Consider the following 72,089-nt stretch of genomic DNA (forward strand, 5'->3'; position numbering starts at 1 on the left):
CTTTAGAAATCTTGACAAGTACTGCTAAGAAATACAGATTACTTTTTTAGAAAGAAGATGCATAGAGATTTCTTAATGTGTGATTGTGCACATTTTTATCGAGAAACTAAATGCACTTTGGAATCATGATGGTAAAAAGGTAACTTTCTAAGATTAAAAAAAAAAGTTGAACTAATTTAATCATATGCCGTGCTGTTGTAAGAAAAGTTCTCTGTGACTTCATTCACTTACCGTGTGCCTTTTTGTATGCTGCAAAACAGAGTCTGCCAGCAAGCCCTTCTGAGTCAGACCTTTGAACTAGATAACCAACTGATAACCATTAAAAAGTTAAATGAAAATAAGCTCCAAATGTTAATCACATGGTACCATTCAGTTCTTTAAAAACTGTTTTGAAAGATTGCTAAAGTAAAATTTTCAAAAATTTAACAACATGACTCTCAAGCAAATAAAATATGACTCTGTAGTCAAAAGTTTGTAAAAGCAAAATTTTCAAAAAAAGTAAAACCCCATTTCCTATGCAAATGTGAAATGAACATGTGTCAAAGATTTTATTTAAATAATTCATTAGCAAGGGAACCACTAGGATGGTAAAATCATTTCAAAGAGTACTTCAAAAGCCAAGTATTAAAAAAAAAAAAAAAAGCCAAGTATTTACAGGCAATGTCAGGATAAGATTGTTGGACTAGATATAAAACTGGTTAATGTCCAACAGAATAATAAACTGTAAAACCATTAGCGTTGTCTTTTCCACCAGGCAGAAATTATTTGCATCTCTATGGGATAAAAATCTACACATTAACCTCTGCCCTACAACATTGTGAAGTAGACCATTCAATACAAAAGCAAGGCCAGCATTGCACTGAAAGAACACTCAAAAAATCTCTTCTGGCTGTTTCCAAGTGTCAGATAACTTTTCCAATAAATTAAATTATCTTCTATGAAGGAAAGTTCTTAATTCTTGATGATACTGGTTTTTAGAGAACAGTCTTTTTCATCTTTCTTTGACCCACGTACAATTTCCATATCATATTTTCAGACTGGTGCCCTAAGTGTGCCTTCCTTTGTTCTGTGCTGAGATAAACATTAGAATTTCCTATGATATTGCGTAGATAAATCTACATCTAGGTTATTTTATTCATTAGATATAATGTAATACATATATTTAAAGGTACAATGGAATAAACATGCTATTATACAAGTTCAGAGATTATAAATGTTTTAAGTATGTCTAAAGCATTTTATATTTTGATAAATTCCCCAGAGTGCCTAATAAACTTAATAAATATGAATTTTATAAAGATAACCTTATATAATTCTAAAACTCACCTCTAACAAAGAAAAACAAAAATTAAATAGTCTCTTACAGTTTGTGATATCTGTTAACTAATTTGTATACCACCTAAGACAATGCTCTATGTACACCAGGGAAAGCATAAGATCACTAGTAACAATATCAAATATATGTATATACAAACACAATCCAATAAAACTCTTAACTGTTTGTTTCTTTTATCATGGACAGTGGTAGCAAACAGTCTTCTGTACTTATCTTCCGAAAAGTAATGCATGTACAAAAAAAACCCATCTAAAAAATAAAAAACACGCATCTTTAATTTCTAATATTTTTATTACAGATTTTTAAGATATGTATTTATTTTCATATTATCAGCTTAAAGAAAATAAGTCACACAAGAATAAGCTTTTGTACTTCTGCCAAGATAAATTGTTCTATTTCAAATTTATCAAGTTATAAATAAACCACATAATATGCTTATGTGAATGAAACCACAGCATAATCTGAGTGCACTTGAAAGGCACAGAGTACTCTCATTGTTTCAGTAAGAGAAAAGAAGAGCATTACTTAGAATTAAAAGCCTGGCCCCGTAGCTATTCATTATTCAACAATAATAGTCATGAATTATTCACTGATTATAAAACAAAACACATTGTTAAAAAGCAAAGGTGACTAAAATAAACATGTGTTCCAGGACCTTTCATTTAATATTAAGCATGTCAGAATCACTGGAGGCAAATAAGCAGAGCCAGACCCACATTAGGGAGAACCAAGCCGCCCAAAGGCTGTGTAGCTTGGTACACAACATTAAAGCTAATTTCTAAAGAGACTGGATTCTCACCACTAATTTCACAAATTTGGATAAAGATCTATTCCATAAAAAGCTTATTAAAATGCAAATATGCCATCTCAATAAGACAAGGTATAAGGCAACCTGACAAAGTTCTTTCGAGTCAGTGGCTCAAAATAAAACCTTGGTCTCCAAGGTTTTGCTAGGCCAATTTTTTATTAAAATGCTGACTAATGAGAGAAAAAGGGGATCCTAAAAAACCCAAAGACAGCAAGTCAAAGTGGAGACTCGGGCAAACCAAAGAGTGCACAGAATGTGTGGAACCAGAGGAAGGACCTCAGAGGGATAATGGAAGAGGAGAATTGTCTGAAGACCACTTCTCCGATGGTCAGTGCGGCAAATATGGATGCTACCATGTAGTCCTTAAATACGAGTCTAGGAAAGTTATGATTAGACGGTCAAATGATCCCTCTCTCCTTGGCCATCTTCTCTTCTAGTTACCATGTGTTGTTTTGACATTTTGCCCCTATATATTTGCATAACTTAGAACCTATAGGTATATATTTAAAAAAAGACAAGTCTTTATTGTAATGTCTTTAATAATTCTACTTTACAGTGATGTTAAGTGACCCTTGATTAGAACGCAGAAAATGCGATGTTTTAGCAATAACATACAGAACTTAGAAAACAGAGACTAGAAAGCATTGCAATATTCTTAAATTGTATTTTTCAACTTTCAGGGAAAAAAGAAGTCAGTATAACAGTTTTTAAATAAGGAGTGGGTGAGATGGGGGCGGGGATGGTGACTTGTTTGAGATTTGAAACCTCTGTATGAATATTTATCATATGTGATGACAGGCATATCTTCCCAGGACACAAAGACCCAACATGTGAATACTGTATGTCCATGTCTTATGCCTAATTAAGAAGTTGGTAGAGGGTGTTTGGGGAAAATTATTTGAAGTTCAACATTGTCCAAATTCACTGTTTTAATTCTAGTCATGTGCTTTCACTGAGGAGAGTCAGGTTTTAATTTATTTTGTTCATATTTCTCATATTAGAATAAGCTAAACAATATATTTAAATGCACTCCATACCTGGTTCTATTGTCCGTATCTGGGCAATATCATTTAAATCTGAAGAATACCACTATTATTAAGAAAATATACAAAAACCAGAATATATAATTTGTAAAAATGACAAAATTTGTTAAGAGAGCATCTATTTTAAAAAGGCACTCTGTAAGTATAATTTCAAATAGGTAACATAACTTAAAATTGTTCAAGGTCTAAGCCACTAGACATAAGCTGGACCAAAACTGAGAAAACAAAACTACCTAATGCATAAATTGTCAGATTTGGATAGTTTCAATACTGAAGAGAAAATAAATTTCTTTTAAAAAAAAGGGGGGAGGGACTATGATTCTTGCTTCTCAGTTCACAGAGATGGCCAATGGTTTGTACATACAGTAGAATATATAGTGGTGCTTTTGCAAATAATCCACCATTTCTGTGCAGAATTATCGTACACCTGGATGTTTTTGCAAATCACATGCCTCAGTTTTCCAATGTGGACCTGCCTCTGGGTCATATTGGGACAGCTCTGTTTCAACAATCAGACTGAAGAGTGTTAAGAGCCCTTCCCATAAGTACTTGGTCAGACCAGTCAATGTGGCATAATATGCTTTGTTGAAGGAGTTAGTACCTCTGCCTTACACTGTTCTTTTAAACAGCATGACAAATGTTTTAACAAAGCTAGCTGGAATAATAATTGCAACCCTCCTGTAAAATCAGATGTAGAGACTCACGTGACATGATGTTGAGAAAAATGTGAACAAATGTTTTTTGAACAATATGTTTCTTAAAAGGTTTTAAGTCTGCTTACTGTGCTCAGACCCATCATAAACACTTGGTTAAATTTATTTACTTTATATATTCATCTACACTGCCTCATTCCTAAAAAAGTCTTGAGGCTTGTGTACCTATTTAAAAACAAAAACAAAAAATGCATAACTTTATCTAGTAATCTAGCCAGAAGATCCTTTTATTCATTCATAGGTAATACTCTGGCCCCATGTGCATTGATGTAGGTAAGAAGGATTTTGGCTCTCTGCTCTATGACATCAATAAGCTTTTCAATTCCTTGTCTGCCTCCTTGACTTTCCCAATAAACTTTATCAAGAAATAGGGACTGAAGGAGTTTCTGCCGTAAGTGCTGGCTCTTCAAAACAGAAACTGCAGATTCGGGAAACCTGAGAAGATAAAATGATATTTCATTCTTAGTAATTGCTTAGAAATATTATGCCTTACCCAATTGTTTTGCCTTTCATTAATCTGAAATAAATCACACTATCAAATAGTACCTGGAGAATGAAAATATTTTTGTCACTGTCAAGCTGACACTTCTCTTAATAATAATATACTAGAAGAATATGTTTCAAGGGAACTGAATTTTCTATGTTGAACTTTCCATTGAGAACTTGACATACTAACATCTTACTTAAAGTCATTATCTGTAGGCAAAGAGAGGTATGGAATTAAAAAGAGTTCTGTTAACCTGGCAAAAATACTTTCCTCAATCTTAAGCTCCATTTCACCCATAGAAACCACTTCAATCTGTCAAGTAGAATAGTATCCTCATAAGCGTCAACGTGGGGTTTTTATGCAAGAAAATATGAGAAGCAAAATGTTGACAAATGCATGACTGAATTTAATGTGAAATAATCCGAAATGTAGGTGGTAAGAAGAGAAAGGAATCGTTCCATAATGCTCAATTAAATAAAGAATTACTTCTGATTCAGACTATACTTTAGGAATTCTGAGAGTCTGAGAGCATTTTACTAAATTGGAATACTGAAGTGTTTTCAAATAAATTTAACAAAACTCATGTTTTAGAAACAGGCATTCCACTGTGACCCACCTCTGGAACACCTGAGGCCAATTTGGAAGGGTCCTTGTTGAACTACCTTAAGAGAGTGCTTTGCGCTTCTTGCTCTTCATTTAGAAAGTAATGCCTACCATGTACATTATCTGAAGAACTTTATCAAGGTTCAAGTTTCATAAGGAGTGCTTTGCTGAATCTCCAATTGACCCCATCCAGCTTTCACTGAAATACTGATGAAAGCACAGTAAAAATACTGGGGTTGCATAGAATATTTCATGCAAATGTAGTTGTTCCTTAACAACTAAACCAAGAACATATCCTTGTTCGAAGAATACAGTTTGCTGGAAGTTTCAGTCCTCCTAAATGCCTTTTCCAAATTTCAATGGAGTGAGCTAAGGATGGCATTCAGGGGGCATGAATGCAAGGGACCCAAGTGCTCTGATGCTGCAGAAAGACCAAAGGGCTCAGAGCTGGACGTGCTTAATGACTCTGAGTTGGTGTGGAATTAATTAATGCTGATAAGATGCTCTGAGCTCCCTGAAGACATGTACTATATAATTTAGTGGCTATGGTATTAATTAAGTAAGCATTTTTGCTCTATGAAATATTAATAATACATGATTTATAAATTCTATGAGCCTTCAACTAATTTAGCTGAAGCAGAATGTATGAGATGAAACCATGAAAACCATGGATCTCTTTAGTGACTAATCCTTTTCACAAAAGAAAATCAAAAAAGTACCTGTCTGCATTACACTGATTAATAGGAATATTCTATGCATAAATCTGGGCTAGCAAAGTCTTCATTTTTGCCTTTCAATGTGTGATTTACTTATTAAAAAAAAATTTGACTCTAGACTCATTACTCCTCATATTGCATTTAAAGTTAACTTCTTTCAAAGGATAAATAAAACAGTATTCATAATAATATGAATGTGTTGAATAGATGAACCATATTCTCAGGCACTCCTAATTCCAAGAGAAAATTTAAAGACTTAAGAAGACCCCACAATATCAACTCAGTAAGTAATGCCTTTGGTCAATTTTTCTACACGTAAAATTTCCTTAGTTTAGCCACTTTAAAGAAAGAATCTGTCATATATTCTACTTTCAATCCACAAGGAGATGTGAGAATGAGTATTAATGGGCAAGATGTGGTGAAAACTCAGGAAACTGGGGCTCACGAAACTCTCATGGGAACAATATTGTCTCTAGTCCTGAAAGTACACAAAAGCCAAACTACCTGATGTGGAGTGCTAGGAAGAAATAATAAAACAGGCTTCAGAGTGTTGTTAACAAAAATAAAAGTAACAACAAGAATAACACAAGTTACCATAGAAAAATGATTGGACTCAGATTTGAAAGATTCGGGTTCTACTCTCAATTTTAGACTCCTTCATGTGCTCTCCAGTAGTCACTTAGCTTCACACAGCTGGTTTACTCTTTCACTAATGCACCCCTCTATTTCCAAGTCTCAAACATACCCGGGTCTTGGTCACTCTGATTTCTAAGTAAGGTAGGAAGGCTATGAAGAGTGGCAATGAGCTGGGGCCTGAAATCCAGCCTCAATCCTTATGGCCCAGACTCTACAGTGGGTTCCTGCCACTATTAAATGCATTAGTTTCCTTTATTTCCAAATAGATAAGCTCAAAATACTTTGTCCCTATTCTATGTCTACGAGAAAGATTTCCAAATCTTCAAAACCCTCCCACCTGAACTCAAACAGCTGCTGTCCTTTGATACTGTATCCTAATCAGCAGATTAGCTCCAATTTCCTGCTGCATTCAGAAAAGTCTCTTGAGTTTATTATGCCTTTGGACATCCCACCACGTCAGTATCTGTGTCTGTTAGTCCCCCTGCCCCATGCCCTGATAATGGAGCTTCTGCTGCCTCCGTATCCCTACTTTGCCAGTTCCTATCCCAGAGGTCCCTGCATGCTTCCAACTTTACCCACACGGATTTTCACAGTAAGGGCCAAGGAAACATAGCAGGAGTTTTGTAGGTTGCATGGGTTGGTGAAAGTGACACCATGGCTGCAGTCTTGTTCTGTTCTGCTTAGGTCTGTTTTCCATTTCTGGGCCTCCATCCCCGGATTCCACATCCACAACTCCTTTTCAAGGGTTAGATCAGTCACACAGAGCATTTGAGTTTTCTCAAAACCTTACCACTTATTTAATAGAAATGTGATGTCCTATAGATGTTACTACATCTTAAAACTTACTCTTTGATGCCTTCTAACAATTTGAAGTTTAAGTTATCTTCACTTCTGTCAAAGAAACCCTTGTTGTCTAGGAAGACCAAATGCCTTGGGTCATGCTTTCGCTGGATAACATGCGCTAGAGCCACAGAATCTTGGTTGTCACATTTTGGCCTCAGACCATTCTGTACACAGACATCTTCCTTTCGAGGTCGGAATCCACAGCAATTTGTATCTAAGCGATTATAAATCTGAAAATGGAAAGCGAGAACAAAATCTAAGATGCTGAGTGAAAACAAAACTTGGGAAAGTAAGATTTCTGAAGAATTAGTGCTTTCTAAATAGCTGACTTGCCAGAATCTAATAAGGCCAGGCTCATTTAGTTAAAGGCAACTGTCAGAGGAAGTCCAAGTTTCATATCCCTCTGACTCAGCCATGGTTAAAAGCATTTCCAGCTTCTAACAGCTCCAAAGTCAGATCATCCAAGTTAGACATCTCCACCCTTAATATTCAAAGTTCCCACTGACATCATATGTAGACACATGGCCAGAAGAATCTCTGACTCTATTCATGGCAGAAGATAGAAACCACTGCACTTTTTTTTTTTTTAAGATTTTGTTTATTTATTTGACAGAGAGAGACACAGCAAGAGAGAGAACACAGCAGGGGAGTGGGAGAGGGAGAAGCAGGATCCCCTAGAGCAGGGAGCCTGATGAGGGATTCAATCCCAGGACTCTGGGATCATGACCTGAGCCAAAGGCAGAGGCTTAATGACTGAGCCACCCAGGCACCCCTGCCACTGCACTTTTATATACCTAAAGGCTATGGCTCAGTTTTTTTTTCCTTCAGCTGGATTATAGAAAACCTAAGTTATCTCAGTGGCTCTAAAAGTTTACTGCATCTTCTAACCTCTTTGGACTTTAGAATTACACTATCTAACCTGAAATAAATAATATGGAATAAATCTTTTGAAAAGATGTGACATCCAGCAATGATAACAAGAAGCACTACCTATATGGAGCCCACAGCTAGATTCTAAATAAGTGAGCAGGATGAACAAAATTATTGGGCCCAGTGGGGTTTATTATGGGGATAGGGTTTCTATCCTATAGAAGAAGTAAGCAGATTAATTAGAAAGGGAGAACTGTGTTATTTCCATTTCCTTTGGGCACGAAAGAAATGATATTTATTAATCAGGGTAAATTAAAGCCTCAGGCTAGGAATTAGATAAGTTTCAAGTCAAATCTCTATGACCTTGTGTAGATTCCTTTACATCACTGACTTTCAATTTAATTACCTATATAATGGGAATGATACTATGGCACTGTACCTTGTACAATTAGTGAGGATAGTAATGAAAATGTTTATAAACCATACATCCCTCACCCAGGCATCTAGAAGATACTCCAAAAGATGAAAAGTTATTATTGTTGAGACCCACACATACACACTGTATGAATTGATTTACCTCAAACAAGATTCCAAGACAAAAGGCAATTTCTCCATATTTATGAAGAAAAATTGAGCTTCAGAGAGGTTAAAAAATCCACTCTGGGGGCACCTGGGTGGCTCAGTGGGTTGGTTAAAGCCTCTGCCTTCAGCTCAGGTCATGATCCCAGGGTTCTGCGATCAAGCCCCACATCCGGCTCTCTGCTTGGTGGGGAGCCTGCTTCCCCCTCTCTCTCTGCCTACCTCTCTACCTACTTGTGATCTCTGTCTGTCAAATAAATAAAAATCTTAAAAAAAATCCACTCTGAGTAGGATATAAGTAAATAGCAAAGTTAAGATTTAAACACAGCTATCACTTTTCAGCCTTTTGGCTAAGATTAAGTGTAGACGCAGGTATATTTTTCTCCAAAATTCCAAGATTTTTCCCCCAATACATCATGTCAAATAGTTTAAGGTTAATCAAAGAAAATACATATGCTCATGATTCAAAAGATGGCTGGACATAACACTGTCACTTTTATTCCTTTGGCACTAAATTTCCATTATTTCTCTTTCCCTGTTTTTACAGATCTTGTGGAGCTAGCCATTCTAAGAGGTCAACTGCTCAAGAAGGAATGCAGAAAGTGTAGTACCAAAAAAAAAAAGTGTAGTACCAAAATTTAGCCTACTTTGAAATGATCATTCATTCATTCATTCATTCATCCAACAAATGTTTTTGACCATCTCCCATCCATCAGCGGGTTAAGGCACCAAGACAAATATTGCCCATGGTCAGTACCTCCACACCATCACTCACTCCCGGAGGAAAACGAAGTGGTCATTTAATTTTGCCTCACTACCACAGCAAACTTTAAGAACTGGACAAATGACCTTCGTCTCTGTTTTCTGCACATAAGTGAACTTTGTATCAAATAGCATATCTTGAGAAACAGGGATTATAAAAGAGGTCAGCCTAAGCCAATTTTCTGTGACATTTATATAAAACTAGTCACATGGGACAGGGGTGGTTAGTGAGCCAAGAAGCATTTGGATAATGTAGAGGATACATTGCTGATCTACAGGCAACCTACAGATAAAGGGAGGCCCCTGTCAGGACTGGTTCCAGACAACTGATCCATGGGGCTATAAGTCTAAGCAATGATTTATCCAAAATGTCACTTAGGCTGACTGCAGAGAACAGTAAGTTCCCACTTCTGGTTAAAGTGTCTTTGTCTGCCATAAGCACAGAGGTTGCCCAAAGGTGAGCAAGAGGGACCCAAGGAAATCACTATAGGTTAAATGAAAAAAAGCACAAATGAGAACTATCAGAAAAAATTATTGAGTCCTTTCACTTCAAACAATTTGATCCATTTTGTGTAGTACCTTGACTTCCTTTGAATATAAGAGAAATCAAGTGACGTAAAGAGATTGCATCTGATTGCCAATTATTTAAGATCAGGGAGTCAGGGAGAACATGAAAAATAATCCTTCTAGAAGCTGCTTCTCATCCAATTTCCCCTCTTTTGTAATTCCCAAAGAATCTCTATACCATGCTCCAATATCACCATATGCTTATAACCCGTTATAATGGCATTATATAATAGAAAAAAACATAAATCCTATTTAATATTGACCACAACATTCAAGGTCTGTTATAAAGGATAAATGGTAGCCATTTAAGTTTTAAGGACTAATCTATCAACCGCTTAATAAATGGTACCCCGAACCCTGAGCTTTTTCTTCGTTGTTGATTTCATATCAGTGAAGAAAGGACTAAGAAATATAGCTACATTTCTGTTGTTTCTACAACAAAGCCATGAGTCAAAAATATTAATGTTAAATAATAAGCACTTCAGAGTCCAGATATCAACTTTCAGTACTCCTATAAATATTATACTTTTCTATTTTTAAACTACAAGAAAACATTAAAAGTTAGAGGTGGAAAAGACTGATTTAGGTCATTTTTTTTTATTGCCTTCCCAGCATTAGATTGTTTCCTACAGTGTATTTTTAAAGTGCTTTGTCTGATCTAATTTTGAATCACTCAACAGTCTGTGATGATTTCACCACTTCCCTGACAGACTGTTGTGCTATTCAAGTCTAACAGACCTTATTATTAAAAACGGGTGTGTGTTCAGCTCAACTCCTTGTCCAGAAAATGTTCACCGCCCCCTTTTATTTGGATGTACACGTGAAGTTGGTAGGTATGTTAATACATGTTGAGTGTGTGTGGGGCGGTGTGAGTGTGTACACCTACAAATATAGAATTGTGTTGTAAGGCCTCAAATAATCAGGGTTTCTTTTCATTTTTCTTATCTTCTAAGTAAAGTAAATTATGTCTTTGTATTATTGTCTTTGTCTAGCAAGGGCTTAAGTAGCTCTTAAATCTTATTCCCTAGCTTTTCTCAGAATTTTGTTTATAGTCTTCCTTTTGAATTCACATTCACTATACCAAAAATAATTTGACCACAAAACCATAATCCACTCCCTTAAATTCAGTGCCATGTTGCTAGGCATTTAATTTAGTTATACATTGAATATATTTCTGCTTACTTCCAAGAGAGTTTACCTATTTTTTAAAGCCTAATAAAGCATATCCTAGATAACTGTGAATCTATAATATGGTTTTAATATATAATTTAATATATAATTTTTTGGCTCACATAGTAAAACCATCATTTCATTTAACTACCACGTAATTAATCACTATAGTTCACGTCTACGGGTCTATATCCTTAGATAATTATCCTACAAAGAAGACTCATTGGGGGTAAATCTTACCAGTTAAGCGATTGTGAGTATTGATCATCATTAATGCAACTTGTTCAAATTCAGAACCTCTCACTCTTTAAAACAAGGAAAATCTTTTACAGAATTAATCTTCTGAATCAGAACATTACTACCAACCATCATTTTCCATAAAATTGCTCTTTCCTCTTTTAGGAAAATATATATTTTCAATGTTTACCTAACTAAAATTATACTCAGAAAAATCCAGGTGTTCCAGCCAAATTTTTTGTTGTTGGTGGTGGGAATATTTTTAGATATACTGCCTTCTTCTAAAATTCCTTTTTTAAATTCTGTTTTCCTTCTGGGGGTGTAACTTTTGCCTGCATGAAAAAAGTATCTTTTGAGTGACTCAGTAAGTTTACAGAGCCTAAACAAGGATGCCTCTGCTGCACTGACCAGCTCTCCAAAGCCCGTTGGAATCTATAGAAATCCAATGACTTTCCACCCTTTTGCACACCACCCATTCCAGCTTTGTCTTCAAAAAGAGAGACTATGGAATCTGAAAAACAACCTGAGGGTTTTGAAAGGGTGGGGGTGGGAGGTTGGGGGAACCAGGTGGTGGGTAATAGGGAGGGCACGTATTGCATGGAGCACTGGGTGTTGTGCAAAAACAATGAATACTGTTACGTTGAAAAAATAAATTAATTAAATATTTAAAAAAATTTTTAAAAAGTGGGTCTATCAAAGCAATGACTTCATAGTTTCTTTTTCTTCAAAGCAATGAAATTAAATAACTAAGTTCAGGCAATGTCTGAACAAAAGCAAGAAATAATATTCTAAGAGTGCTACTAATATTAATGAAAAACATAAGAGCAGTCATTTACTGAGTCTGTTATTATGTGCCAGGAGCTGTACACTTAATGCTTTACATGTATCATTGCATTTAATGCTCACAGCAACCCGAAGGGATAGGAGCTACCAATAATCCTGTTTGATAAATGAAGCAAGTAAGGAACAAGGAACCTGGTTGACTGACCCAAGGTCCCTCATTTCATAAATGACAGAACTCAGGATTCTAACCCAGATATTCATGCCCTTCTCCATCCTGATTATCTCTCTCACATGTAGCCAACGTGCTGATAAAAAAGCAAGTGCACTTGTAAAGAATACTAAATTTTTGAATGTCACTACATTCAGTAAATACTGGTTATAAAGTTTCAGCAGATATACAAAAAACTGCAGTGTAGGAGTTCAGGTAAAAACACATGAAGGAGAGGATATTACGGTTGTGTTTTGAGAAACAGGAAGTATTAACTAAAAAATAGACAAAGGCATGAAGGTAGGCAATCAAAAGACATCTTTAGAAGAACTGAGAGTACATGAGACCAGTGCTTCTCAGAATGTCTGTAGTGAAAGACCATTTCTTTCCTTCAGCCCCACAATCTATACAGATTGTTGTTTGTTAAATGATATTGATAATAATAGTAATAATAATTATAATAATAATTTATTACTAGAGAAATAAAATACAAAATACCAAATATTTGAATCAACAGATGAAATTCCCCTACCAAATGGCCATCAAAGTTTCTAAGTGCTTCTTTGCAATTTTTGTACTTGTCATGGACTAATAAATTAGCAGGTTGAGTCACTCAAAATGAGTCACATTTTAAGTAGGATAATGCAAGAGGGTTCTGTCAAGGATTAGGGGAACATGAAGGCAGGTAGCAGAGCAAAAGGTGAATAAAAGTATTGTGCCCAATAGGGAAAGCCAAATTTCTGAAGTGTCTTCAATTTTCACTATCATTTTCTCATGTAGAGCAGGAAGGAAGGTAAAAACAAGGGAGCAGGGCATCAGAGGGAAATGTTAAAAAGAACAAAAACTGAAGGGAATCAAGACAGAGTGTACTTGGAAGCTGAAAAGAGAAGAAAATGAAGATGTTCCTCCTCACATATATTAGAAATTCCCCCGATCCAAATATTTTTCTCATTCAACTCTTTTAGTTAAATTACATAACCCTGTAGATTTTTCTACTACCGTTTTTGTACACCTCTTTAAGGGTCTCAGTGAGCATGTGTGTGTAGGTATGTGTACATTTCTGGTTGGTGAGTCAATATCTTAAGATCTCATCATCTCTTTTCAAGCCATTTGTTTTTAACCACTTGAAAATCGTACTTTTACAAAGAAAACTGTATTTTTAAAGAGAAAGTTTAAATAATACAATAAAACATGTAATAAGTAGAAGTTAACAGTTTACCATAGTAACTCATCTAATACTTGGCACATAGTAGGCACTTGATAAGTGTGTATCATAAAAAGAACCCTTAAGAGTTGGTATTCACTGTGAATTTCGCTATTTACAAAATTCCTTCAAAACCCTGTTTTCTACTGGGAAGAATCAAATACAAAATAATGGTGGCATTGGAAGACATGGGTCTTTTTTAAAGTAGCATCCAGTGAATGAAGGGGGGAAAAAAATGGGAAGGGAGCAAAAGATGGAACTGCCTGTGTTTGCCATTTTCTCTTGGTTGGCTCCCTTATGTGGGTTTAATTTCACTAACCACAGACCATGAACTGTTATATCCCACAGAGAGTCTGCCATAACACCTTGCCAGTACTAGGCATTTGATAAATACATAACAAGTAGATGGGACAGAAAAGCAATAGGGCATCCTTTTCTATAATTAACAGTTTCCTGGAATATTCCTTTGATTCCCAGTTATCTCATTGTCCAATAAGATAATTTGTCTTTAGAAAATTGTTTTGTCATTTTGTCAAATTATCATTTGTTTTTAGGAAATGCATGGAGGAGGGGAAGTCTCATTGTCTCATTTTCAACAATTATCTTATTTCAAAAAGGCATAAAGACAGTGAGGATCACAACCAGTATCAGCCCTACCCTAGGTACAGAGAAACACGGAAACATATAGACTTACTTATTTATCAGCTAATAACACATAATTAGAAAAGCCTTGTATGTGAATGTGTCTTGATGTGAACTTGTATACGGTTACCATGTTACCAGCGAAACTAGATGGATCCCTGTAGTCTAATGAATGTATAAATGTAGACCAGATCACAGAGAAGAGCAAACTCAAACAAATCCCATAGTCCCCATGGTACTTGTTAATACAGACTTAGTATCTTACCTTGGGAGCGATACACAAGCAAAAGCAAAAGTGTTCTCACCAGCCTGTACCTGTATCACTTGGGAACTCTCACCTCATAAAATAATAGATTTCATTTTCATTCTTTGCTGCCATGGCAACGGGTGCCCATTAAATTACTCTGCATGTAAATGTGACTAGCAGAACATCTGATGAACACTAAGAAAAGTAAAAATAGCTCTCAATATATATACCTAACAATGGCCATAGACTCACTTTTGCCTCTGCCTCTGGAAAGAACAGTCATTTGCTCTATACTACTCAATCTCTAGAATTCCACATTTAAAAATATCTATCAATATGAACCAATTCAATGCAGCATGTCTAGTTTCTTCCATGTTACTGAATTGTAAGTAAAGATAGAACAGTATTTCTTTATGCAGAAGTAAAAACATGTCTAATGCTATGATATATTTGGATCTACTTCTATAGATGCAATGTTTAGAATTCAGATACTGTACCTCTGAATAAGTACCAGAAGTTAAACATCATTCTGCCCCAGAAAGACTAAAGAGAGTCACCAGACAAGTGATAATCTATTTTTAGAGAAGGAAAATCCACGATCTGTAATTTGCACAAGTAGAGCTGCATGGAAATAGACTCTGCCAAAGGCACACCCATTTTCCTGTAAAGACTTATAAAGAAAACTAAGAGAAACAATTTTACATTTTATAAAAAGTTCTGATTTATGGAATGGGTTTATATTAAACAAAGAAAATTAAAACAAGAATAATATAAGTAAAATGTTTAAAAATGTTTAAAAAGTGCCTTCTTTTGAGGATATGAAACACCATTTTTAACAATTTAACATTAAATAGGGTTGTAAACACTTAAGATTACATATACTTATAGCTGAGGTAAATACTGTCACAAAAAACTTTCTTTCCTTGACTTGACTGTATTAACTTTCAGTATTCTCATGAAATTTCTATCACTTTTATTTTCCCCTATAATGTAGTATTTTATTATAAGGATATTGGCAAAAATAAGGTAATATAAATGACTAGGCAAAAACACAATTATGATTATAGTGACAAAGTTCCTTTGCTTGATGTCACTTTCATCAGGCTCCTGAACCTTTCTCCTAGGCCCATCTAGGCACTTCCATATACAATCCAGTTTTAGCAAGAGCCCTGTAAGTCAATTTAACCAGAACCTTGCCACCATTAATATCTGATTGCATTCATCTTCCACTGGCCCCCAGGGATATGTGTGATCGCCCTGGTATGTCTTCAGCAAGAATCTGGTTAGACCAGTTAAACCAGACTTCCTCTTACTCCTGGCACTTCCTCTTCATAATTTGCCTTCCACTGACCCCATGCTGTATTCAGGGTGGAGCCCAATCTCTCTCCCCCACTGGAATATCCCATTACAGTGGTCCCTATATCTACAACCATTATCACCAATAAAGTCTTCTTGACCATCTTTACCAAGTGTCACTGACTCGTTCTTCAACAACGATTAACATAATCTAATATAACATATCCTTAAAGCTATTTAAACTCATATCTTTCAATGGAAATTGGTTCTCTTTATAAAAAGCTAACTAATTCTGACAGATTGATTATTCTCTGGTTATTGAAAAATAAGTACTACTCAAGAGTAGAATGGTGGTTTCCAGGGGCTGGGAAGTGGGGAAATGAAGACATACTGGTCTAAGGGTACAAGGTTTTAGTTGCCAGTTGGGATCAGACCATGGTTAATAATATTGTATTGTATACTTTAAATTTGCAGAGAAGATCTTAAGCATTCTCTCCCACACACATACAAAAGGTAACTATGTGAGGTGATAGTTAATTACCTTGATTGTGGTAAATATTTCACATGTATACAAACATCAGATCATCACACTCTACACTTTAAGTATATACAGTTGTGTTTGTCAAGTATACTTCAATAGAACTGGAAAAGAACTAAATAAAGTTGAGTTTCAACCTTTTTCAAAGATTATGGCTACATGCACTTATGTACTTACAGAAGTTCCCGTTTGAAGACAGATTTGTTTTTCTGCTCTTTGGGATAGCAAGTAGCTGTAAAGTAAACACTTTATGCACCTTGGATACAAAAATCCCAGGATACTGCTAACTGACTTTACATTATAAAGTTTCTAATTATCAAAATAACCCAAAGGGACATACATCATCTTTTCCCACATTACAAGTAAGGAAAAAACTCAAAGATGGTAAGTAACTTGCCCAAGGAGACAAAACTAGTGAATGATGTGAATTTCTACCAACTTCTGCCTGACTCATCACAATGCCTCTCAGGGTAGAAAAGACAAGCTTTTTGATTTCATGAAGATCATAGTCTGATGCTTCTAAGTGTGATTCACTGTGCCTGATCCATCCTGTTTTGCGGAGTGCACATACTCAAGAACTGTTTGTTGAAAAAACGAAGGAATGAATGTCGGCATCACTCCGCTCACCCACTCAAACCCTTCTAATGCAGAGAGCTCACTGCCAAAAGACCTCTCATTAGGACAGAACTCCATGTTTTCTACTACCCGTTTTCTTGTAAGAAGCTCAGAATCTTCAAACCAAAATCACAGAATCTTAGAATCACAGAGACCTAATATCTTTGATGTTATGAGCTACTATTTGGACAAAGGGAAGTTTTTTTCAGAAAAATTACCCAGGTCCTGCTTCTCAAACTTATTTTAAGTACCTCTGACACATAGAGTTATTGAAGACACCAAAAAGGATGAATTTATGTGAGCTAGTTATTATATAGAAATTAAACCTGAAAAAATAACTAGTTACGTATTATTTTAAAATAACACTGACCCATTCATTACACGTTAACATATTTTTAAAGAAATTGCTATGCTTTCCAACAAAATAATAAGAGAAATGGAATTGTTCTTCCAAGTAAAAATGATGTTTAATGAAAAAAGTAGCTGGTTCAGCTCACAAGTCAAACAACTGCCTAAGTAGTTCTCCTCCAGGCAACTACCACACTGTGGGAGGCATTAGGAGTGCCTTAGGCATTCTTCCTGTGTTATCACATAGAATTTTTATTTTTTCTATTTTTTAAATTTTTTATTTTATTTATTTAATTTAATTAATTTAATTTATTTATTCGAGAGAGAGAAAGAGCACAAGCAGGAGGAGCAGAGAGAGAGGGAGAGAGAATCTCAAGCTGATGCAGAGCTCAATCTCACAACCCTGAGATCCTGACCAGATCTGAAACCAAGAGTCAGACACTTAACTGACTGCACCACCAAGGTCCCCCTCAAACAGAATTTTTTTTTAAAGATTTTCTTTATTTATTTGACAGACAGAGATCACAAATATGCAGAAAGGCAGACAGAGAGGGGGAAGCAGGCTCCCTACTGAGCAGAGAACCCGATGCTGGGCTCGATCCCAGGACCCCGAGATCATGACCTGAGCCAAAGACAGAGGCTTAAACCCACTGAGCCACCCAGGCGCCCCTCAAACAGAATTTTTAGAAGACGTGTACTTACAAGTACAGATTTAAGAAAATTAATAGTTTTATTGCTTTATCAAGGACATTCTTAAGTGAATCGGGCATATTTTGCATGTACTTTTTCACATGAGCACAGTGGCAGTGAAGGGTAGGACAGGTATTGGTATAATGTAGTGCCAGCTTTGATTCATGTTAAGGCACCAACAAGTTTACCCACTACTGCAAACATCAGCATAGGGGCAAAAAAGCAAAAAACTGGCTTAACATTATTATGGGAATAGTGTTGACCTCATGGGCCCTCTGAAATGGTTAAAAAAAAAACATTGCCCCAAACAGTCCCATTCACTAATAATTTTTTGAAGCTCCATTTTCTCTTAGTTATCTATGTTCATTAAATAAGTTGAATATGGTTGACAAGAAGATGGAACCAATAGAATCTTTATGAATCACCTCTCACTTAACCCTCTCTGAGTCTAATTTCTCAGGCAAAATTATTTTTATAATAAATTTTCTAAAAATAATTATATCAAAAAATATCTCTGTTGAGGCCAGATGAATATCTGCCTGTTCTCTCAGGTGTTCTTATGAAAATACTAGTGTATTAAGTTATCCATGGTTTTTTATTTGCTTCCTGGAGGATTTATCCAGGTCTGATGCTTAGATCTCCTATTTTCCTGGAACATAGCAATTAAGGTTGGTTTCAAACTGTCTGTGGTTCAATGGCATAGGATTAGTGGGGAAACCAGTCCCACAGCTAGCTCAAAGGATGCATTAAACAATCTCTGAATATCAAAAGGTGGTTAGGGAATCACACAGACTTCCTCAAATCCCTGATCTCTCTCTCCCAGCTATCTATACATCAAGATTTAGGATTGAGACATAGTAAGTATGCACTACTCAATTTCAGCACAGTTTATAAATTCCATGGCAAGTGCTGAAATAAGCAAAAATGTGTATCATTAAATAACATATACTGTGCTTTTGATTAATAATTAAATTAGAATTGACCCATGAATGCTTATTTGGTTGTCACTTAGCAATATGAAGTTCATGAATATAACTTATTTGACCATTTTCCCCTTTGATTCAGAATGATAAAAGAGCAAAGATTATGTGAACCAATTCCCTAGTCCACATTTTATGCAAATGAGGCTTTAGTATAATCAATGCCCGAAATCTCTGAGAATAAATGCTAGGCAGTAGATTCTAAAAGATTCTAAGTTGAAAGCCGGTGTCTGAGGAACTTGTATGCTCCTTAACAGGAGCGATATGCTTTGTGACACAGGGAAGTCTTAACGAGAAGTGGATCAGTGTACAGAAAAACACATTCTTGTTGTAAAGGCCAAAAAACCATGCCTCTGTGATAAGCCAGGGTCAGTATGGCTAAACAATTGTTTTTCTTTGATGTTGCCTCCATGAAAAATCAAATAACTAGCTTTGATGCTGTGAAGAGAATGTAGTCTCTAAAAGTCAGACCTCCACTAGAGCCGTGATGTCAAAGCCCAGAACAGAGGCTCATAGGCCACAGCCTTTGTGTTTACTTTCTCAATCCTGTCATATTCTTGTAGAAAATTTTTAGCAACAGACGTACATTCTGCTTAACGGCCATAAAAAGCGAAACTATTTGCCTTTTGAAATACAGGCCAATATAATTCTACTGTTGGTTTCCTAATCTCCCCAAGGTTTTGAGAAGGCCTAACTGTTAAGGGAACAAGATACAATCCAGCAGGTCAGTTTCTTCATGGAAGGGTGGGTTCACAGACTTCCTACATCAGACTCTCTTTAGAAGAGAGGATTCTGAAGGAGCAAACATGTGTAAATGGGATGTATTCCATGAATAATCAAAGGGGAATTGGCTGTGTGGATTAACCAAGGGGACATCTGGAAAGGAATCACACTGAGAAACAAGAGTACAATAGTTCCCAGGCATAGAAATGACATCGTGTCAGACTCAAAGCCAAGTCACAAAATCTCACATGACGACTGAGCCTCACAGATTGATTTGGAATTGTCTAGACAGAACATAGAAATTCTTCACGTTAGTTCAATTTAACAGAATCCCATAAGCAGTGTTCTATTTGCTTATAAGTCCTGATTTTTGTTTATAAATTAAAATAAAAAGTACTAAGCTATGAGAACAGGAAAAGGAACAAATGGTTATAAAGTAAACTATCTAAATAAAACACCTACGAGGCCAAGCAAAGTCTTTCATATGGTGTCAAAGTAGCCAGAAGCAATAAATAAATGCCCTAAGGTATTTGTTATATTAAGATGTTGTTTCAATCTAAGGAAAACTTGCTTGGCTACTGCCTTGTAGACCTATGTTCTCAGGAATAGAACCTCCCTAATATCTACCTCCTACAATATCCCTTTTTCTGGCATCATAAAACCACAGCCTGCCTAAGCCCTGCTTCTCTCTAACTGGTTAAAGGACAGGAATAGCATGTGGCCAACTGCACTTAAAGTATTTAAGTTTTTAAAAACACACAAATATCTGCTTACTATGCACATAAGATTCCTTTAAAATTGGGTGAATGAATCAGTCATGACAGTGACCTTCTATTTAGAGAAAGTGCAGGAAGGGGACTTGAAGAGATGGTCAAAGGGGAGTTAACTGATTTTTAATGTGTTGATGTTTCTAAAGTAAATTATAAAAGCAAATATGCAAAAACAACAACAAAAAAAAGTTGACAGTGTAATGTAATCCTAGAAGGTAGAAACATGGTATTTGTTATGTTGGTCTTTGTTATTTAAGTTTTGGGGGTTTTGTTGTTGTTGTTTTGTTGTTTTATGTTTCAACAAAGGGACTAGAGATCTTGAGGAACAGAATCTCAGAATACAATCCCAACTAGCTTCCCAGATTCTATATGGTGAGAACCCTGCAGTAAACAAACATGTAAGAATATATTCTCTGAAATGCCCTCATCTCTGCAAAAATGACAGCCCTTTATCCCAATTTGACCTGAATGGCTGGTCCATAGAAACAACATTATATGATCTCATGATTCCCTACTTAATATGATATGCTGTAATGAGTACTCTTTACTGCAGAAAATTCACAGAAAAACAGACATGAACCCTACTCTAAGGACCTGCAGTATTTGGCGGAGATTCAGGAAATCACAGCTATGTGTGCATATATACATTCAAATTCTTATAAATAGGGTGATTCTAGATCTGTGCTGATCTATTGAATACTTTCCATCTGCCAGTACCTTGGTCCATTTGCACTACTATAATTATACAATTAAAAATAAAATACCATAGACTGGGTAATTTATAAACAATATTTATTTCTCACGGTTCTGGAGGCTGGAAGTATGAGATCAAGGTGCCAACACAGTCTGTTTTTCATAAAGGCCCCCTTCCTGATAGCAAACTGGCAACATCTCACTCTGTCCCTACCTGGTAGATGAAACCAGGGAACTCTGTCAGGCCTCTATGACAAGGTACTAATCCCACTCACGAGAGCTCTGTCTTCATGACATAGTCACCTCCCAAAGCCACCCTCCCATACCCCACCTTGGGAGTTAAGATTCGATGTATGAATTTTGGTGAGACATAAACATTCAGACCATAGGCAGCCGGATATCATGATAAACATTTCATGTGATAAACATTTCATTTCATATCAGTCTCCAAGTGAAGTAAGACCATTCTCCATTTAAGTAATAAATCAAAGCTCAGAGATTATGAACTTGTCCTAGATTACAGACAGGACTATTGAAGAATCTGGGATGTGAATCAAGCTTTACAACAAACAATGCTGTTCTTTTACTTCTGTTTCATATCAGTATGAATCTGTGTTGTTGCCCTCTGATTTTAATGTATTGAAAACTTGTGAACATTGTTTAAATGACGTTAGATAGTCAGAGGAAAGAGGGAGCTTAATATGATTGAGTTGGCTCCAGAAGACCTTGCAGAGAAGGATTTGACTAGAGTTTGAGGGCCAGGCTGCACATTAGATGGGGAAGTAGAAGCAGTGGTGAGTAAACCATGGGGAAAGTGGGGGTGGAGGGTGCAACAGGCAGTGAGTAAACAAAACCACAGCACACACACACAGAGGCATACACAACCCTGAAGTTAACAAACACATACCTCCTTATGTGTTTGCTAACGACAGGGTTCTCAGTCTACAGTACTGAAATACCACAAAAGATCATGGCTGATGAGCAGATGAGAACAGGAAGGAAGTTAGAAGGTCAGGTTATGGTGTTTCTTAAATGTTAACATTTCTCTATATAAATTGTACCACTAGACAACCAGGTATTATATCAAGTCTACCATGAGAGAACCAGGTAAGAGATGAAGGTAAATTACTCCTTAGAGAAATATTCCAAATAATAAATGAAGAAGTGATGAGAGTTAGAATACCCCCATTTCTCAATGCCTGGTGAATGGATGGATCAACACTGAGCATCCATAGCTACTACTGTCACAAAAATGAAAGACCAACCAGACATTATCTCTGCTAGTAGAAAAATATGCCACCATCTATGTAGAAGTCTTAAAAAAAAAAAAAAACAAGTTAAATCTAAATTGGATCAGTCTCTAAACTCCACACCAATGTCTATTGAATATAGGTGACAGGAAGACAAATAAAGACACCATGGAAGTAAAACCAGCAAACTCCAGAATCTAGAACTCTAGAGAACAAGGCAAATGCTCTCTTCAATAAGTAAACTGGTAAGGGAAAAAAAGGAAGAGGTGGACACAGAGTCTATACATTAAAAGACATATCAACTGATCACAAACTGCAGGATTTATTTGAATCCTGGTTCAAATAAACAAACTGAAATAATAAATAAGCAAGCAAACAAATAAATAAATAAAACATTTATTATACAATTAAAAATTAGAACAGTTACTGGACATGTTACTGGAATTATTGCTAATTTTTCTTTTGGGTGTTATAATAGTTACAAGCTTATGTTTTATTTTCTAGTGATCATAGCATGAGCCAAAGGCAGACGCTTAACTGATTGAGCCTTCCAGGTGTCCCTAATGCACTAAGGCATTTAAAGTTTATTTTCCAGGGGTACCTGGGTGATTCAGATAGTTAAACATCTGCTTTCGGCACAGGTCTTTATGTCTGGGTCCTGGAATTGAGCCAGCAGCTGGCTCTTTGCTCAATAGGGACTCTGCTTCTCCCTCTCTCTGCGCTTCTCCCCCACCCACCACTAATTCTCTCTCAAGTGAATAAATAAAATCTTTAAAAAAATAAAAATTGAAATTAGAAAAAAATATTTTCCAATCAAATGGAACTTTTCAGAGTTTTTTTGTTTGTTTTTCTTTTCTTTTTTTTTTGCAAGAAGCAATTAAAACAATTTAAAGGAAAGTAGGAAAAATAAACTCAGCCATAGTTTACACAATAAATTGAGTTGGGGAAGATAGAGACAGAGATCAGCTAGAAGTCTCTTACAACATCTGGACCTATATTGATAAGAGTTTGATTAGGATAGCATTAATAGGGAAGAAAAGGGAAACATAAATAGAGTGATCCTGAGGAACTACAAAGTTTAGTGTATCTCAAAGAAGAGTCAAAGATTCAAAGATGATTCAAAAATGTCTGACCTGACCAATTTTTAAAATAGTAATATTATGAGGGGCGCCTGAGTGGCTCAGTGGGTTAAGCCGCTGCCTTCGGCTCAGGTCATGATCTCGGGGTCCTGGGATCGAGTCCCGCATCGGGCTCTCTGCTCAGCGGGGAGCCTGCTTCCCTCTCTCTCTCTGCCTTGTTGTGATTTCTCTCTGTCAAATAAATAAATAAAATCTTTAAAAAAAAATAGTAATATTATGAGAAGGAACAGGTAAGTCAAGAGGGCAAATTGTCGGGGCATGAGTGACAAATTTGCTTCTAGACATCAAGTATGAGAAACTGACATGACCATTTGTCATTTAAAGTGAAGTATTGTTTTGCCACATACGCATAAAAATGTTTTGTGCCCTCTCCAATCATGATGAATTATTTAAAAATAGTCATGAATTAAAGTTGTATAATCAAATAATGAAAAAAAATGTATGTTAAACCTTCTCAAACAAGGAAGATGACTCAAAATCTTCCTTAATAAACATACTTTTGTGGCATAGGTTAGCCATTTCCTCTATATCCTTTTCTCTGCAAAAATCTCTTGTGTTCTCTGATACAGAAGCAAATCTGTTAACTTCTTTTACCTCACCTTCCCTGTCTCTATCTAAACATAGCTGCCCAGTAAACACCAGCTTTTCTGGCCAATTTGCTCATGTATGATAAGTAATACTTAGAAGAATAGAATTATAATGTCACAAAATAATTTGGTAACTGTTCTGAGGCCTTTTAAAATAAGATAGTCCCTTGTATTATAGCATCAATAATACTGAAAGTAATTTCTCCTAGTGAAAAATCATGGACATGTGTATAGTAAAAACTATGTCAAAGTCAGACATTTGAATTTCATTTGTAAGAAAGAGCGCACTTTATACAATTAAAATTCTGTAGAAACTGTGATATTTTTAGTTCTTAGCACATCCATACCTTCGAAGTTTAGAGTTGGTCAATTTTAATGCCTAGAATATTATACTCCTATGTCCTTTATCTTAGGAAATGACTCTCTGTAATCAAGTGAACCATTGTGATTCTCATCATAAAAACAAATTGTGAAGGTTTTCAATAATTAGAAGCAATAATATGTCTTCTCAAAACCCTCTCATCCTTGGCCATCTTTGCTCCCTCAATCCCTGTCAACTCAGAAACTAATATTGCCCAAGCTAATCATTTTAATTGCTACTTGAAGACAAGACAGTATGTGACTTACATCATGTCTCATTATTTGCTAGCAAATGAACAAAAACCTATATTATTTGCTTGCTTGGACTTAACAATAAATACAAGGCTACAGGCTATTTGGATCGGCAATGTGTTACTTCTGCAAAACGATGAAACTGACCCAAACTATTAGAAATCCCAGTGTCCAAGACCCTGGATTGTTATGTCTCTTGCTGTCAGAGCACCTATCTGTGAGTGATCTCTGAAATCTGGAGGCAAAACCCTTGATCACTGAGTAGCAGGGATAAAAGAAGGCGATGCTTGGAAGACCTTAATAATCTACCATGGAGGCCACAGTTGGAATCTTTCTTTGCCTAGCATTGGATATTCCCACAGAAACAAGTATTCTTTAATGAAAAGTTATATTTTCTCATGGTTTGACAATAGTTGATTGGAATTTTTACTTTTACTATTATCGTATCATTAAGTGGAAAAAAATGATGCATAGAAAGAAGAGTGGAAGAGAATAGGTCAAAGATGAACAACTATTAATCTAACGCATTATATTCAGGAACTAAATCATTAGAAGCCAGGTAAGAGCTAGGAGAGTTGACTGATAAAAGACAACTCTAGGGTGACAAGGCATGCCAATTCATATTATTGTTGTTTGTTGAATTTATGAACATAAGTTTATTACTCACAGCCACCTGGGGAAAACTACTTAATGGATTTTCCCACTCTGCCCTTTGTTAGAATCCCTCTCTCTGAAATTCTCTTCCTGTCTCCTGGACTCACTTGATTTCTGCAAGGTCTTCAGTTTCTAGATTAAATGTCATATTCTCTGTTTACACTCTACAAATCTCGAAGAACTAGTAGCATCTTATTTGTTTCAAAAGGATGTTAAACTTAATTATGACACCTGGTTCATTCTGTTGTGATTATCTGTCTCTGCTATTAGACTACATAACTCGAGGTCAGGGACTGGATCTCAGCTATTCTATCACCAGCACTAAACCTGCCAAGTGTCTGGGACAGAAAGGGTCCCAAAAAATTCTGTCAAGTCCAAGTGGAAAGAAATATATGTAATTTGTTTTGTTGAAGGTGGAAGGAAACATCTCCCAAAACACATCTCTGTTAGTACTCCTCTCTCTAAACACTCCTTAATTGCTCATCAAATAAAATTATTCTTAGAAAATGTAAGTACACAAAGAACTCCATTAAATAGGAAAAATATTAAATATTTTCTATTCATTTGATTTTTCATTTTCTAACCTTCTAATTCTCTTATTTTAACAAAATTTATTTCTTTATTACAATTACATTTTGTTGCTTCAACTTTTAACATTTTTAATTGGACACTTTTGATTTAATATTTTAATATAACTAGGTAGTTTTCTTTGATCAAAAAAATAACACCCTGAGTGTGACATTCTCAGCTACTCTGCTACTAATTGAAAGGTTACAGAGTTGGACTTAAGAAATTCACAGCTTATTAAAAAAGACAGACTAGTCAAAAACAATTAAAACTTAATAGGCTAAGGTCTCTAATATAAGTATATAAGAGTAGAAAATATAACAATTTTGGAATGACTTACAATTTAATGAATAAAAATAATGGTAAAATACTTTAATTCTTATATTGGTATTAACCTCTACTATTATTTCTGAATAATAAATTTCTTAACATGTAATACTCACTGAACCTATTATGTAACCAACATTATACTAAATTCTTCAGTGTGTAAATGTATTGAATTCTCTCAATAACCCTCTCTATAAACATTATTATTATTCCTGAGGGAACCAAGGTAGAGAAAGGTTAAATAACTTCTCAATGTTAAAAAATTAGTATTGGACATTTGGATTGAACTGTAGCAGACTGGTTCCAGAATCTCAGTTCGTAACCATTATACAGACTATCAATGAGCTCAAAAAGCAAGTTTTATACATCCTAAATCTTTTCCTATTATTTTATTTGGCCTTTTGATAGAAATTTCCCAAGTCTTAGGAACTCAGATTCTCTCTAGAATACTATTCTTTGGCATCCTAACGGAGGTGAATTTTTGTCTCTGCAGTTCATACCCCCACGCCTCAAGAATAAAAGGTTACTTGTGCCTCTATTACATTTACAGACCCAGTAAAATGGCATAGCTTTTATGAATGTAGATTTGTTAATTGGGTAAAACAAAAAGAATGTTGTGTACAGAAAATTAACAACTGGGTTCTGTATTCTCTTGCCTTGTTGTAGCATCATAGAACAAGTGATTTTAGTTTACTTCAGGCAGAACTTTTCTAAAATTGTTAACAAACTCTACTCAATGCGTTCCCAACACATTCCCAATCACCATTTAAATAAGACATATATTTGACTTTAAAGTAAACACCTCAGTGTAATTGATGAGGATTATTGTATAGAAGGTAACTACTAGAGTACTCATGAAAAATGGCCTACATATGTTCATTTATTATTTGTTCAGCAAACATTTTAACAAACACCTCTCTATAAAAATTGTATGATGCTAAATACAGAAAGTAAAAAGGTCAACTAAGATATCACCTTATAAAAAATGTAAAATTTCTCTGGAGTAATATCTACAATGAGCAAAGTCAAATGAAAAACAACAAAGTAAAAAAATTTTTTGAGATATATAGGATTGATAATAATTTTCATGATATACAGAATGTTTTTATAAATAAGGAAAAGCTTGGAATGCAAGAAAAATGGGAATTATATGAACAGGCAACTCACAAAAAATGAACTATAAATAATGCATATTTGAAAATATGATATCCTGAATCTCACTCATAATGAAAAAAATGGAAATATAAGCAAGACCTTACTACCCTCCATAAAATCAGTAAAAATACTAATCAGTATTCTACGTCCCAAGGTTGGCAAGAAAAGAAAACACTTGCTTTTTTATCTTACTGATAAAATTATAAAATGCTGCAGCATCTAGAGGAAATCAGTCTTTTGTTTGTTGCACTGCGGGAAGCAAGTAAATGTTGGATGAATGAAAGAATGTAAGTCTATTCTCTCAGATGCCATCCTCATATATATAATTTGATATACTTTGGTAGATACCAACCAAATTAACTCTTAACAATCGAATTAACTTCTGACTTTTAGATTCAATGTTTTAGGCAGAGCCAAAATTGGGAACTCCCACTGGTGTCATAACTTAGGTTCCAGTAAAGTCTTGCAGAGATCATATCCTCATGGATTATGAAGAATATGAAAGACACCTTCACAAGCTCCTACGGGCGGAAGGGACAAGGGAGTAGATTACAAATAGAACTAACTGATCTACCAATAGAATCCATTCCTGCAGAGTTAGCAGCAGCCTGATGCCCAGTATCTCAAGCCAAAGGCAATCTTGGTTTACATAGTTTGAGTGGACTGGAGGAATTCATCCTGTTAGGAAATGACAAAGCCTGAACTAAGATACGAGCACAAGCCATACCTAAAAGAAGGTGGATTGGGGAGATATTTCAAGGACTTGGTCACTGTATGGATGTGAGGGTAAGTATCATGAGGCATATAAATGACTCCCAAATTTTTGACTTGAGAAATTGGAAGATGATGGCACCCTTGCCCTATAAAATGAATAGGAGGACGCTTTGCTTATAAGTTTGTCTCTTAAGCCAGAATTCCCCAGTTGGACTCCAGATTCTATTGGATACCAGCTCTGTGACTCTAGCCAAATTAATTAATTTCTCCTTGCCTTGATTTCCTCATTTCTAAAATATGAATAATAATAAGATCTACTTCATTGGACTGTTATGAGGATTAAATAAGTTAGTATCTTAGTGCTCAGTACAGAGATAGTGCTTAGAACTGTGCCAAGCACATAGCAAGTATCACATAATTGTTAGAATATTAACAGTATTAGTTTAAGTTCTTAAAATATTTGTCTTCTTTGAAAACTTACAATAGTGATGTGTCTACATTCATCCTCAAGACCACAGACAATGGGCACAATGACAAAAGCTGCTGATGCTCTCAGGAGACTATGGGTCAGTTTGAATTCATTCTTGCTCAGTCAAGGTAATGAACAGAAATGTTACAATGTGAACACACCTCTTGTGAAAAAAAGCTCTTTTCCTCTGTTTTCTATCATATCTCTTATAGGCAGGGAGCATCACTACTCCCCCAAATGACTCTCCTTCAGATAAATGGTATATTTAGGATGCCCTAAATATCCTATGAACATTGCCAACCCCATGTCCTTCCTTACATTTGTGCCTATCCTTTTTATCATTTATAGCCTGCAATCTTACTCAAACTCTCCCTCCTTTACTATTTTATGGCAAAGCACTCTCTCTCTTTTTTAACCTCATATCAGTAAGAAATTTTATATTATCCCATCCAGCCCTTCTTACATGGATCTATTTTTGTTTCATACTATACTTTCCTATGTAATTTTTTTTTAAAGATTTTATTTATTTATTTGACAGACAGAGATCACAAGTAGGCAGAGAGGCAGGCAGAGAGAGAGAGGAGGAAGCAGGCTTCCCGCTGAGCAGAGAGCTGATGCGGGCCTCAATCCCAGGACCCTGGGGTCATGACCTGAGCTGAAGGCAGAGGCTTTAACCCACTGAGCCACCCAGGCGCCCCCCTGTGTAATTTTTTAAAAACCCAAATGTGGGTTAGGGAGAGGGGATAAGTCTCTTCACTATTTTGCTATCCCTGTGTCAGTTTTCTTCAGGGTAATGCACGGTAGGTGCTGCATAAACACATCATCATTTGTTGAATGATGTAGTTGTAGTTTTCCTCAATAGAAAGGAGAATAATAAAGACAGAGGTAGGTGGAGATTTAGTTGAAGTTTCCATAATTAAAACAAACGTCACTAGAGACAACTTCTAAAAGGGTTTCCCTCTATTCAGTCTAGGTTAGCTCTTATGTTCCTCAACTACAAACCTCAAGGTCATTCCTTTCTTATAGACTTCACTGCCACATTCATGACTCTTCTATCCCTCCTGCCTCTAGTCATCATTTTCAGGAACTTCAACCTCTCTACTAAACACTCCCCTAAACACTTGGCCTTATAGTAAGTACCTTTACCTACTTGGCCCTCATTTTTCATTTTATTACTAATACATTTTATCACACCAACCCCCTTTATTAACCTAAGGATACCTTGGTAGTCGCCATACAATAATGGTCAAAAATATGGAATCTAGTGTCAGCCAAAACTGCCGAAATCTCTATTTGGGAACTTACCAGCTCTGTAATACTGAACAAGTTAGGTAACTCTTTAGAAACAATTCTCCATGGCATTTCCGCACATCTTAGATCAGGTTTTACTTTGCACTGTCTCTTCAAGGATGTTATTATAGCAAACAGCCTTGGAAAATACAAAGATTATTTATCACCTGACTAAGATAACAAAGATAATGTCTCCTTCTGGGGCAATGTTGGACAGGTTTGCTAGCAACCTCTTATAAGTTTGGGGGTTTCCTAAGCTTAGAGTTCCTCTGTAGTTACAAACCCCTACATACAGCATTCACCAGGCTACCTTGTATCATCCCAATGGGACTCTAGGGGCAAAGGAGCATGAAGCTCATTCCATTTGCTATACCATGAGTAATGAAGTATTCTGTCTGTCTCTGTCCTCTGCTACCATCTATGAACATGTGACTGGCTAATCTGTTAGCTTGCAAGAAAGATAAGATCTCAGACTTTCCACAGTTCTTGATAAAAACCTCTTTACACTTCAGTTTCCCTTTTACCAACCCATAAAATGGAAAGAAGATGCCTATCTCAGAGTTAGCATGTTAATTAAATGGGAAAAAATGAGCTAATATATATACAATGCTTTAGACCAGTCTGAACCTCATAGCTGGAGTCTACAACAGTTTTTGGTGACTTCTGACTGCCTGCTTGTCAAATGCCCTGCTCTCCTACTCAGTTCTTGCTGGTGGTTTTGCAATGCTGACACCATAAATCATCCTCTTCTTGAAAGTTCCTAATCCCTTGAAAGTCTGTTACTCTGGTTTCCTTCTTACATTTTTACCTCTCTCTAGTTCCTTCCCAAAATGTCACACTCACACACACACAGAGAAATTAACAAAAGGAGAATGTTTTGTAAATGTCTTAAGACAGTCCTAAATTCTACAAAATATTAATTAGCGACACAACAACAGTGGCCAACAGGTTTTTCTAAAATGGAGGAAAGGAAAAGCTGTAATCAGCATGAGGGGATGAAGAGAGTCATGAGATCTTTATCAAAAGGGGACAAGAGTTATAAGACATGTGTGATATTCCATGTCACTCACTTATACAGAAGGTCAATATTTATCATTCTATTGTTCTCCAATGTCCAATCTTAATGAAATATTTGCAAAAAAAAATTATTAGAAAGAAAACAAGAGAAATGGTGGCTGTAAGCTATATAACCAAATGCCACTACAGGACTTAAACTATGGCTTCGTGAAAATTCAAGGTATAGAAAATTCCTTAGCGTTAGCCTTACATAACTCAGTGTCAGCCTTAGATCACCCCTTACTTGATCTGATAAGCTTACCTGTAACAAAAAATCGAAGAGTGCCAGCTTGGACCACTCATGGTGATGTATTTCAGTACAACCCCACTCAGGCTTAGGTACTCGGCCATTCTGCCAACACTTCTGTTTCAACAGCTGTTGGTAAGTTCCCCAGGTGAGCTTAACAGAAGAGTGGGTCTCATTACTTGTTGGAGATAAAGATGAGTCCCAGAGAATGAGAGGGCATGGTCGGCCATCTATAGAATCCAAACAAACAAACAAACAAATTCACTTTATCATGTTCAGCATGACTCAGTGTGAGATTATAGACAATCACTCACAGCTTCGCCCTCTCACTTCCCAAATGCAAGAGTTTGATTAGATGATATTTCAAGGTCCCTGTTAGACAATGAAAGGAAAGATTTTTGAGACAAGATGTTTTATTGATGTGGTGCAGGAATAAACCACTAATTACCAATAACAATGTCCTCTGGTTAATGTGGTTTTATTCCACTTCTAAAAGCAACCACCACAAAAAGGGAAAGAATCCAGGTGTTTATAATCGTCTATTCAATGTCTGAGTGGAGCTGCTCTCTATACCTAATAACAACTGTCTGATTTTCTGGGGCCACAGAAAAAAAATTTTTGGAAGTCACAAATTTAAAAGTGAAATTGCATGGCTCACACCAACCACCACCATAGTTTCCAAAAAAAATAAAAAAGAAGCAAGATGGAAACTTTTTTTCTCTTCTGGTGGAAACAGTAGTGCTCTTGATAATGGATCATTTATTCACACATAACCTCACAAAGTGCATTTAAGCAAATGCATTTCTTCAACTACATGCACACAGATGATACATTAAAAAAAATCTGTCATTCTAATTGCTTTTGTCTCACTCTTGAGAGTTTAGAAATGCTACTGCTAGACTGTACCAAGAACGATGAGCCCAAGTAAAGTTATATACAGAGAAGACCATGAAGGTCCATTAAATGACACTTCAAGATTAAAACAAATGACATCAGTTTCCAGCCCCCATTTCTGTCAAATAAAGTCACTGACAGATGATGTTAATCAGCTTTGCTTCTAAGTTAAAAATCAGAATGATGCTCTTGGGGCGGGGGGGGGGGGTGGGGGGAGTCACAAAGATCTGGAAAAGCCTACTTAACTCATTCTTAACAGGCCTGGACAACAGAAGCCTCTGAAATTATGACTGGAATGTCTAAGACACATCACAGGAATTTTTAAAAGTTCTTTTAAATAGCCTGAGAGGCTCTTGATCTATGACTGTATTCCTTTGGTTAAAGACATTTATTTTACCATCTTGCTTGTTTGCCTTTTGTAGAGTTCTTATCTCTCTCTGGTCTTTACTACAGGAAACTGCCGTCTTCTCTAACCTCTTTTGAATTTGCTGTTACAGTGACCTCAATAACTGGTAGCGTTCACTTGATCGTTCAGATCACGTGCATTCCGGCTTTATTCAAAAGAAAAATCTTCTTCCTTTTAACCTTGGAATTTCAGCCTAGGACTTCTATGCAAGAAGTCCTTTAGATTTGGGGAAGCACGCCACAGTCACCAACACACGATTAAGAAAAAAAAATAGAGAAAGAACATAGATCTAAACTAAAGAACTTCACTTTTAACACCATCTCCCCTTTTCTTTCCTTTGACTTCCCTAAATGGTTTTGGGGCTGCTCAAAACTAATTGTTTTCTTAAGTAGAAGATAAATGTAATTTTAAATGAGTAGATTCCAAATACAACGTCAATTTAACAAATAATAATAATAGTAAAGCCCAGGTAAAAGCAGTCCATCATGAGTGGGAGACAGGTAGAGACCAACGTCTCTACCAAATATGAGTCCAACTATGAGTGGAAGACAAAACATCACTTGCAAGGACATGTGTACTTCAGACTTCGAGAGATAAACACCAAGGAATTCTACCCATCGATGTCTCTGGACTAAAGTTATACACAGATGGCACTTTAGATTCTCAGGGCTAGGAAGTATTCAAAGGGAGTTGAAACCTAATCCTGAACTTCAACAACACACATCAATACAGGAGACAGACAGGCGGGCCGTTTCCTCAGCAATTCACATGAGGCCCACAGAGAAATAGGGAAACGATTTACATAAACAATTGAAACAGTTAACCTTCTGGGCTGCTTTTCTTTCCTTTAAGACATTTGTTTCTTATTTTTAAAACAATTAAGAACAAATCTACTCATTTCGGGAAACGTGGAAAAACATTAGCATGTAAAACTAAGAAAACAAAAATCATCTATAAGCCCCGGATAGGAGCTTAGTAATTGGTTCTGTGATTTATATACTGACTTCTGGTATTTTCCCATCCTTTTCTTTCTCACCTCAAAATGTACACTGTTTTTAGAAACTTAAGAAGTAGAGCTTCTGGTGAGGCTTAGGCTCTGGAATCCAACAGATCCTTTTAATTCTGGTCACCTTACTTCTTAGCTTTGTAACATTAGACAAGTTAAGCAATCTCTCTAAGCCTCGCTTTCATTCTCTGTAAAATGGGGGTGAGAATGTACCTTCCCAAATTGGCTTTTAGGATTAAATGAGCTCTTGCATTTGAAGTCCTCAACTGATGCCTAACGTATATGCACATCCCAGAAACTTCTGCTATAACTATTACTAGATAGAGACATGATGCAATAACACAATTCATCAGTCTTTGACTGCCTTCATTTGTATATGGAGCATCTACTGTGTGCCAAGCATAGTAGGAACTGAACCTAAATCAATCAATCAATAAATGCCAATTTCTATTTCTTTTCCTGGTGTTTACATTTCAACTGGGGGAAGAGGCAAAAATTATGTGAGAAAAGTAAACCATGTGGCACTGTCTCGTATTATACAGTTTGTCAAGACTGCTTTACTAGATATTTTACCACAAACATTTCTCTTACAATTAAATATTTTCAAATGGCATCAGTTCAACTGTCATATAATAACCTAGCCTAGTGGTCAGCACACTCTGTCAAAGGTAGGTAGTAAACATTTTAGGTTTTGAAGGCCACCACAACTCCACCACAACTATTGACCCAGCAAATGCTTAACTCTGCTGTGGCACGAAAGCAGTCCAAAACAATACATCAACATACGGATGTGACTGTTCCAATAAAACTTTATTATAGACATGAAATTTGCATTTCATATCATTTTCAAGTGTCACAAGAAATGTTGTTGTTCTTTTGATTTTTTTCAACTATTTCAATTGGAGAAAGCATCTGTAGCTCACAAGCCACTCGGAAATAGGGAAGGGGCCATCTCTGGCCCGCAGACTGTTGTGTGTCAGCCCCTGATCTAGTCTTTAAGGATACTGAATTTCATTTGCCATTTCTCTATTTCAGCACATCGGATTTTCTGAATGATACATTTTCTATACTATTATTTAAAAAGTTGTTCCCAAACTGCAAAAGGGAGCTTTCAGCTGCTAGGAGTAATTGGTTTTCAGTTGATATTCTGGATTTTTCTCCACATCCGTCCATGTCCCCTCAGCAAAATATTTTGAATGCTGACTATAATATAAAGATATTCCATCCTGCCCTGCTGGAAATCTGTGCACCTCAGGCAAGGGAGATTTCCAGAAAGCAAGAAGAAAGCAGGACAAGTAGTAATTCTCAGGCCGAGCGTGGGTGGGCTGGGTTCTTTGCACACACCGGTCTCCTTCCTGCATCTGGTGCGTACGGCTGGCCCTCCAGATGACAGTGGTGGTCAGAATGGCTCCGAGATCTGGAGCCATGAGTATGAGTGTGAAAAGAATTCTACTTTTTATAAAATATGACTGTTAGAAGAATTAAATGAACTTTGATAGATCTGAAGGGATGACAGAAAAATAGCCTCTGAAAACAGGAAACTGGTTAAAGCAACTTACCCTGAAGTGTTTCAGAGATGAGGAGCATTCATCTCTTCACATTCAGGTTTGTCAAAATGATGCAGTACTTCACTCTCTAGAGAAATCTTAAGAGTGAAGAGATAAAATTCTAACTGTCAGAGTGGTGAGAAAGCAGGTTTTAGAAGATATGTGGGTGTTCATGTGAATTAAAGGTTACACAGCTGCTTTAAAAAATGAGACTTGCCAGCATAAGTTGTTTTTTTTTTCCAAAATTTGAATATTTCCTCTGATTTTTTATGTTCTCCCAAGTCATTCTCTATCCAAGAGCACAAAGAAGACATCCTTTTGAGAAGATGAACGTGAAAATTCACTAAGAATGAGTCCTATACACGATCTCCTTTGTCTGGAATTTTTAAACACCCTTCACTTTGAACACCGGCTGCCTGGTTTTGTTGAACTGCAGGTGAACGCTAAGCATACTGGCTGGAGTTATGAGCGTCTGTCTGCATTTGTCACTGAACAAAAATAAGTAAAAATGTTCTGGAGTTCTAAAATCAAAGGTCCTTTCTATCATATGGGCCAAGTTCCAAGACTGTTTCAAGACTCCTTGTGAACAAGACAAAAAGGGAACTGGCAGCTCAGCTCAGAGCCCTTCATTAAAAACAACACTCCAAAATCTATTCAAAAAAAAAAAAGGCCAATCAAATTTTAGACTCATCTTTGTTATAGGAAATGAATTCTGTCAGGTTCCACAACAACTATCAACAGTGCATTGGAGGGAAACCTTAATGCCTTGGATCTCTAATTGCTAAAGACAATTATTGGTGTTGCTGTAACTCCAATGATAGTGTAGCAGGTGTCTAGCTGTTAATGATCCCTTAAGTACTGTGTGTTCTGTTTTTCTAGAGTGCCTCTCCCAGTAGGGTTTTGGCAATTAAAAGTATTAGACTGGGGGCGCCTGGGTGGCTCAGTGGGTTAAGCCGCTGCCTTCGGCTCAGGTCATGATCTCAGGGTCCTGGGATCGAGCCCCGCATCGGGCTCTCTGCTCCGCGGGGAGCCTGCTTCCTCCTCTCTCTCTGCCTACTTGTGATCTCTCTCTCTGTCAAATAAAAAAAAAAAAAAAAAATTAAAACAAGTATTAGACTGAAGTGAAAAAGCAGGTAAGATCTCTTGGCTTAGAGCTGGTAAATGTGAACAATTCAGAGAATGTGAGAAAAGATTCCGGGACAGCCCTGACGGAGAAGACAATTTGAAGGAGTTGATGAAATTTTAATTCCGCTCAGGGTTTTAGATATTGTTAATTTACTTATTCAAACAAATTTTTACAACTGTCCTCAAGTGGACCTATTAGTTCCTGGGTTTTGGACGGAAAGAATTCAGTGAGACACAGCAAACATAGAAGCCTTACAAGATCCCCATCCCTGGTAAGCCCTGGCCTCAGAAACAGAGAAGTTTCTGATCAGACAAAATATCTGCCAGTTGAACAAGTGTTTGAAGGGAACAAGTGAAGGACTAACATAAAGATTGAGCTGTCAGTGCAAAGTTAAGAAACGGAGGAATACTGTGCCCTAGAATAGCTATGTGCCGAAATGTCGCAGTTAATAAGGAAAAGAAACTTTGCTGAAAAAGAGCTAAGAATATGCAGTGTGGTAGAAAAAGAAATCACAAATGTTGATTCTATTCCTGACTGATCGCTCATCTCCACAGAACATGAGTCAAGTCCCTCAAGCCACCTTGATTAAAGCACTGAGTTCTCTAAGGTATGAGAAGAGTACCTTCCAAATCTATCTCAGGGTTGTGTAAGAATCCAGTGAAATACTGAAAATACAGCCCTGTCAAATATTTAAAAGAACCAAACTTAGATTTTTATGATTTAAAAAAAGGAGAGGCAGAAGAGAAGCAGAATTCTATAGATCGCATATGTATAGGTTCTCTATAGCCAACCCAGTCCTATCTCAGAATAGATTTCTGGCTAATTTCGACTACATTTCTTCAAACAACAAAGAAAACATTTATTTACTTACATAACTGGTTTTCAGTTTATAACTTGTTTTCTCTAAATTGGACTGAGTTAAAATAATTTCCATATCTCCTTAAGAGTTAGCTAAGTGTGAAGCTGAGGAAACAGGAAAGGAGAATGTCCTGTGACTTCTGCCATCACAAACTACTTAACAATCTAAATCATCAGTTCTTCTTTAAAAACACAGCATACTTCTCTTTTCTGAACCTTTGACTAATGGACAGGAACTTCTGCTTTCTAGGTCTGCCCTGACTTCTGCTATATATACAAATGAAATTTCCCAGAAAATTCCCGTCTCAATATTCCATTTAGAAAAACAGAAATCAAAGGTGACTTCTGAGAGTCTCACATCTGTGTCACATATGTGATGATGTGGTCACTGTGCCAGGCTCCAAAAAACAGTCATATTTTGTGAACAATGTCCTGGTCACATTAGGGTGACCCAGTCCTGGGCCATTTCATTTTTATTAATGTAGATAAAGGAGCCATGAATTCTTGCCCAGGGTGACCTTACTACAATGCAAAACTGATTATATCACTCCTCTTCTTCAAACCCTTCAATGATTCCCCATTATCTGCAAGATAAAGTCCATGTCCTTACATGACATCAAACCCAGCCACTCTGGAGTACCACAGTTTTATCTCACTTCTCCCCCGCCCAACAATCCTCCCAAACCCTATCTCCTTCAGAGCTCTGAGGTTTCCTAAGCACCTCTGTCTTCACAAGTTTTTCACACATCTATTCTCTCTACCCTTCCGACACCCACCCCATCTCTCACTCCACCCACAGTGACTTTAGATCCAGTTCTGACACTAGCTCCTCGAGAAGATTTTACAATGCCCCACCCACCCCCCTACGCACACATTTTGAGCTAAATTTTCCTTCTCTGTGCCTGCAAGATCTCCTCAAAATATCTCCATTGAGGTCTTTATCATACCCTTTTTTATATGGAGCAGTTGCTTAGCTGTTTCTACCCTCTAAGCTGAGCACTCTATGAGAACAGGGACTATTTCATAATTACCTTTGGACCTCCAACTCCTGACATGATATTGCACCAAAGCAAGCACTCAAAAATATTGGCGAATGGGGGCACCTGGGTGGCTCAGTTGGCTAAGTGTCTGCATTTAGCTCCAGTCATATCCCAGGGTCCTGGGATCAAGCCTCGAGTCTGGCTCTCGGCTCAGCAGGGTGCCTGCTTCTCCCTCTTCCTCTGCCACTTCCCCTGCTTATGCTTTCTCTCACTCTGTGTGTGTGTGTGTGTGTGTGTGTGTGTGAAATAAATAAATCTTTTTTTAAAAATGTTGGAGAATGAATTAATGAATTTTTCAAAATCCCTCAATTTTCATCTATAGCCCTGAAGTTCCACGGAATGGTCAATGGGCTCAGAATCAAAGTTTGGTTAATGGGACATCCATTCACAGTAAGCTGTGACTGAAGTGCCCTCACTCCCAATTGAGTTAAGAAAGGTCAGAGAGAAACTTGACAAAGGCGAGGGTATGCAGAGGCTTCCATGACTTGGTTCTATCTAATTTGTGCTCAACAGTCCACTCCCAGGTCTCCATAACCCTCTATAACCCAGTGAGTCACTGGAATAATGAAAATGAGGGTGGTGGAAACCTGTCTCTCTCCTCCAGATCCCAGATCACTGTCTTGAGAAGGGGAACAGTGAGAGAGAGCATGAGCAGGGGGAGGGGCAAAAGGAGAGGGAGAAACAGACTCCCCGCAGAGCAGGGACCTGATGCGAGGCTTGATCCCAGGACCCCAGAATCATGACCTGAGATGAAGGCAGATGCTTAACCCACTGAGCCACCCAAGTGCTAATATGAAAAAAATATTTTTTTTCATATCAACTCACTTAATTTTCACAACTTCATAAGGTAAGTACTGCTACCATCATTATTTTTATTGTCATCATCCCCAATATACTAATGAAGAAATAAGGTGCACAGAAATTGTTAATTTATCCCAGGTCACACAGCCACTTGATTCACAAGTGACAGTATCAGGATTCAAACTCAGTTAGTCTGGATTGTCAGTTGCATGAACTGAATTGTGTTCCCCCCAAATTTATTGGTGAAAGCCCTCAATACGTCAGAATGTGATAGTATTTGGAGACAGGGCCTTTAAAGAGGTAGTTAAGTTAAAATGAGGCCATTATGATGGGCCGTAATCCCAAATGTCTGGTGTTGCTGTAAAAAGAGATTAAAACACAGAGAGACATGGTGAGGGCACTCACAGAGGAAAGGCCATGTGAGGGCAAAGAGAGAAGGCAGCCATTAGCAAGCCAAAGAGAGAGGTCTCAGAAAAAAGCAAACCTGTGGATACCTTGACCTTAGATTTCCAGCCTCCAGGTCTGTGAGAAAATAAAACTATGTGATTGAAGCCACTCCACCTATGGTATTTTGTGATGGCAGCCCCAGAAAACTAATATGACAATCCATGCCCGTAACGACAAAGCTATTTGAATCAGAGTGTGCGGCTTCTTCTCCATGTTTAGAACAGTGCCTCAGGGGCACCTGAGTGGCTCAGTGGGTTAAGCCTCTGCATTTGGCTAGGTCATGATCCCAGGATCAAGGGATCGAGCCCCGAATCAGGCTCTCTGCTCAGTGGGAAGCCTGCTTCCTCCTCTCTGTCTGCCTGCCTCTCTGCCTACTTGTGACCTCTGTCTGTCAAATAAATAAATAAAAATTTATATATATATATATATATATACTTTTAAAGTATATATTATATATACTTTATGTATATACTTATATATATACTTTTAAAATTTTAAAAGTATAAAATTTATACTTTTTTATATATAAAAATATATATACTTTTAAAATTTTAAAAGTATATATACAAGTATATATATATAAAGTATATATATACTTTAAAAGTATATATATATAAATTTTTATTTATTTATTTGACAGACAGATCTCTGTCTGTCAAATAAATAAATAAAAATTTTAAAAGTATATATATATAAATATATATAAATATATTTAAAAGTATATATATACTTTTAAAATATATAATAAATAAAATATATAATAAAAAATATATATATATAAAGAACAGTGCCTCACACACACAGAAAGCAAATGCTATCAACAACAATGGGATATGACTGCAATATTCACCCATTCAATGAAATCGGAGTGAGGCTGTCTAGTCCCTCTGCACCTTCGTGGTCCTTAGACCGATCCAGAAACAATAACAGATTCAGTCCTAATGGAAAGATTGTAACTTTGAGCTCAGGAAGGTTCTAAGTAGATCCTGGCATTGGTGGTGGATGAAGATTCCCTTTGGGCCACCCAACTGCCACATGGTCAACTAGTGTCAGCTCTAAAAAGGCAGAGATTCTTGACTTTTGTGTTCACTGGTGTAGCCCCCAATGACCAGAAGAGAGCTGGCACAGAGCAGGTGCTCAATAATATATTTCCTAAAAGAAGAAAAGATGACTATGATACTGGAGAAGGGAGCAGATTGCACAGAACTGAGAAGCACATGCATCCTTCACACCATGGTAACTATTCATTGTCCTTTCTATCTGGGCCATGTGTGGGGTCAAGGGACAAGCCGCAGAAGCATGGCAGAGAAGGTTACCAGGTCCCCTCACTTGACTAGGAAAGTATGTAGTAAACAAACAAGAGGATCCTGGAACACAGTGCCACCCTGAGCGGATGCTCAGCAAACTTTTGTTCACCAATGAACGGAAAGTATTAAGCTGACCAGCTCAATTTGATTGCTAATGAAATACTCTTGGGAATTTTCTGGTAACACAATGTGTTTTCAATCCTGATTTTAGCAATGAAACGTGATTCCTACACTCCCAAAGAAATCTTTGAAGAGAGTTTGTACAAATGTCCAAGACTTTAGGATTTTGAGTCAATGTGTCTCCAGGTTGTGGGGGCATCTGGATTATTCTCATAACTCCCTGCAAAAGGTTTCTGTCCTTACCTGAGAGCCTGAAACAACATGAAATTGGCAGGTGCCATCTCCCTGCTCTGGCTACCGCCCCATTACCCAGCAAATGTGGTGCTACCCACATGCCCTCAAAAAGAGAGTGGAAAATACACACTGGATTGCTACTACTTTATAATAAGATGAGGCAATGCAAGTTGGAAAACAGTGAGCAACTTGGGATCTACAATGAATTTAAATGGAAGTGGATGGGGTGCCTGCAGTTTGTCATGGAAGCAGCCTTGACACACAGAATTCCTGGAACTAGGCTACCTTAATTCAGTATGACAGTTCTGTGGCAATAAAGCAGCATCTTAAAAATAAAGCATACATAATGCATTTCCATACTGGGCATGAAAAATAGTACAATGCTTAAATGCTATCAAAATGGTGTGCCTTGGGATTCATTCACATTACCGTGCAGACTTTGAGGGAAGCTTTGGCAAAGCTGCTCAAGCAAAGATCACAGAGGGGTGCTGGGTTTTCTTATGCTCTTGACTTTCATGTAGATATAGTCTGCTTTTCTGATCTTAGGTAAACAATTTAAAATATTTTGTTAAAAAAAATTAAATGTATCAGCACCATAGAGTATCTGGTGACCCTTGAAACGATTGATGACTTTTGCAAGGATAGTTTGGCAGAAAACACACCAATATGTTCAGTCATGTTTGCATAATCATTTATGGTAAAACAAGAAAATCTGGTAAGCATTGGCTTGCATTAAAAAAAAAATGAAAACCTTGGGGAAGTATTCAGAGTGGTATGTCATACTTCCTTTTAACAAAATATCACCCATGTTAAGTTGTTGAATTGAAAACAGAAATTGAGTAGAAACAGTAGTAATAAATCAGAAATAACCATGCTAAAATTTGCCCATTTTTGCCACTGTCCCATAACTATACCAAGTTGTATCTTAGAGATGATGTGGGTTAAAAGAATCAACTTAAGGAGGTTTTGGGTATCAGACAGAATGGTTACAAATTTCAGTTTCATTGCTCACTAGCTATGTGTCCCTGGGCAAATTTTGTAATCTTTCTGAATCTCTGTATTCTCATATTTAAAGTATCGATAGTATCTTCTTTACAGAATGATAAAGTGATGCATTGACATATAATACCAAATGTGTTGCAGGAACTGGGTGATGTAGAACAGTAGATTCATTACAAATTCACAGTTGAAGAAGATATCATTGTTGCAGAAATTGATTTTTTTAAAGCCCTTTGATACTGTATTTCCATTCAATTTTGCATTTCCCACGTAGATATGCACAAGAGGAGACTCTGTTCCAGTGATAATTGCTAGATTTTGTAGCATGGTACACCACTGGTACTCCCTATCTAATTACAATCTTGCCTTTCTCTAAGGACACCATTCTCATTTTCTGGGTTATCTTTGGAGTCGCACCTGTCAGAACACAGTCCAGTATACAGCACCAGGTCAGTGAGTCCACGAATTTCACATACATACTTTTTGTATTCAAAGAGAATCAGATACAATTCATCAAATTATACAACCAAAAACCTGTCCTAAGCTAACCTGGCTAGTGGGTCTTTGCTGATAGGATCACCCACAACAGTTTTATTAATTAAAAAAACAAACAAACAAAATCTGAAGATGAGCGTTATAACTGAGACTTCAGACTCAATCAACAGAAAGATTCACCTGTGAGTCTGGGCGCAGGTGGACCATTTAATTGTAGCATTGGATTTTCTTGTTAAAAAAAATTTTTTTTTTAACAAAGGTTTCTTAAAAAGATTTACTGAGATAAGACAAATATCTGTATTTGATTCATAATACAGACTAGCTATGTTCTTGGTACTGGGCATGAATTTATTTTCACAAACATTAATCAAAAGTCAGAGAACAGAAACAACACTTAGAGCAGGATTACTTACAGGATTTTCTGGCCACGCAATCTCCCATACATTAAAAAATTTTTCTTAGACCAAGCCAGATCATCAGAGGAAATACATACCTAAAATAATCCAACAGTTCCTCCTACAGAAAACTCATTATCAAAATACATTGCAGTGTAAGACCAGCAGACCACATTGATGGTCCTCACAAGAATAAGCTCTATAAATCTCATTATTTGCATAACACAGAGGTTGCCATTTTTCATTATCTCTATAGTGAGCTCTTTATAAGATCCTCCAGGAGAAATCTCAGCATGACTTTAGGTCTAAAAATGGTCGTACTTGTCTCCTGAGTATTGGAAGTGGAAGCAAATACAGATTTACTGTTAAGAATCAGTAGAACAGGAGCGCCTGGGTGGCTCAGTGGTTAAGCCTCTGCCTTCAGCTCGGGTCATGGTCTCAGGGTCCTGGGATCGAGCCCCACATTGGGCTCTCTGCTCGGCAGGTAGCCTGCTTCTCCCTCTCTCTCTGCCTGCCTCTCTGCCTACTTGTGATCTCTCTCTCTCTCTGTCAAATAAATAAAAATAAAATTCTAAAAAAAAAAAAAAAAGAATCAGTAGAACAGGGGCACCTGGGTGGCTCAGTGGTTTAAGCCGCTGCTGGGCTCAGGTCATGATCTCAGGGTCCTGGGATCGAGTCCCACATTGGACTCTGCTCAGCAGGGAGCTTGCTTCCCTCTCACTCTCTCTGCCTGCCTCTCTGCCTACTTATGATCTCTCTCTGTCAAATAAATAAATAAAATTTAAAAAACAAAAACAAAAAAGAATCAGTAGAACACGGGGTTCTACTCAGTAGGTTAAGCCCTCTGCCTTCGGCTCAGGTCATGGTCTCAGGGTCCTGGGATCAAGCCCCACATTGGGCTCTCTGCTCAGCAGGGAGCCTGCTTCCTCACTCCCCCTTTCTGCCTGCCTTTCTGCCTACTTGTGATCTCTATCCATCAAATAAATAAATAAAATCTTTTTTAAAAAATCAGTAGAACAAGCCAAGAATGTATTCCTGCATTCATTCAAAAATATTTATTGAACACCTACTATGTGCCAGATTCTCCACTAGGATCTAGAAATGATAAACAAGACAGGAAATGTCTCTGCCTTCACAGACCTAAGGACTAGTGGGAATGAAAAGATGATTAAACAAGTAACTACAATACAAAGAGATGATATAAAATGAACCAGAGGGGCACCTGGGTAGCTCAGTGTGTTAAGCCTCTGCCTTCAGCTCAGGTCGTGATATCTGGGTCCTGGCATTGAGCTCCGCATCAGGCTCCCTGCTCAGTGGGGAGCCTGCTTCCCCACCCGCTCTGTTGCCTCTCCACCTATTTATGATCTTTGTCTGTCAAATAAATAAATAAAATCTTAAAAAAAATAAATGAACAAAAATAGGTCCTGGGCAACTAGGTAAGATCTATTATCTCCTTAGGTAGACAGGGAGTCTGAAATAAATCTGAGCTTGGACCAAAAGAAGAATAAGAGGACGCTAGAGGAAAATACACACTTCTGTGGAAATCAGGAGAGGAAAGACATGTCAAGAAAAGTCTAGAAATAGGTGGATAGAGAGAGATACCAAGAACCTAACTGTCTATATATCTCCTACCATGACCAGCACTGATCTATTTATGCACTTTACACTAATATAATAGCCTACATGAGTAGAATTATATTGTGTAGAGTGTTCATAACTATATTTAAATCATGTCACAGATTCCTGACGAAATTGGCTTGATTTTATGTCTCTAAATAACTACATAGAAGGTATCAAAGAAAAAAACAAAGAGAGATTTAGTATGTTTGAGATATAATCTTAGGTAACTCATCACACTGAGAGTCATATTGATACAACTTTGTTTCTTTCCATCACCGTGTAGATACAAAATGAGAGAAGAATACCAAGATATATTGGGATTATAAAACCCGTCCTTTAAATTGAGTACAACTGCCCTCTTGATCCTGACAAATGCTGAATATTCAGGGGTGCCTGGGAGGCTCAGGGGGTTAAGCGACTGACTCTTGATTTCAGCTCAGGTCATGATTTCAGGGTTGTGGGATCAAGTCCTGTGTCAGGCTCCATGGTCAGCAGGGAGTCTGCTTGAGATTCTCTCTCCCCCTCTCCCTCTGCCCCACATCCCACCTCTCTATCTCATTCACTCTAAAGCAAATAAATAAATATATATGCGTGCGCGTGTGTGTGTGTGTGTGTGTATGCAATATCTTTTTTTTAAAAAAAATCCTGGATATTAAGAGCAAAGAATAAGTATATACAAGGAATCCTGATATTGAAGTCTAATTGAACAATCAAGAGACCAGTGTTCTAGACCTGGTTGTGTCATATAAAGACATGATATGTCAGGCTTGGAGGCCATGTAAGTAACTCAGTGAACTTGGTACCTCACGTGTGGAGTGTAGTAACATAAATAGACAATATTTATTGAAGATCTACTTGTGAAAATCACTCATTCCACTTGTTTTTCATGTATAACAACTTCATCATATAAGTACTATTGTCCTTTTACAGCTGAGGAAACTGAGGTGTTCAGAGATACTGTAACATTTCTGGCTCACGTGGTTGGCAAATTCAAACTCAGGCAGAATAGCTCCAAGTTCCTACCCACTACTTAATTCTCCCAACTTCTGTCCAAGACTATCCCAAGGAAGAACCATATTGGAGTACCATACCTCAGGATCTATTCACCTTCTCTACCCAGGGCCTTTATGACATGATAGTGAATGGCAGTATAAGGTAATAAGAGTGACCCTATGTTATTCCCTACTTTGCCAAGACAGACTTGGTAGATGTCTGTTATCTCCATGCTCACCAGTATCTTCTTTTACTCCAGGGTGTTCTGCTTTGGATGATAAGTTATACAGTCACCTAAGCCCAGTGGTTTAGAGCTTAAGTTCTGCTTAAGCAGAACCTACCTTATAGGTAGTTTCTACCTTATAGCTTAGTTGTAAGAAATATAGGGTCAAGGCATGTATCAACTATATGAATCAATTAGTATAATGCCTAGCAAATAGTGAGCACCCAAGAAAAATGAGTTTTAACCAAGCTTTTATTAAATGTTTGGGAGGTTATTGCACATCTGCCTCATCATGGTAGACTATTTTGTAAACATGAGACATCAAAACATACCTTTGAAACTGAAGCACTTAGACATGGACCAGGATAAGTAAGGAATGTCAAGTCTTTGTAAGTAAATCACTGGTACTTCTAGAAGTACCCATTTTAAGACTAAATTATAACCCCAAAGCCGTTGAAAATACAGGTTAGTTCTTGGCCACTCCCAAGAATTTTAATCCATTCCATTCTGGACTCCATAAAATGCTAAATTTTATGATGACAAAAAAATAAGAAAATATTCTTTGAGCTTATAATTCCCTTGTGGTCCTTTCTAGCCTGTTGGGCCAGTCTAGATTCATACCAGCAAATCCTGGACTTATTCTGCTTTCAAACACAAACCACTGACCCACACTGTATTCAAAGCCTGGAACAGCCTCAAGGTTCAGAGACTGTCCTTCATACAGCGTGAGCACAGTCACAGACCAGCCCCTTTGCCTGACACCCAAGTGACTGGCTATATAACCCAGAACTTGCCAAAATGTTTGTCACCTGACAGAGTCTTAGAAATCAAACTCAATAAATTTTAGTCATGGGCTTGAAGAAACCATATACCTAGTTCGTATATACTGAACAAATTACCTAGTTTAATTTCATTTTCTTTGTAAAAATAAGGGAGTTAAATCGATTGTAAAAGAACCAAAGGGTCCGGTCACCAGGGTGACTCAGTTGGTCCAAGCAACTGCCTTCAGCTCAGATCATGATCCCAGAGTCCCTGGATCCGGTCTGGCATCAGGCTCCAGTCTGCTTCTCCCTCTGACCCTCTCCCACTCTTGTGCTCTCTCTCTCTCTCTCATTCTCTCTCTCCCAAATAAATAAAATCTTAAAAAAAAAATCAAAGGGTCAAATCTAACATGGTCTGGCTCTGGGCCTTTTATAATGTTTCCATCTGCTGAAGAAAGATAACCCCCTCTCCCTTTTACTTTTAAAAACTCCTAAGGAATGAAATTCTACTTACTTCCATAGTAACCTCTCTAATAATATGCCTGACTGTCAGCAACTTCTTTGCCTCCACCCGGCTTCCTCTTCTCATCATGCAAATTGCCACTGGCTTTAATTAGATTTAATAAGCCACTGGGAAGTGCAGTGAGGGAAAAGGAGAGCAAAGATTAAGTGTGGGCTTACCCTTGCATGTTGAGTACAGCATTTCCCTGGAACGCTCATGTCCTCCCAAAGTTGGGAAAATAAAGAACGCCAAACGTATGGAAAGACATGCTGCTGCTGTCCAAATGTGAGACGTGGGTGGAGAAAATCATTTCGAAAGAGAGACTGAGGGAAAAGAGGAAAATCAACCCAAATCCCCAACAGCTGCAAATCACGAAGTATGTGAAACTGTTACCTTGGATGAACTCTGATTTCCTGCTCACAGACGGCAGGGTCCTGTTGAGCCCAAGGATCCTGTCCAGGTGGAAGGCAAACACCTCACTCATGTCCAACGGCTGCTTGAGTAGTCCACAGGGGCTGGGGCCACAGCGGGGCACAGAGCCAGCAGAGCTCCCCTCCAGCACGAGCAAGCGCGCTCCACTTTTAGAGGACACGTGCTGAAGACCTGCCACTGCACCATCCGCCAACAGGCGCATTCGGAGGATGTCTTCTTTGCTCAGCCATGAGGGGGCGCTCTCACTGTAGATCCTGATGTTGCTCTCCTGGGTCTTGGGCCGCTGAAAATCTGAGCCCCCAACTTGTACTCCGGAGCCCCGTATTAACCTCCAGGGTCGTTCCCCAACCTTGGCCAGATTTCCTCCCTGGACGTACCCAGGCACTTCCGCATCAGCATCTTGTGGCTGAAGGGATGGTCTGACCAAAGCCTCCTGTCCCAAGACTGGTGAGGCCACTGCGTACTTCTTCCTGCGCTTGGGTTTCACTGTGCCACGGATATTGGCAGGCTTGCTGCGCTTGGAGCGTAGGGTAATGTACACCACATTGAGCTGCAGCGTTGTCCCATTGCCCTGGGACTCTGGAGGGGCCAAGGTACCATCCAAGGGTATCTCAGGAAAGGGTGCCTCGGCGGTGTCGCGGCTCTGGTGCGGCCCCTTTTCTGCTGCCCTTCCTTGCTGGAGAGAGGCACGTCCCACCTGGCTCACCAGAAAGCCCAGGTAGATGGCGCAGGCAGTGCCCAGCAGGAGGTTCCTCCGGGTCCTTGGGCGCCGGCCGCTCCAGAGTTTACGCACCCGCGGGACACACAGGGAGCAGATGAACCAGTTTATGAGTTGCCCTGGCTTGTCTGGACAGGTCATTTCTCTGCTGCATCCACATGTTGAACAGAGTTTAAAGTCTGCAGTTGGTTCCTGCTGACATGATGCATGGTTTCCTGAATTCAGCTGTCGCCTCCTCTTAGGTATAAAAGTGGTCTCGGGTGGGTAGGGTAGAGGTGGAAGTAAAGGGCTGTTGATGAAGTTGGAATGTTTCTGACACGCGCGGCAACGAACCTTTTAAACTCCTATCAACTTCCCCAAGGAGAAGTGTGGCTTGTTTCTGGGAATGAATGGAAACAGAGTTAACTGAGTCACAATCTCAAACTAGTTCAGTTCCTCTTTAACAGTAAAGAAGAAGAGTAACCCTTTCCTTTCATAAATACCACCACCATGAATTTTTTTTAATTACGTTTAAAAAGAGAAACAGGACAATATAGAGTTGATATTTAGTTTAAACTAGTGAAAACAAACCATGAAAATCCAAGAATATTTTATAACTTGTAGCTAGAGTATAATTTGGCTCTGAAAGAAAAGCACTAAAATCTGACAAGCCCTTTTTGAAATTTAGAAATGATTTCAGACAAGGGATAGATGGTGTTTAAAAACAATCTATAGCCATCCTATTTTTATTTTTTAAAGTCCTGCATTACAAATTGGGCAGAAGCACCAAGTATTAACATTCAAATTCAGAAACACATTCTCTTAATCTGATGGTACAACTTTTTCTTCACTGTAAGTTTCATCATCTCTACATAAAGAATGATCTCAATATAAAGCCAAATGTCCATATATCTCAGAAGAAGTTACATTTTTTCAGTCACACACACACAAACACAAAACACAAATCCAACTGCCTTTCATGCCTTTTCTTCCCACAAAAGTCAGCTGAAAGAAAATAAAGGGATCTCTAGCTCTCTCTCTCTCTCTCTCTCTTTTTTTACATTACTAAGAAGAAGAACAAGAACTCATAAGCAACCTTACTTACACAGCTGGCCCGGTGCTTGGCTCCAGGAAGAATGTAATCCCTGACTGTAATGCAAAGAACTTTTAAAGGCTGAGGCATGTAAGTAGAACATATTTCATGGTCAAGAGTGTTCCACATTTCAAATATCTCAGCTCAGCTTTAAAAGCTCTCTTGAAAACTCCTGATTGCAAAGCAAAACGGTTACTTGTCAACTGGTTGTTGGTATCCCAGTTTTAAGACACGCAAGGTTGTTTTTTTTTAATAGTTTAAAAAATAAACTTTAATTTCAAGATCTGAAAAAACAAAAGCCAAAGCCGTACAGAAGCAGTGTTCATTCAAATAATTTCCCACTTATTTTTAACCCCTGGGAGCCCTCTAGTGTCCTGTTTGGAAACAGACTCAGAAATTTCAGTCTCATGCTGTTAAAAAGGATTGAAAGTGTTTGCTAAGCAGCAGCAGGATAAATACCTTATAAAAGCAGGAATGTCATGACCCTGCCGTCCATCCCGGGTAGCGGGGGAGTAGAGCACCAAAGTTCTCAGCGACTAAGACTCATCTTACCGTCTTGACTGTTTACAGAACATTTGTCTCTCACCACTTCTGAGAAGGCCTAGAGGTTCATAAAAAGGAAAGAAAGGGTTAACTTAAGTGAGGAAAAAAATAGACCGGTGAGATAAGAGTGCACCCAGATAGAGGAAGACATTTATAGAGTGCTCTTACACGGTGCAACGGCTCACAAAAAGAAGTCATGGATTCCCTCTGATTGGAGGTTGTCTTTCAAAACAGGTTAGTAATTGGCTTGGGGAGTTTGCATGTCCTGACACAAATGCAGGGTTGATGACCTCTGGGTCTCACTTAAGCTCATTCTTTTTGCTTCAAAGGCAGATAGAATCAGAAGGTAGGAGGGTGACAGGGATTGCGATCTCACTGGAAAAGAAGTTTGTGATACTGGGGGGCCAGTAAGAGATTAGCGTATGGTGTAGAATCGTAAAAATACTATATTTTATAATGCAAAAAAAAAAAAAAAAAAACAGATCAAGGGGATTGAAACAGAGAGAGAAGGAAAGAATAAGCTTCCAAGTGATTAAAATGCTCAAAAAGTATAATACAGCTGTTACTTTAACACTCGAACTCACTCCTGTCTTCTTTTTTAAAAGTTCTGCCGCATGGAAAAAAGAGAAGAACAATTCCAATATTGACAATGCTCTAGAAGTACCTGTGGATTCTGGCTAAACTTCATGAGACTTTAAGCATTTTTCCAGAAGCATTTTTCTTTGTGTTCCAAAACTCTTAAAGCTCACTTGAATTATTTTCTAGGTAGTAATTTAACTTCTTGAAAGGAAACCATGAAAGAGTTGTTTTATTATAATGATATTAGAGGTGCCTGGGTGGCTCAACCAGTTAAGACTCTGCCTTCCACTCAGGTCATGATCCCAGGGTCCTGGGCTCGAGTACTGCATCAGGCTCCCTGCTCAGCGGGGAGTCAGTTTCTCTTTCTGCACCTCCCTTTACTCATGCTCTCTCTCTCTCACTCACTTTCTTTCTCTCAAATACACAAATAAAATCTTTAAAAAATTATATTGCAATGATATTATTTTCACATACCAAGAAGAATAACTAACCTGATTCTAAAAATTAAAAGTGCTTCTTAAATTAAAAGCAGAAGTCAAGTTATAACAGGCAAAAGCCTCACTGGCTGTTTCTAAATCAACTTCTTTAGTAAAGAAATGTTTCGGAAATAGACAAGAGTTGTATGAGTTGGTAAATTTGCTTGACTGCCCCTCACACCAACAGAAGTCTTTTTATTAGAAGACCAGCACACTGTCTCCTCTTACAGCCTCAAAAAAGTAGTAGAGGCTAAAGGGCAGGCTATTTAGAGAATGGGGTCCAGAGGGAAAAAGACTGGCTCCTAATCATCCTTGGCTCTCTAGCTGTGGTCCCTTGTGACAAATAGGCTTACCTTTCTAGCCTCAGTTTCCCTAAGAGAAGACTAATAATAGCACTTACCCCACAATTTTCTTGTGATGGTTAAATGAGGTAGCGGTGACAGAATGATCACTTGAAAGATTACTCAATATTATTTATTTCCCCAGCACCTTATTGAACTTCTCAGAGACCCTTTTCCCAAACCAGGCAGCTTGACAGGGAATCACCACCTCATCAAAGCGGAAGCTATCATCACATAATTAGGAACACGCTCACTGAATCATTGGAGTAGTCAATATATGTATATAACCAACATGGTGGAAAAGAATGTTCATCAGATGTTATCAGAAACAATTCTCATTGGGGCGCCTGGGTGGCTCAGTCAGTTAAGTGTTGGACTCTCGATGTAGGCTCAGATCATGATCTTGGGATCATGAGATTAAGCCCCTGAGTCCGGCTCTGCTCTGAGTGGGGAATCTGCTTAGGATTCCCCTCCCCCATCCCCACACCCCCCACTCACTCACTTCCTCTGTCTCTCCCGTTCTCTAAAAAAAAGAAAAGAAAAACCAGTTTCCTCATTCTCCCCACTACCTATTCAAACTTGGAATTTGTCCTAGTAGCACTTTCCAACTTCCTTGCATAAAAATGCAGACATGATTTTTCTAGTCATACTTGGATTTTTTTAAATGTCTCCACTTATTTTAGTCACACCGCACACACACACACACACACACACACACACACACAGTCTACATGAAAACTAATCAAAATGTTTGATCTAAACATAGTCAAAAATTTTAAATTTCTCTTAAGTTTTAAGTATTTTCCTTTTCCAGAAATTAGCTGTCTCTCAAAAAGCCTACTGAAAAGGAGGAGAGGAAATCCCCCATGCACTGTTTGGTTTTTTGTTTTTGCTGTCTAGACCTTCTTCCTCACCTACTACCCACTCACCCCACTCTGGGTCTGTCTCTGCTATTCCAGACTTGAAGGTTAGTGGAGACGCAAAAGTAATAACTACAGTGGAAAGATTCTTGCCACTCCCTTACATTGTCATGAATTGGTTTATAAGCTTTCCGGGCTTAGCACAGGTATATAAAGCTGACCCTCTGGTGAGCGTTTTGCAGTTTCTTCAAAAACACCACTGTGACTGTCTCTCCGCCTGGCCATTGATGTCTCCTCAGCCCGTTGGGTTCCGGCAGCCCTCTGCCCTGTTGAGGTTACATTGTCTCTTCAGGCCTTTCTCTTGGACAGCATTTAAAATGGCCAGTGGAGTGGCTTTCTCATGTGGGCCTGTCTGCATCACCCATAAGTGGTCTGATACACACAGTCACCATCCTTTGCCTCAGCGACTTCAGGCTATCTATTTCCCTTGGCATGGTAGACCTTCATTTTGGGATGGGGAAGCAACTGCCATCTATTGCTCATGGCCCAGGTTGAAACTGAACCAAAGGTATTTTCTACCACCGAGCTCAAGAGAGAAGTTTAATTTTATTTTAGAAAAGTAAACCGGGGCGCCTGGATGGCTCAGTGGGTTAAAGCCTCTGCTTTCAGCTCAGGTCATGATCCCAGGGTCCTAGGATCAAGCCCCGCATCAGGCTCTCTGCTCAGCAGGGAGCCTGCTTCCTCCTCTCTCTCTCTGCCTGCCTCTCTGCCTACTTGTAATCTTTTTCTGTCAAATAAATAAAATCTTTAAAAAAAAAAGAAAGAAAGAAAGAAAAATAAACCTCAATTCCTTGAATGCATAATGGCTCAAAAGTTTGTTGTCACAATATAACATTCACATGTAACACATGTATATGTGTTCACATATAACACTCCAAATGTTTGTTATTGGGATTAATATTGGATCAGAGAGATCAAATCTCTCTGCTACTCTGCTACTCAAAAGTAACTAAAGTACTTTCTCTCCATTAAAAAAAGAAATCCATGAAGAAAACAAAGCGGAAAGGTAGACAACAAGACAATAATATGGCTCATTAAAATTACCTGTAAACTTTTTGTACCTTTATGGAGGCAAGAGAGGGTAATGAGAAGCAATGGGAACAGGGTCCAGAGCCTCTGGCGGTGTTCAATTTCTCCACCTATATGGTATTTAGGTAAAGATGTTTATTTTGGGACATTCTGTTGGCTATATGCTTACAATTTATGAAACAGGTGGTAGATAAACAAATACTTTTATATACTTTATATCTTGCTTATGTTCTATGTCTATATAGAAAAGGAGTAGAAGTAATAATTTTTTTAGATCTCAGATAATTTTTATTTTTTTAATTTAATTTTATTTTTTCAGTGTTCCAGGATTCATTGTTTATGCACCACACCCAGAAGTAATAATTTTTTACATATTTTTATTTACAATGAAGAGTTCACGATGTCTCATCATTTAAAATTAAAGAAGCTAAAGCAAAATAAAATCATTGAAAATTTTAAAAATATATAGATACCTAGGCCCCATCCACCTCCCCAGAGATTCTAATTTAATTGATCTGAGGTAGAACCCAGCCATCCAAACATGGACAGACTTCCAGTGTGCGGGGTTATAATTCACTTTTCTAAAAGTTAAATGGTTAGTTTCAGGAGGAAAGTAACACCTTCTTGCCATCAAGTGATAAGTCTAAGGTTTCACTGGCAGTAAAATAATCTTTAAATCCTCCAAGGCTTCCAGTTGTAAGCACTGAGTGTAGTAAAGGCTGCTTCTCCTTCAGGCTAGGAGAACTCCAGGACAAGACTGGACAGTGCATAGGGCTCCAGATCTATCATTCACATTACTCACATTTCTCATTTCTCCACTCCCGTCGGGTGTACCTTTTGTGGCTACTGTGGGCTCAAGCTCAGCCACCTTCTCAGAGCCATTCAGAAAATGAAGAGGAATAATATCTAAGGGCTCCCATCACAGAGAAACTAAGTATCAAGCTTTTCCTTGCTGTTGTGGACCCATGTTTGATACATAGATTACAGACCTACAAAGGAACACCTTGTTCCTAGCTCTGTGCTGACCAGACCTTTTCACTGGGTCCCTAACCCTTGCCCACAGCCTTCCCCACTCTCCAGGACCTATAGCTATTCTAGAACTATAATCCTGGCTTGAGCCTATGTTCTTAGGTACCACCTCTGTCTTGCTTGTGATATGAAATTTGTGATATTTTTGCTATCCATTCTAACACCAGGCCTGGGCAGCCCCAAGTTGGCCTGTCCAGACACTGAAGAATTCTCAGTCTTAACAATCTGTGAAATGTTGTCATAAAGGTGTTTGACTGGGGCGCCTGGGAGACTCAGTCTGTTGAGAATCTAGCTCTTGATTTCGGCTCAGGTCATGATCTCAGGGTCGTGAGATCGAGCCTCGCATTGGGCTCTGCACTGAGTGTGGAGTCTGCTTGAGATTCTCCTTCTCCTTCTGCCTCTGCCCCACCCCCTGCTTGCAGGCTCTCTCTCTCAAGATAAATAAAATTTAAAAAAAAAAAAAGATGTTTGATTGGTACCAAGAATTTTGTAGTTCCTTAAATAGTGCTCTATATTCTATAGGTCTTCAAAACTGTATGCAAAAGTAATTACAGTGTTTCGCTGTATTAAAGAACATGTGCCCTTCCATCTGACACCTGATTATTTGGTCACTCTGGAGGACATCTTCCCGATTGACCTACACCAGTACATCTACTTACCATACGTAGGAGACGCACTTTGAAGGAGAACTAGCTGTCCTCTCAGAGCTAGCCTTACAAATCCATGAAGTGACGCTGCATGCCATCTTTTTTTTTTAAAGCTTGGTGCTCACAATTTTTTTTAATATTTTAGTTATTTATTGGACAGAGAGAGATCACAAGTAGGCACAGAGGCAGGCAGAGAGAGAGAGAAGGAAGCAGGCTCCCTGCTGAGCAGAGAGTCTGATGCCGGGCTTGATCCCAGAACCCTGGGATCATGACCTGAGCAGAAGGCAGAGGCTTTAACCCACTCAGCCACCCAGGCGCCCCTGCATACCATCTCTTGATCTCTCGTGTGTGACCAAAAGGGCGCCAAATAGGCAGAGTTCCAGGGGACGCAGTGCTTGACATTTCATTGCTTTGGGTGTTCTCCCTTCTATCCCCGTTATACCTGGAAAAGAGGAACACAAGTCTCCGTGTCTTTTGCCAGTATGGAAATCTGCAATCACCCATTTAGCTTCTCTTCCCTGGGAGCGTTTGTTGCACTTATATAAAGTTTTGTTTGGGTCAGGATGTTTCTGCCACATGACGAGAAACAGTGCAATGTTTGTATGGAATGAGTATAATAGAGGAAACAAATAAAATGTATTTATATTGATATATTGTTGTTCTTTCATTTCTGGATAATTGGATCATTTCTGCATGTTGTAATAACCAGCATTTTTTCATAGTTCTGAAACCCAAGAATGCATAGAGTCTTCATGGAGTAAGAGAAGACAGGTAAATCAGAGGCCCGCTGATTTCCCTCTAAAAGCCCCTAGACGATCTAAACAATAGAGCTCCTCTTCCACAGCAGTGAGTGCTGAAAACCCCCACGCTCTGCCTCCCACCTCCACTCCCAGGCCATACACACAGAAACGAGGCCAGATGCAGCAGCCCTCGATCGTTCTTGGCTTAGGATTGGAAATCCAAGCAGCACTGATTTGAGACTTCTATAAAGCGTAAAGATTGGGTAAAGTTGTCTTAATCCTTAGGCTCCTTGCAGAAAATTACGCAGGGCTACAAATGATTTTTTTTCTCCTCACCTAAGGCATCATTTGCCTAAAAGAAATGAGTTGCAGAGTACAGTTAAAGGAAGGAAGTCCCCCTGGCTAGACTAAATTTGGCCTATTAGAAATGCAGTGGGTTTATAAACAAACACCTTCAAAGAGCAGGAGAAGGCAGGGAGAAATTTGGGGTCTTTTTTTCATCTGCACTAGTGGTTTTGAGACTCAGCTGTGTCTCCACTGGGATTCAGGCACATGTGGCGTATCTGAGAAGATAATTGGGTTGTGAAAACTGCACACACATTTTTGATGAACTTTTGAGAGTAGCTGGATTCGAAAAGACAGAAAGTGTTATTATCACATTCCCTGCCCATCCACCCATTGTCACCTTCCCAGATCTCGAGATTCAAGCCCTGGGAAATAACTACAGGCAAACACGAATGGAGATATTTTTCACATCTTGTTCTGGAAGATATCGAGGCATCAGCCGGCTACTTTTGTTTCCAGGCAAGGAACTGTGATATGGAGTCAGGGAGCACGCCATTGTCCCCACCCTTCCAATTTCAGGCACATGGACCTCAGGTTTCCCATGGAAGGCTGCAGCAGGCTCAGTGGTGAGGCATCCTTAAGTAGCTGCACAGACGGGAAACATAGAGGAAGAGCTGGAATGTGGTAACCAGAACTGACTGGGTGATAAGCACTTGAGTGAGAAGCCCTGGCATCCTGTGACATAGCTGTACGCTTGTCTGAGAGGTGCTGGAGATCTTATTTTATGCAGGAGAGGGTAAGAGTCAGTGCAATTTGAGTCACTCCCAGTAAAGAGTGCTTGGGGCCCATAGGCTTCTGAGACTCAGGGAAAGGCATAGCCACTTAACACTTATTAAAGACACACTAAATGCCAGTAATGTCCCAATGAATATTGAATGAATGAATGAATCAGTGAGTGAATGGATGAAATAGTGAATGAATGAATGAAACTATTAAGATAATAAAGCACAGTCTCTAGACCACGGTTTCTCAAAGTGTGGCCCCAGACCATCAGCATCAACTTCCCCTGGGAATTTATTAGAAATGCAAATACTTAAACCCCACCCCAAACCTATTGGCCTTGAGACTCTGGAGGAAAGGCTCTGCAATGTGTATTGTGACAACCTCTCCAGATAATCTGAGGTGTGCTGAAGTTTGAGAACCATTGCTCTGGTCGAGGAACCCCAAAAAGAATGGGGCAGGCCAGGAAAATGCCAAAAGAAAAATGATAGAATAAAGCAAAAAGTTGTAAGAAGATTAGAAACAGCATTTGTAATTTATGTGAAGTTATTCTCTACCTTTTCCTTCTTTATGAGCGTTCGTTTCCTCCTTGACACCTCATCCGCTGGTTGAGAAAAGAGAGAATACACTAATATCATATGTTCTGCCAGCCAGACACCCTACCTACCCAGCCCTGTTGATTCTAGCCCCTTTCTCAAAGCAGGGTTAGAGCATGTAGATACTGGGAAAAGAAATCTGGGAGACGACAATCACAAACCGTAGAATGGAAACCAGGAACACTCCTGGGTGTGGAGGAACTCTCTATGGAAAATTACAGAAAGAAATCAAATCCTCTACAAGCCGTCACCAGCTCTGTACCCATAAAGAAACCTTTGATAGGAAAATCACACTGTTTTCCAAAATGCGGTCATAGGGTTCCCAGGGCCACATAATGTGTAGCATAGACAGCAATTATAAGCCAAAAGCTTTGGTGAGAAGCCTGGAATGGGTTCTGAATTGTGAAAAGCGAGCAAATATAAAACAGTATAACACATAGAAGAAAATTAAATATTTGCATAAGAATTAACAAGTTGCTTCCTTATATATAACACACCTCAACCATTTTTTCCCAGGAAATAACCAAGGCTTTGGTTAAGAATGCACATTATTTTGCAGTTCTTTGTGCTGGGTAATTAAGTAAACTTGATTGAGGTAGTCACCAGCTTGGAAACAGCACTCTTTTTTTTTTTCTTTTAATCTTTGTACTAGTTGCTTATAGTATAGAAATAGCCAAAAATACAGTTTAGGACAATAAATCTGCATTTAATTCCATTGATTTAAGGAATTTGTAAACAAATATTCTTAGCTGGGTGTTTTTGGCAAGTGTTGTGAACTGAATGTTTGTCAAAATTAGTATGGTGGAATTCTAATTACCAACCTGAGGTAAATGTGAGGTAAATGGAGATAGGGCCTCTGGAAAGTAACCAGGTCATGAAGGTAGAGACCTCATGATGGAAACTGCCCCGGTAAGAAGAGACAACAGAGAGCTTGCTTCCTCTCTCTGGTCTCTGCCTTGTGAGGACACAGCAAGAAGGTAACCATCTGGGAACCAGAAGGAGGATCCTCACCAGAAGCTAACCATACTAGCACTTTGATCTCAGACTTCCCAGCCTTCAGAACTGTGAGAAATAAATTTCTGTTCTTTAACCCATCCAGTCCAGGGTAATTGTTATTGTAGTCCAAACTAAGACACCAAAATATTTTATTTGTCTCAGTTTCACCTTCTGAAAAACTTATTTTATCCAGCTCATAGGGTTATTCTAAAATCTGTTATATATAAAGCACTTAACACAGTGCTTGTACACAGAAAGAAGTAATGGCTCATTCACTTGCTCTTTCCTTCTTGCAAGATGATGCTAGTGACTAAAATCTCTCTAAAGAGATCCCAAGAAAACACTGATGGATAAAACATTGATTAATATATAATTTCAGGGTTTTGGGGTTTTTTTTTCCAAGATTTTATTTATTTATTTGACAGATAGCACAAGTAGGCAGAGAGGCAGGCAGACAGAGAGGAGGAAGCAGGCTCCCTGCTGAGCAGAAAGCTCCATGTGGGGCTTGATCCCAGGACCCTGGGATCATGACCTGAGCCGAAGGCAGAGGCTTTAACCCACTGAGCCACCCAGGCGCCCCTATAATTTCAGGTTTAAGAAATAGTTGTTAGTCTTACCAAGTTACTGACGCAACATATTATCCAGAATTTGCTTACTGTCTCCTATACTTGAAAAAGTACTTAAAATTAAACAGGAACACGATGGGATTGGGAGGGAGACAAACCATAAATGACTCTTAATCTCACAAAACAAACTGGGGGTTGCTGGGGGGAGGTGGGATTGGGAGAGGGGGAGGGGGCTATGGACATTGGGGAGGGTATGTGCTATCGTGAGTGCTGTGAAGTGTGTAAACCTGGCGATTCACAGACCTGTACCCCTGGAGATAAAAATACATTATATGTTTATTAAAAAAAAAAAAATTTGGAAGGGGAGGCGAACCATAGGAGACTATGGACTCTGAAAGACAACCTGAGGGTTTTGAAGGGTCAGGGGTGGGAGGTTGGGGGAACAGGTGGTGGGTAATAGGGAGGGCACGTTTTGCATGGAGCACTGGGTGTTGTGCAAAAACAATGAATACTGTTACGCTGAAAAAATAAATAAAATGGAAAAAAAATTAATCAGGAACATTTAATCCAACTTTGGATTAAAATCTTTGGTCATTTTTGCCATTGGTATTTGGAATGAGTCTATGGTAACCATGGTGAGGCTCTCGTAAGGTGGGTCCTTGACATTGTAATTGAAATCATGGGACATTTGTCATACAAGGTATTTAGTGTAGATCATACTTTGAAGATTTGACCTCAGGCAATCTGACACTTTCAGCCTGGTTAAACACATTCCCTCTAGGTCTCTAGCAGTATTCCCAGAACAATAATAACTTATGATAATAGTAGTACAATAGTTTAATAACAGCACTTCATAGAGTTGGTATGAGGATTAGATGAATCCATAAATAAAAGCCATTATCATGCAACAACAATAAAATTTAACTTTTTCACTACTGGGACAGGTGATAGGGAAAATAGACCTTAGAAATATTCACCTTTTATGGGCAAAGAGACATCCAGAGTTCATCGTGCCCATTTACATACTGATCTGGGAGGAGGTCATTCAATTATTGGCTCACTCTATCTCGCCAGTTCTTCTGCCAGTTATCTCCCTATTATCGAGAAACTTCTAATTTTCAGAAACTGATTTTCAGACACTGAGTCTAATTTTCTTTAGACTTCTATTCTTTTGGGGTTTTTTATTTAAAACCTTTTTGGTGCAACTACTATGTGACAAGCATTATCAAGTCACTTTGGATATAGCACCAAAAAAGATACTCAGTGGGCCAGCAGTCAAAGAATATACAGGATCCGACCTTCCAGTCTGGATTGTCTTCTAAAACTTTCAGCTTTGTCAGTTCTCCACCTTCTTGCCCATTTGCCACCCTTAGAACCTGCCCACACCCAAAAGACACAGCATCTACATTCAGATTTCAAGTCTTCCCATTGTCTTGTAGAGCATGCCTACACACAGCATCAAATATGACAATTCTAATCTGACCAAATCTGTCATCTGCCAAGTAATGGTACTAGACTGGGTTGATTCGTTTTATAGATTATTCATTTTCATTTAATGAATAATTCATCCACCATCCATCATAAATTTCAAACTGAACCAAAGCTTGTTTTCACTTATTCCCTTATTGGATCCTGGAAAAAAAAAAAATGCATTTTTTGTTTTCCTTAAGAAAGAAAAGAATCCTTTAAAATTAGTTGAATTTCAGCTAACAAGTAGGTAACTTTCCCTCTCAAATACATATTTTTTAAATAAATAAGTTTAATAAGATGGGTTTAGAATTTCTGTAGCTAAAGCTTTTAAATGCCCAAGAAGTTGGTGAATCTAAGTATATCACAAAACATTTGTATTGCTTTCCTAAGTTTTCCATGGAGAGCATACTTCAAGATGAAAATATATAACTTCTGCCTCAACAGCATGGCAGGCTAGATACTCTCAAAGGCCTTCTTACTTTAAACCTAAACCTAGGATAAATACGGAAAAAAAAATACATAATCCACAGTTTACAAGTTTTCTAAAAAGAAAGGAATCTCAAATTTATAGCTTTCACAAATTGTTATTACTTTTTATGAGGTAAATATAAGCATGCAGAGAAGAAGAAAAAAAGAAAACAGAAATTTTTAAATTATCAGAATCTAAATACAAATTTAGTATATATACAAAATGTTTAAAGGAAGACAAAATGAGTATGCAACAAAAAAAATTAAATGAGGACATATTAAAGAAATTTTTTTAAAAAATAACATTCAGAGAGGATAAAACAATCTGTTGAAATTAAAATTTAATGGATAGGGGCCCCTGGGTGGCTCAGTCAGTTAAACATCTGCCTTCAGTTTAGGTTTTGATCCTGAGGTCCTGGGATGGAGCCCCACAATGGACTCCTTGCTCAATGGGGAGTGTGTTGCTCCTTCTGCCTGCCTCTCCCCCTGCTGTGCTCTCTCTCTCTGACAAATAAATAAAATTTTAAAAAATTAATGGGTAAAATTTTTGGAACTTTAGAAGGAGTCCCCAAAACTGCTTTCAAAAATGCCCTCAATCGGATGGTCAGCTTCTGAGCTGTGAATGTGCAAGGCAATCCTGGAGAAATGCAGTAAACGGCAGACAGGAAGCTCAAGAACGGAGGTGGATTTCAGCAACCAGACAGCACAGGGGTGTTAAAAGATTGCTATTAAAGATGGAGGGGACTTCAGGCCTGAGACCCACCCCTGTGAGGAAATGCAGACAGAAAAAGGCATAACAAAGCTGAAAAACAAGTTTTGACTGAATCAAGGTCATTCACTACAACGCTTTGACTAAAAATCTTAACACTTTTTGGAAGAATGTCATCTAAGGCCTTTATGGTTTATCATCCATAATCTGAAAATCAACTGAAAATTATAAGCATACTAAAAACAAAAGCAAATGACCAAAGAGAAAAGGCAAGAAATAAAGAGATATAGGCGCCATCCATATAGCGACCACAGGAGCAGGTGTGTTGGTGGCCCTAGCCACATGGAGAAGCCCAGTCCAATGCTATTTGGCCACATTCAGCATCTGGGAGCGTTCCTCACTACACACTGGACTTCCCTTAGCCCAGGCTACTTCTTTGCTGGTCTTCTTCCCATGTGCCTGTGTAAGTCAGGGCCTTCCTGCACCAAAATGGCCCCCATGGTAGGCTGCCAGTGGTCATCAACCCCAAAACCAACTAAAAATTCTTGTCAGAAGAAATTTGGCTAGCATAAATAAGTTCTGTAAAATAAAAGTTGAAAACCTTGTCGTATACAATAAGACTTGTATAAATTTTGTTTGGACCATACATTAGAAGGCAGGGGGGAAATGGCTGCCCATCACATTTTTAATTGCTGAGAGGTGCTCCAGCTTTAGCCAGGAGATGACCTATATTTACAGGATTCAGATTTTTTTAGAATTACTTGTTCACTGTAAAAAGCAATTAAAGAAATTATGAGGTAAGGCAAGAAATCTCACCACGTATAGGAGGAATCTTTATAGTATTCTCATGACTATAATGTGCTATAGTTTTTATGGTATCCACATGACTGTTCAAAGTATAAACACATTTATCCTGAGATCTATGTAGTAAGAGCCTTTTGTAAAGTGTTGCTTATTTGTAAGCTGACATATATGAAATAGTCCTAATGAATAATGAGAATTACTAGATGTGCTTGAAATGGTAACTTTGTTCCTGTGAAAGTTATAGCAGTCTTTCTTATTTCAAGTGTATTATGGTGCTCACTTGCTTCTTTTGTTTTTTAAACAATAAAATATGCCATATTATGAAGGATTATAATCTTGTTGCTGATGAAAGAAAACTTTTCAAAACAATTCCCACTTCTGTATAAAATAAGATGTTCTATTGCTATTGTTCTTTCTACCCATCCAGCATATTAGTGGTTCCCTGATGTGCTGTGGGCAAGTCCATGAACTAGCAGAATTTCTGCTGGGATTAATTTAAGAGTGTCTGATTCGATACTAAACAAACATCAAGTGACAGTGTCATTTTTTTTTGGTCATGGCTTTAGCTTGATAATTATGGTATATTTCTGTTTAAAACCACATGCCATTAGTTTTTAATCTGCTTCCAGAATTGGAAATCTTTTTCAGTCAATATTTTAAAGAAATAGGAAACTGTGATTAATTTTACTCTGGAGTGCTAGTTAATGAATACAAAGAGGTTAGAGAGATTTAGAGATATTCATCATTTAATAGTATTTAATGTTTATTTCAGTATATTTAATATGGATAACATTTTAGGAAGAGGAATAATGTTTATTGATTTAATGTGGGAAATGAAAGGGGTCCCAAGAGTGGCTGACTCCTGATTTTGGCTCAGGTCTTGCTCTCAGGGTTATGGGATAGAGCTCTACATCAGGCTCCATGCTCAGCCAGAGTCTGCTTAAGATTCCCTCTACCTCAGCCCCACCTCTCTCCCTAAAATAAATAAATAAATCTTTTTTAAAAGTGTGGGAAATGATGGTTAGGAACCAAATTCTATGTCAAGACCTGTGACTATATTACAATTATACGGTGGATTTCATTTTTCATGACATGTCTTATTTTCCTAAGCTATAAAACAGAGATAATGATTTTTAAAAGAGAGAGAGAGATAAAGAATCCACAAGTGACTCAGACTTTAAAATACTAAGATTGGTAAGTTAAAAAAGCAAAAGATGAGTGAGAAAATTTTGACAGGAAATTGGGACCTATAAAAAGAAATCAAATGGACATTCTTAATCTGAAATATATATATATATGATATATCATATATATATCCAATAAAAAATTATTTGGGTTTAAATAAAATAAATGCAAGGTTTATAAAATCAGAAAGAGGTCCCTAGGAAATATAAAAACTAAGTGTCAGAGAGGAAAACGGGGAAAAATAAAAACAGTGTTCAAGAGATATATTGGACAAACTTCAAAGATCTAATGTATAACTAGATGTCCAGAAGAAAAGAGAAAGACAATGTGGCAGAAATAATACTGGAAGAGATAATGACAGAGAATTTTCAAACTGGCAAAAGACATCAATTCAAAGCTCACAAAAAAATGCACTGAGATCAAGAAAAGATATGTCAAAGAAAACTATCAATAAATACCACATAGTTGACTTACCAAAAATGAGACCAGATGGCACTGAGAATTTGTAAACTGAAAGGGGGGGTCAGACAAAGACAGATGAACAGAAGCACAGACAGCTAAAAGGATAGAAAATATAGAAAGGAGGATATGAGACACAGTAGACATAGTGATGAGACAAAATTTAAAACAAGAATAACCTGAGGGGTAAAAGAAAGGAGATAGAATCTGACTAAAGCAGTATTTGAAAATCAAATGGCTATGATTTTTCAGATTTAAGAAATGCTACAAACCTCAGGAAGGATTATTACAAACGAACATTTTATATAAAGGAAGCACTATAAAGTTTGAACAGTTGAAGCATAGTTGTATTTTACAGTGGAATCTTAAAACTGGGAGAGGTCTGAGAGATAAACTAATATAACACATTGATTTTAAAGAGGAAGGAAATCAACAACCGCACAAACAAATGACCTAAGGAAAAGCACAGATAAGGCACAGCCAGAATCAGAATTCTTGAATTTAGATTAGGTGATGTTTTCACTATACAAGACTTTCTCTCTTATTTAACTTTATATGTCAGCAGCATTATCCAAAGATATAGATCTTCCTATCATTTTAAAATTATCCTTTGTCAACTAAACTATTTTATTTATAAAATAGTTTGGCCCCCCCTTTCAGTTTACAAATTCTCAGTGCCATCTGGTCTCATTTTTGGTAAGTCAACTATGAGGTATTTATTGATAGTTTTCTTTGACATATCTTTATTTATTTATTTTATTTAGATCTTTCTTGCTGACTTCCATATTGCCGAACAGACTGATAATGTAAAAGAGTAATTCGAAGTCCATCACTCACTCAGGCGGCTTAATGTTAGAGGTAGAACGGGGACAGAAATTCAGATGATTGAGCTTCTAATCACAGAGCATTTTTCACATCCAGCTTGTTGATGTTGCTGGTTTTTAATATCAATGGTGCACTGTGTCTTTTTTTTTTTAACATACAATGTATTATTTGTTTTAGGGGCACAGGTCTGTGATTCATCAGTCTTACACAATTCACAGAGCTCACCATAGCCTATACCATCTCCAATGTCTATCATCCAGCCACCCTATCCCTCCCACCCCCTACCTTCAAGCAACCCTCAGTTTGTTTCCTGAGATTAAGAGTCTCTTATGTTTTCTCTCCCTTCCTGGTCCCATCTTGCTTCATTTTTCCCTCCCTTGCCCATGATCCCCCACCCTGCCTCTCAAATTCCTCATATTAAGTGAGATCATATGATAATTGTCTTTCTCAGATTGACTTATTCCTCTTAGCATAATACACTCTAGTTTCATCCACGTCATTGCAAATGGCAAGATTTCATCTTTGATGGCTACATAATATTCCATTTTTGTGTGTGTGTGTATGTGTGTGTGTGAGAGAGAGAGAGAGAGAAAGAGAGAGAGATCTATAGATATGTGAGATATAGACATATATATCTCACATCTTTTTATCCATTCATCTCTTGATGGACTTCTAGGGACACTGCCAGATTTTAAAGAATGATCTTTAAGTTAGGGCAGCCAGATTGTTAATGCACAGCTGAGGCTGCTACTCTGACCCCAGGCCCAAAGGGGCAAGTGTAAGTGATGGGCACTTGAGCTGAAGCTTCTTTATGTTCATGGTTTAGAAGAGACCCATTTCAACAGTAGCTAGCAATCTTAGAAAGTTAGATAATCAGGCACTATGCTGACAGAAAAGTTGAACTGTCTACCACACAATACAGGAAAATTGATTTTTTTTGTACTCCCTTCTCCAAGGTTAAAGATTACCTCCTCTTCCTCCCTTGATATATTCTTCCTCTGTAAATTCAGTAATTCCTTCTGCTTATTTCCATTATTTTCACTCATCCCACTGGTATTGTTATTTGAAATTAGTTGGTTGCTCTTCTTGGTTTCAGACAACAGAAAACCCAGAAACCCTACTGAAGTTTCCACAAAAAGAAATGTTATTGACTAGTTTCACTCAAACATCCGGAGGTAAAGTAGGCTTCAGTTCAGTTCGTTCATGCCTGGCTAAGTTTCTCGGTAGTCCTTTTGGCTATATCCTTGGCTGACTTTCCTCCTGATCACAAGGCGGCTTCTTGAAGCAATGGACTCTGCCTGATCCCTCTTTCACATCTAGGTAAAAAAGAACAAGCATCTCACAGCCATCAAACAAGATTTCTCCGGTCTGTACAGAAAACAACCACTATAGATAAAAGAATGTCATATAGGTTTACACTTTGGTTACATGCTTATTGTTGAAATTATAACTGTTGTAAATGATACTGAATTGCTTCTGGAGCTGGGTGTGATATTCATCCCACACAAATCCTTAATCTCCTGGCTGCTACACAATAGGAAACAAAATGGCGTTAGGTAGACATGCAAAACATCCATTATAACTGTGGTGGATTTTGTTTTTTCTATTGTCTCTATAAAACCATGACAACCTGGAAGATAGAGACAGTACTGACATATCTCTGTATCTTCAGGTCCTACTTCAGAGCTGGCATATATAATCAGTATTCAATAGTCACCTGAATGAATGAACAACTAAAATAACTAATAACTAATTCTTCTCAGAAATGTATTTGTCATCAACCATCTCGTAATTCTTAAAACATATTGTAGTTGTAATAATATTTGCACAACACCGTATTGTTCAATCCCACCCTGCATGATTATAATTTTTACCTCTTGCTTTCTGGGTGTTTCACTTTGTTTCAACACATTACCGATTATTTTTAGAGCTGCTATTAACACAGACTTCAATTCCTGTCCTGTTTTCCCCTTGAGCAGTGAAGCAGTTGCCATGGAAACGGAATCCAATACCTCTCTCTAGAGCCTCACATCAATGCAATTTGATGTGGGGGACTAACATACTACCTCCTACCTGTATTTTATAAGTCTGGAGATATAATACCTCAAAAGATGCAAGTCATTACTGGGGTAAGGCATACTCAATAAAGTATGGGCTTGACAGCTTGTCCAAGAGATGTATCAGAGCTCTCATATGGAAATAATCCCCTAATCAGAGATGGAAAAGGTTTTCATGCTTGAATTGACTAAAATTTCCAAGTCACAAGGTAAATTTTATTTCAAGATGGGAGGAAGGATCATTTTAATTGGCACCACTCATTCAGCACAAGGTCACAGACACATAACCTTTCTCGGAAAACCAAGTGTGGTGATTACGTGGGATGCTTCTTCCCCATCTTCACCCTACACAGAAAGTGAGGTTTGGAATCAAATCCAGGTAGACTGATAGAGGAAGAGAAGAGTAATTTCCCAAGTATATCTGGCTGAGGCAACTCCCATCAGCCAAGAACTGTTCTCTGAAAAATTTATAGATCTAAGCCTTAGCTTTAGTACTCTCAGCACCTGGGAGAAGGATACACTGGCTATGTGGGAAGCTAGGTGGGGAACCAATAGCATTGACTGTATATGAGCAGAAATGGTTCATTAGAGGGTATAGCTCAGTGGTAGAGCATTTGACTGCAGAAATGGTTCATTACCAGGTCCTAAGCTCTCAGCTGGAACTGATTTTCATAGTGTAAAATGACCTGTCAGCACTCCAGAATCTTTTATTTGGTGGACAAATCTGTTATGATGGAATTTTCCATCCTTCCATGAGATACATGTTTACACAGTCTATCTCTACGGGTATGTATCTGTAGGTAACCTGGCTTAACTCAAGGACATGGAACGGATGAAGCCAAAATAGGGAAGATGCAGGTGATGACAAGGCTGTGAAAGAAAGATTAAAATATTAGATGCAATGGTATCGACAGTATCTAAAGTATAGTGACTTAAGCAAAGTGGGTTGTGAGTAGACAAGGCACAGCCTACTAATCCTAAGGGGTATTGAATCTTAGAAATGAAGAGATAACAATGAGCACATGGATGAGAAACAAAACAAAAAAGTACACATACCAACTGGAACAGGATATATAGACTGAAATCAGCAACAGAAAAGGAGAGCCAGGAATGAGTATAGACCGTAAGACAATAGTCAGGATAACCCCGATTCTGTTGTAGGATTCCAATAGGTTCCTTTATGCCATATTTTTAAGTTGGAGAAGCAAAATATTTGTTTTTGGAATTTGTTTTGTTTTTAACTGTCTACTTCTTTGGTTTTCAGTCCTGGCCTTACCAAAATGATTTTTTAAAGATGACACTCAGTGTTGTCTGTTCTTGGTCTGTGCCTTCCCTGTCTCTTTCAAAAGGGAAGTCTAACCACGAGCTAGATCAAGCCTCATTCTCCCAATGCCCTGTTCACCACAGTTTTGTTCTTTGCTGTGCAAACACTTGCCCTCATCCTAGCCCTCTCCCAGCTGCTCCCAAGGAACATTCAGTTCCCATCATTTTTCTGGAAAGAAGGAGGTCAATATTATTAGTGGAGTGTGTTCTACATACCACCAGGTTTGGAAATATTTTTTGTCAAGACATGCATAGGCTTTCTCACCCTGAATACTTCTACAACAAAGCCAGCCCACACTTGGCCCGTTTCTACCTAGGACTCAGGGGCATTCAAGTTTGCCAGGTTCTCTGCAGGGTATTAGTTGGGGCTGTTTTCTTGGCTCCTTCATACTAGGCCCATTTCCAAGCGGCCGGTTACAGGTCTTGTTTTTACTTGATTTGCTTTGGACAGAATTGTTGACCTGCTCCTTCTCTACCCCTTTCTTTTTTGCTCTATACTGCTTAAACCCAACCCCCCACACATGCTCCCACTTCATTCACTATGTCCATTCTTGCTTTCTCACCCATTCTTATTTTCACAATCCTACTCTACTCCCTTCTCTTAGTCCATTATATAATGCCTGGGGAGCTAGACTGGATTAAGTGAGGGAATGTAATAGAAGGAGATGTCAGAGGACAGTTCAGGGCCTTATGGACCATTATAAAGATTTTGGCTTTTACTCCTAAGGAAATGGGAAACTACTGGAAATTTTTCAGATAAGGAGTAGACATGGTCTAAAAACAATGGAAAAGAATCACTCTGGTTGTTATTTTAGGAACAGTCTGAGGGCTTGTGGGGGCACAAGAGTGAAATCCAGAAAACCATCTGTAAGCCACCAAAATAATTCAGACTGAGATGATGGAGTCTTGATCCAAGGTTGTCATTATGTAGAAAAGATGTCAGGGTTCAAAGCTGATGGTAAAGAAAGAATTCTTGATATGTCTTTGGTGCAAAAAGCTGGTTTTATCAAAGCATGGTGACAGGACCCATGGGCAGAAAGAGCTGCAATCAGGTCATGAGGAGTGGTCCATTATATACTTTCAAGTTGGGAGGTGGTTAGGAGTAGCATAAGCCTCCCAGGTTGTTTAAAAACATGGTTTCCAGGATCCTGAGGGAGCTATCTATTGTTAGGAAAAGGTGATTTATTACTGTTTAGTAAACACTCAGTCATGAGACTCTTCAGATGTGTATCGGTGGGCCATATGCTTGAAGGTTGATTGGGAACATGTATCTTGAGGGGTAGAGGTAAAGTAAGTTTCCAAAGGAATTTTTATGTGTTGAAGTAGACTTACAGGATCCTTGGGGTTGGGCTAAGATTGCCTCCTGCCCTTAGCAAAGTAGTAATGTCAAAGCAGCTGAGTGGCTAGAGGAATGTCACTCTGCCCATTTCAAGGACTTGTCAATGGGTGGTAAGTAGTAAGGAAATTGAATTTTTCTTTTACCTTTGTTTCCCACACCAGTCACAATAGAGGTGATGAGATGAGGTCAGATCCAAATATATGTGGTCAAGCTGAAAGAATTTCCTGACAGTTTGAATATAGGGTATGAGAGAAAGAATGGAGGGAAGGCTGATTCTACAGGTTTTGAACTGAACAAATATTTAAACACTTACATACTATTTCAGGAAATCATGATTGTGTCAGGCATTATACTAAGCCTTTTGCCAATCACAATTCACTTAATCCTCATAACCCTATGAGACAGATGTTATTAGCATTCCCATTTTATAGATGAGGAACTTGCAATCAGATTGCTTAAATAACTTGTGCAAGGTCCTTGTGAATGTTGTTGCCATTAACTCATATGGATCAGTGTAGGAGTGGAATGAATTTGGAACAGCATTAGAAGCTTACCTTTCTACTTTTTAAGGTCTAGAGACCACTAACTGTCCGAGCTCAGTCCACATTTGCCTTTAGTTGCTATTAATTCATGGTATACATTTTTTACCTACAAGGGTTAAACCAGCTACTCTAGGTTGGCACCAGGACTCCCACAGCTTCAGGTTCCACTGGAAATAGTGGCATGATGGTAACATGTACCAGTCCTTCAGTGGGGAAAAAAGTAGCATTCTCTGAGCATTTGTTGATTTCTGTGATGCAAATATCCTCACCATAGCCAATTTCAAATAACATAGTTTTGTAGAATATGAAGTTTAGAAGAGATGTACACAATTTGCCGTCAGCTATAGCATACCACTAATTGGAACCTTTACAATGATTTTAAAATGCTAGTGAATATCTAGCAATGGTAATTCAGGGCTCTCAAATGAGGAGAATTATGATTGGAGACATAGCCAAACTAGCTGGGAAAAATAATTTACATTTGAACTAGAGGTTGAAGTATAGATGATAAAGCAAGAATAGACAGAAAAAAATCAAGAATGTGGAATAATGAAGAGGTTATATAACTATAGGAGAGGTCAGCGGTTGAAATAGCTGATTCCTGGTTGATGGCAGAAGGGTCCGGAGCAGAGATGACTAGGATACAGGAATCAGCCAGTCCGAAGTCTCAAAAGTAAGTAGAGGAATCCAGTCAATGTAGCAGAGAGGAATCAGAAAACTTCAAGAGCAGGCAGTAGCAAAAGAGGCTCAAGCACAGTGTTTGTCAAATGAATCCTTCTCCAAAACATTTGCTTCTGAATCTCTGAAAGTCATTTTAAAAGATCTTTATGATGCAATGTGTCTTAAGGACCTTCTTAAAAGTTCCATTAAGTGATTTAGATATAATACTAGCTTTAGGGGCGCCTGGGTGGCTCAGTGGGTTAAGCCGCTGCCTTCGGCTCAGGTCATGATCTCAGAGTCCTGGGATCGAGTCCCATATCGGGATCTCTGCTCAGCGGGGAGCCTGCTTCCCTCTCTCTCTCTCTCTGCCTACTTGTGATCTCTCTCTCGCTGTCAAATAAATAAATAAAATCTTTAAAAAAAAAATACTAGCTTTAAACCTGGTAAACAATAAAGGCAGGAGGACTCAGGTTATCAAGGCATTCCAAGACAAAATAAAAGACACCTAATTATGAGATTAGAGTTTAGGACCAGGATAGCAATACCTGAAAAGAATGGAGCAAAGATGATACGGCAGCCAAGTGAATGTGATACACAAGAACTGATACTGAGACCTGAACACCAAGAGACACATAAGGGACACTTAGCAAAACTACATAAAAGCTCCTGTACACAACACCAAGAAGTTTTCAGCTTCATGGCAGTGAGTGCCAAGAGAAAATTTTATACAGGGGAATGATACCACCATTCTACTTGCAAAATAGAGTGGAGGATAGAATGCAAAGAAACAAGATGGAAAGGCAGAAAACTAAGGGAGCAAATGAAGCAGATGCTGATAAAGGCATGAACAATGGCTGTGACAATAAGGTGGGATAGTGAGGTTGGTTTTAGAAATATTTTAGAGTTAGAACTCATATAGGATATTTGATTGAATATGGAGAGGGAGAAATAGGCAGAAACTGAAGAAGATTGCCACATCTCCAAAAAAGGTGATTCAGCAAACACTTGCATTCAGGGAGATGGACACCTAAGTAGAAAAAGAGATGAGGAAGTGTATATTTATTAGGAATCTTGATTGCAAATGACAGAAAATAACTCAATTGGCTTAGGGGGAAAAGTGGTTTTCTTGCTGCATGAAATCTTCTAGATTCTAAGAAGTATGCCTTCTTAGGACATACTTTAATATCCCTTCTAATAAGGTTCTCAGGTTTTGAGCACAGCCCTGTCTGACCTACACATGCACGCAGATGTACCATGTGAACTGGGTCTGGCCAATTAGAGTACCCCATGCTTTTGGCCAGAGCGATTAGGTCAGAAGTGGTAGCTCATAAGACATGAGCTGAGCCAATCAAGCACCCTCATGAGACTTTTTATTAAAACTAGCAGAGAGCTTTTGTCTTTGGGGTCACTGTGTAGGAAGGATGAAAGACTGGGGCAGCTTGCAACTTCATTCTCAGCAACCTAGGAAAAGCCTAATCGCATGAAGTTCAATTGAGACTAATTCAAACGCTGAAACAAGCAGAGATGAGAGATGGATGAAAAGAGATCCAG

The 72,089-nt window shown here is 38.1% G+C and overlaps 1 protein-coding gene across 4 annotated transcripts; it reads right to left on the reverse strand.

The window, feature by feature from the left end:
* Positions 1-1,618: 1,618 nt before the first annotated feature.
* On the reverse strand, positions 1,619-55,176 carry GASK1B (golgi associated kinase 1B). 4 transcript variants are annotated; one of them, XM_045998359.1, is made up of 6 exons: positions 55,063-55,176; positions 49,630-49,771; positions 47,342-48,477; positions 31,190-31,404; positions 7,189-7,415; positions 1,619-4,335 (listed from the first exon to the last, which is right to left on the reverse strand). In XM_045998359.1, exons 3-6 carry the CDS (start codon positions 48,237-48,239, stop codon positions 4,128-4,130), a joined length of 1,548 nt encoding a protein of 515 aa, XP_045854315.1. In that variant the 5' UTR covers positions 48,240-48,477; positions 49,630-49,771; positions 55,063-55,176; the 3' UTR covers positions 1,619-4,127. The 4 variants fall into 4 exon arrangements, with proteins under 4 accessions (XP_045854315.1, XP_045854316.1, XP_045854314.1 ...); XM_045998360.1 differs by lacking the exon at positions 55,063-55,176 and adding an exon at positions 53,074-53,121; XM_045998358.1 differs by lacking the exons at positions 49,630-49,771; positions 55,063-55,176 and adding an exon at positions 49,183-49,374.
* Positions 55,177-72,089: the final 16,913 nt, after the last annotated feature.

The sequence above is a fragment of the Meles meles genome, chromosome 2 (genome assembly GCF_922984935.1).
Source record: "Meles meles chromosome 2, mMelMel3.1 paternal haplotype, whole genome shotgun sequence".
Taxonomy (NCBI): Eukaryota; Metazoa; Chordata; class Mammalia; order Carnivora; family Mustelidae; genus Meles; species Meles meles.

Bases quoted from the DNA above. Each gene is read 5' to 3' on its own strand.
- GASK1B (XM_045998359.1), bottom strand. From the start codon at position 48,239: ATGACCTGTCCAGACAAGCCAGGGCAACTCATAAACTGGTTCATCTGC. The intron at 7,416-31,189 runs GTAAGCTTATCA...TTCCATTTTCAG, and splicing joins TCTTCGATTTTTTGTTACAG to ATTTATAATCGCTTAGATAC. The intron at 4,336-7,188 runs GTAAGTTTTAAG...TTATCTTCTCAG, and splicing joins TTGTTAGAAGGCATCAAAGA to GTTTCCCGAATCTGCAGTTT.